The sequence below is a fragment of the Sminthopsis crassicaudata genome, chromosome 2, assembly GCF_048593235.1.
Source record: "Sminthopsis crassicaudata isolate SCR6 chromosome 2, ASM4859323v1, whole genome shotgun sequence".
NCBI lineage: Eukaryota > Metazoa > Chordata > Mammalia > Dasyuromorphia > Dasyuridae > Sminthopsis > Sminthopsis crassicaudata.
This window is the reverse complement of record NC_133618.1, coordinates 492,084,242-492,156,330: the sequence shown is the minus strand read 5'-3', so window position 1 is coordinate 492,156,330 and position 72,089 is coordinate 492,084,242. Positions and strand designations below refer to the sequence as shown.

General features: G+C 34.0%; 1 protein-coding gene across 1 annotated transcript; it reads right to left on the bottom strand.

Moving 5' to 3' along the window:
- Nucleotides 1-15,458: 15,458 nt before the first annotated feature.
- Nucleotides 15,459-49,617, bottom strand: LOC141557589 (liver carboxylesterase 1-like). Its single transcript, XM_074293452.1, has 14 exons — nt 49,544-49,617; nt 39,401-39,605; nt 37,980-38,124; nt 36,473-36,606; nt 34,174-34,327; nt 30,824-30,928; nt 30,425-30,529; nt 29,029-29,067; nt 25,426-25,566; nt 24,558-24,638; nt 23,110-23,257; nt 21,786-21,917; nt 17,890-17,962; nt 15,459-15,937 (listed from the first exon to the last, which is right to left on the bottom strand). Exons 1-14 carry the CDS (start codon nt 49,596-49,598, stop codon nt 15,790-15,792), a joined length of 1,665 nt encoding a protein of 554 aa, XP_074149553.1. The 5' UTR covers nt 49,599-49,617; the 3' UTR covers nt 15,459-15,789.
- Nucleotides 49,618-72,089: the final 22,472 nt, after the last annotated feature.

The window sequence follows — 72,089 nt, the reverse complement described above, 5'->3', positions numbered from 1 at the left end:
CAGAAGGTATTGGGGCATGTGGGTAGTACAGTAGATAGGGGATAAAACTCAATTTCTGTTTCAGATACTTTCTGGCCCTGAGATTCTGGGCAGGTCACTTAACCTCTGGCTGCCTGGTTTTTCTTAACTGTGAAATGGTAATAAAAAGAGCACCCTCTTCCCAGGATTGAAGTTAGAATCAAATGATATAATATTTCTGAAGTGTTTAATATAGTGCCTGCCACATGACTTTAATAAATATTTTTTCCTTCCTTCTTAAACTGATATCAATGTTGTCTCTTAAGCTAAATAAAATGGAAAAAAAAAGATCAATAGATGTTTCTGCAAGCAAATGTTTATGGTCATCCAAGTAAACCCTTTGTTCTATACAAAACACCAGTCATTGTGATGATTAGAGAATTCTGAGACAATCAGATCTTTTGACTTTTTACTTGAATTATTCCTCCAGTAACATAATATAGTTCTCTCTGTGTCTGTCTGTCTTAATCTTTCTCTTCTCCTTTTTCTATATTCCCCTTTCCTCAGCTTCAGTATTATTCCCACAGGAAAAATATATTCCTAGAAAATTACATGAAGTATACTTACTTATTTATAAAATACTCATTATTGATAAATTCCCCAAATTAATATTATACATATAACTGAACTACATATGCTATATATTTAAAACAATGAACATTAATATAATTATATTGTTTGGAATAACTATGAACATTTCCAACAAATAGAATAGGTATAACATATTAAAATGTATATATAATAATAATGAATACATTTAAACAAAAATCTGTCATATTCAATATTTAACACTTTATCAACCACTCAGTTGGCTAACATTTATTAAGAATACAAACATAAAAAGTTCCAAATATAAAAAAGTAAAATAATCCTTGGCCTAAGAATTCAAATTTGATTGAAGCAGATATGTGTATATTTAAATATTTCTAAAATAAATGCATAGAAAGAATAAATGCGAGAGAGGGAAGGCATGGAAAATGGAAAATAAGAAACCAAGGGATCTATAAATTATTAAAATTTTTAAAATAATAGCTTTTTATTTTTAAAATACATGCCAAGATAGTTCACCCTTATGAAACCTTCTGTTTCAAATTTTTCCAGCAAATAATCCAGTAAATGTTAAATATTTGCAATTCTTCTATACATTTATTATGCTGCACAAGAAAAAAAAAAAACAGATCAAAAAGGGAGAAAAGTGAGAAAGAAAAAAAGCAAGCAAGCCATAACAAAAAAGGTAAAAATACTATGTTTTGATCCACATTCAGTGACCATAGTTCTCTTTCTGGATGCAGATGGCTTTCTCCATCCCAAGTCTATTGGATTAGCATAAATCACCTCATTGTTAAAAAAAAAAAAAAAAAAAAAAAAGCCATGATTGAAAGTAATTTTAAAGAATATTGAGTCCACCAATTTTCAGATGAAGAAATTAAAACCATTTCTAGCCATATGAAAAGATGCTCCAAATCACTATTGATCAGAGAAATGCAAATTAAGACAACTCTGAGATACCACTATATACCTCTCAGATTGGCTAAGATGACATAAAAAGATAATTATGGATATTGGAGGGTAAATGGGAAAACTGGGACATTGATGCATTGTTGGAGTTGGTAAGTTGTGAATTGATCCAACCATTTTGGAGAGCAATTTAAAACTATGCTCAAGGTATTCTCAAACTGTGCATACCTTTTGACCCAGGAATGTTGCTATTGGGCTTATGTCCCAAAGATTCCATAGAGGAGGGAAAGGGACCTGTATGTGTAAGAATGTTTGTGGCAACCCTCTTTGTAGTCCCAGAAATTGGAAACTGAATGGATGCCCATCAATTGGAGAATGGCTGAATAAATTGTGGTATATGAATGCTTTGGAATAATATTGTTCTGTAAGAAATGACCAGCAGGATGATTTCAGAGAGGCCTGGAGAGACTTCCATTAACTGATGCTGAGTGAAATGAGCAGAACCAGGAGATCATTATACACTTCAACAAAAATACTGAATGATGATAAATTCTAATGGACATGGCTATTTTCATCAGTGAGGTGATTCAGACCAGTTCCGATGATCTTGTGATTAAGAGAGCCAGATACACCCATGTAGAAGCATGTAAGAACTGAGTGTGGTTTACAACAAAGCATTTTCACTTTTTGTGGTTATTTGGTTACATTTTATTTTCTTTCTTATTTTTCCCTGTTTGATTTTATTTTTCTTGTGCAGCAAGGTAATTGTATAAATATGCATGCATATATTGAAGTGAGCATATATTTTTACCATGTTTAACACATATTAGATTATTTTTCATCTAGGGAAGGGGGTGGGAGAAGGGGATGGAAAACTGGAATACAAGATTTTGCAAGGGTTAATGTTGAAAAATTGTCCATGCATATGTTTTAAAAATAAAAAGCTTTAATTAAAAAAAGAATATTGAGTCTATTTCCACCACTTTATTTGCCAGATGAGCAAGCTGAGAACGAGAGAGGGTAAGTAAACTGCCTAAGGTAACTAATTAAACTAATTAAGATGTGAGTCAGAATTTAAACTTAGGTCTTCCTGACCTGACTATAATGTTCCATCCATTATACTATCTAGCTGCTCGGATTGATAGAGATTTCAATGGGGCAGTTATGTGGTGCTGTGGATGTATAGACAGGCCTGGAGTTAGAAAAGCTCATTTTTCTGAATTCTCTGATTTCAGGCACTTAGCTATCTGTGTGATCCTGGGCTATTCATTTAACCTTGTGTGTCTCAGTTTCTTCATCTGTCAAATGAGCTGGAGAAGGAAATGGCAAACCTCTTCAGTATCTTTGCCAAGAAAAACACAATTAGGGTCATGAAGAGTTGCATATGAATGAAAACAATAACAACAACAACAAAAGACATTTCAAAGACTTTTTTTTAAAAGTTCCTGGGGAAGGAGGAGATACCTGAGTCTAGAAGGAAAAGGCTTTTTTAAACTGACTCTTTAAAGACTCTTCCCCTTCTCTACTTTGAATGTATTATATCCAGTGCTTCTTTTCAGGTCAAATCAAAAAGTTTTTAAGTCAAATGAATCTAAATTTTACTTTTAAAAACTTATTACAGCATTAGCAAAAAGTATAGCTATGAGACATGAAAATGATAATGAAAGTGAGGATATGAAGAGTTTTTAAATAATTCTAACATCAAGTTATTTTAGCTGTTTGCTTGGAAAAATGAAACACAATTATGTTTAACCTTTAAGCCTAATATAATTGATTTTCTTTAATTTGCATCTTCAGGTCAAAAGACTATGGCACAGATCTATCCATCCCCTATGAGCCTAAGGATTCTGGGTTCACATAGAAGAGGAGGGATCTTGGAGGCCTATTTTCAATAGTATCATTATCTAGAACCTAAAGGCAGAAAAGAATTGAAAGAATACAATGATCATCTCAGAAATAAAAATTCCAAGGAACATTATAGTTAATTGCAAGGAAAAAATCTGCAAGTAGTCAGAAAGAAACAATTAAAATATTGGGGAGCCACAATTAGTATTACAGAGAACTTAGAAGTGAAACATTAAAGGATCAGAGATCATGGAACTTGATATTCCAGAAATTAAAGAAGCCAGGACTTCAACCAAGGCTCACTTTTTCAGCAAATTAAGCATAAAACTTCAAGAGGAAAAAGGGAACAAAAGAGATTCAATGGAGCTGAACTGTTTACATCCCTACATGGGGAGATAATTAATTAATTAATTAATTAATTTGTTTGTTCCTTTTTGCTGAGGTAATTGGGGTTAAGTGACTTGCTCAGGGTCACATAGCTAGGAACTGTTAAGTGTCTGAGGCCATAATTGAACTCAGATCATCCTGACTTCAGGGCTGATGCTCTATCCAATGCACTATCTAGCTGCCCCAATATTTGTAATTCTTAAAATTTGTACCACTAATTGTACAACTAGAAGGAATATACATAGACAGAAGATATGGATACAATGTGAATATGAGGGAATGATATAAAAATTAAGGGATGAGAAAGATAAATACACTCGGTGCAGAAAGAAGAGAAAGGTGGAAAGAAGTAAATTGTTTCACATGAAGAATAGAGAAAAACCCATTACAGCAGGAGGGAAAATGGGAGAATGATTGGCATCTTCTGAACCTTACTCTCATCATTATTGACTCAAAGACTTCATTATTGACTTCAATCACTTGAATATAGAAATCTATCTTATCTGACAAGAATTAAAAGGTAAAAAAAATTAAGTAAAATGGGTAGTATGAAAGAAGATGAGGCAAATTGGGAAGATTGAAGTAAGTAAAACAATGTTGACATAGGAAAGGGTGAAAGGAGAGAGAGGACAAATAGGAGGAAAAATAGGATGTAATTAGTAAAAATAAGTGTGAATGTGAATGGGATAAACTCTTCCATTAAATGGAAGTAGATAGCAGAGTGGATAAAAAATCAGAATTCTACAATATATTGTTTAAAGGAAACATACTTGAAGCAAAGAGCATAGACAGAGTAAAGACAAGGGGCTAGAGCAGAATCTATTGTGCTCCACGTGAAGCCAAAACAGCAAGAGTAGCAATCCTTACCTCAGACAAAGCCAAAACAAAATTAGACCAAATTTAAAGAGATAAGGAAATTGCAACTTGCTAAAATATACTATAGACAATGAAGGAATAAAAAAATGAAAATACTATGTTGTGGTCCACACTCAATCCTCATTACATCTTCCCTCTGGGTGCAGTTGGCTCACTTCATCTGAGCAGAAACAGGAAAGCTTTGCACATAATGTCAGCAATATTATGTGATAATCAATTATGAATGACTCAGCTCTTTTAAGCAACATGATCAAGTCAAATACAAAAAGATTCATGCAAATCACTACTGATCAGAGAAATGCAAATTAAGACAACTCTGAGATATCACTACACACCTGTCAGATTGGCTAAGATGACAGGAACAAATAATGATGAATGTTGGAGGGGATTTGGGAAAACTGGGACACTAATGCATTGTCGGTGGAGTTGTGAAAGAATCCAGCCATTCTGGAGAGCAATCTGGAATTATGCCCAAAAAGTTATCAAACTGTGCATACCCTTTGATCCAGCAGTGCTACTCCTGGGCTTATATCCCAAAGAAATACTAAAAAGGAGAAAGGGACTTTTGTGTGCCAAAATATTTGTAGCAGCTCTTTTCATAGTGGCTAGAAACTGGAAGATGATTGGATGTTCATCAATTGGAGAATGGTTGGGTAAATTATGGTATATCAAGGCTATGGAATATTATTGCTCTGTAAGAAATGACCAGCAGGATGAATTCAGAGAGGCTTGGGAAGACTTACATCAACTGATGCTGAGTGAAATGAGAAGAACCAGAAGATCACTATACACTTCAACAACAATACTGTCTGAAGATGTATTCTGATGGAAGTGGATATCTTCAACATAAAGAAGATCCAACTCACTTCCAGCTGATCAATGATGGACAGAAACAACTACACCCAGAGAAGGAACACTGGGAATTGAATGTAAAATATTAGCACTACTGTCTATCTACCCAGGTTACTTATACCTTTGGAATCCAATACTTAACATGCAACAAGAAAATTAGATTTACACACATATATTATATCTAGGTTATACTGTAACACATGTAAAATGTATGAGATTGCCTGTTATTTAGGGGAGGGAGTAAAGGGAGGGAGGGAAAATCTGGAAAAATGAATAAAAGGGATAATGGTATAAAATTACTCATGCATATATACTGTCAAAAAATGTGTAATTATAAAATTAATAAAATTTTAAAAAAAGATTCATGAAAAAAATGTTATCCACATCCAGATAAAGAATTGATGGATTCTGAATGCAGATAAAAATATATATTTTTTCACTTGCTGTCTTCTTTTTTTTCCCTCTTGTGGTCTGCTTTATCTTTCACAAAGGTATTTGTTTCATATTATAACACATGTATGGCCTATATCAAATTGCTTACCATTTTAGCAAGAAGGGAGGAGAGAGAGAAAATTTAAAACTGAAAATCTTGTAAAAATGAATGCTAAATATCATCTGTACATGTAATTGAAAAATATAAAAAAACTATTTTAAGAAGAGAGTCATTACCTCTATTCATTTCCCAGAAATATGTCTTAATATATTAGTTGTATAGCTTATTTCTAGTTTTCTCCTATAGGAGATAGAAGTTTTTATCTAAGCTTTCAAGGCATCTGAAACATATCATGTAGAGGATGACTTTTGTTGTTCTTCATAGAAAATTCAGATGGAAATGATTCACAAGGCCCCATCAATACATCCAGAAAGTACATCAAAAGCTTAACTAGCTCAATAATTTGCCCTCAGAAGGGAAATGAATTTAGGGCTATTATCAGGACAATAGTATAACATTCTATTGAGTCCATTTTCCCCAGATAGTTCAATAACTTTTCCTCCCCCTAAGATCCACAGTATCACCCTGTGGTTTAGACTGCTCTTGGAAGTTAAATACATTGTGGTGGGCTGCTTGCCAAATAACCAAATTTCCAGCAGACTTAATTGTAACTCACTGGTTCTGTCTTCCAAGAAGGATGGTTCACGGAAGTATATTGTTGATATTAGTTTCTCTCCAAGGACACATCCTTGATGTAAACATCAGGAAATCTTTCTCTATAAGGTCTTGAAGTAATTTTTCATCCAATATGAATATTTCTAATTAATTCTAATTAAATTATCTTTCCATCTTCTTTTTGGAATTATCTGAGATATTTCATCAAATGCTTTGCCAAAATCAAGGTAGATTATATTTTCAAAATTCCTCCCATCAACTAGAAATCAGGTTATGGGAAAGGGTTAAGAATCTCTCATAGAGGGCAAGGGTAGTTATTTATCTCTTATCATTGCCAAAAGAATGCTTCCTATGAGTTTTCCCCATGATATATAGGGCTGGACCTCATGACATTTGATGTGGATATAATGGACCATCTTGGATCCTTAACAGCCATACACTAGAGTTACTTCTACTCTGTAGTGTTCTCTAGTAACAATCTAACTTGCCTCTGACCTGACTTTCTCATTCATGATGGTGTGAAGGATTTTCCCAGGGGAGAGCTAGGAATTTTCTGGGGGACCAGGCACTTAATTGAGCTTGCTACTAAGGGCTTCACTTGTCAAATACTTCTCTCACCTCTAGTCTAAAGTACCTACTTTAATCCAGGATGTATATTATATATTGTGGTACCATTCACCAATATTTTGCTTTCCCCTGTTCTATGAAAGGTCACAGGGCACCTTAAAAATGCTAGATTTGAAATTCAGTGAACTTGGGGTTCAAATCCTGATTTTTTTCCACTTATTACCAGTGAGTCCTTAGGCAAGTAACTTTTCCCTCACTTTTCTCAAATTCAAAATAAGTGGTTGAATCAGTAGAAAATAGTTATGAATAGCAATATGATCAATAACATCACACTTTGATGAATTTTGCAGTGATAGAAAAGCTCATCCTACACAATAGTAATGCTATTGTGGATGTTTTACTCTGAGCACTGTGCTAGCCACTGAGGATAAAGGAAATGCAAAATCACACCTCCTGGCCTCAAGTTGCTAATATTCTAATGGGTACGACATTTTTTTTTCTTTCTTTCTTTCTTTCTTTCTTTCTTTCTTTCTTTCTTTCTTTCTTTCTTTCTTTCTTTCTTTCTTTCTTTCTTTCTTTCTTTCTTTCTTTCTTTCTTTCTTTCTTTCTTTCTTTTCTTTTTTTTTTAGGTAAATTGTTGAATTTTTAAAATTAATTTAAATTAATTTTATTAATTTTATAATTATAATTTTTGACAGTATATATGCATGGGTAATTTTTTTACAACATTATCCCTTGTATTCATTTTTCCAAATTTTCCCCTCCCTCCCTCTATTTCCTCCCCAAGATGACAGTTAATCCCATACATATTTAGTGTGTTACATTATAACCGAGATACAATATATGTGTGTAAAACCAAATTTCTTGTTGCATAGTAAGAATTGGATTCCAAAGTTATAAGTAATCTGGGTAGAAAGACAATAGTGCAAACAGTTTACACTCATTTCCCAGTGTTTCTTCTCTGTGTATGTAGTTGTTTCTGTCCATCATTGATCAACTGGAACTGAATTGGATCTATTTTATGTTGAAGATACAGCATCATTGTTGAAATGTATAGTGATCTCCTTGTTCTGCTCATTTCACTCAGCATCAATTGATGTAAGTCTCTCCAAACCTCTCTGTATTCCTCCTGCTGGTCATTTCTTACAGAGCAATAATATTCCATAACATTCATATGCCATAATTTACCCAACCATTCTCCAATTGATGGATATCCATTCAGTTTCCAGTTTCTAGCCACTACAAAAAGATCTGCCATAAACATTTTGGCATATACAGGTCCCTTTCCCTTCTTTAGTATTTCTTTGGGATATAAACCCAATAGTAGCACTGCTGGGTCAAAGGGCATGCACATTTTGAATATGGAATATTATTGCTCTGTAAGAAATGACCAACAGGAGGAATACAGAGAGGCTTGGAGAGACTTCAACTGATGCTGAGTGAAACGAGCAGAACTAGGAGATCATTATACACTTCAACAACGATACTGTATGAGGATGTATTCTGATGGAAGTGGATATCTTCAACATAGGGAAGAGCTAATCCAATTCCAATTGATCAATGATGGACAGAATCAGCTACATCCAGAAAAGGAACACTGGGAAATTAGTGTAAACTTTGAGCATTATTATTATGTTTTTGTTTTTGTTTTTCTTCCCACATTATTTTTACCTTCTGAATACAATTATTCCTTTGCAACAATAAAAAAATAAATAAATAAAAATTAAAAAAAATAGTTTCTTGGGAGTCTGATTGATATAGCACTAAATAAATAGATTAGTTTAGGGAGTACTGTCATCTTTATTATATTTGCTTGGCTGATCCAAGAAAACTTAATGTTTTTCCAATTATTTAAATATGATTATATTTTTGTGGCAAGTGTTTTATAGTTTTGCTCATATCATTCCTGACTTTTCTTTGGTAGATAGATTCCCAAATATTTTATACTCTCGACAGTTGTTTTGAATGGATTTCTCTTTGTATCTCTTGATGTTGCATTTTGTTGGTGATGTATAAAAATGCTGAGGATTTATGTGGATTTATTTTGTATCCAGCAACTTTGCTAAAGTTGTGAATTATTTCTAGTAACTTTTTATTAGAATCTCTGGAGTTCTCTAAGTGTATCATCATATCATCTGCAAAGAGTGATAGTTTGATTTCCTCATTAGCTACTCTTATTTCTTTAATCTCTTTCTCAACTCTTATTGGCATCTTGTCCGGAAGTCGGAATCGAAGCAAGGGAATTGTTAAAGCCATTCTAGAAAGCAATTTGGAACTATGTCCAAAAAGTCACATATTGTACATAATCTTTGGCTCAACAGAACTACTATTAGGACAATATTCATTCTAAAGAGATCAAACAAAGAGGAAAAGAACCCATATTTTAAAAAATATATTTTATAGCAGTTTTTTATAGTAGCAAAAAACTAGAATTTAAAGAGGTGTCCATAAATTAAGGAATGGTGTGAGAGTATATTGGAATACTTCTGTGCCATAAGAAATGATGAAAGGAAAGATTTCACTGAGAAACCTAGAAAGATGTGAAATCATTCCAACAGAACTGTGAAAACAAACAACTCTGAAAGACTTAAGAATTCTGATCATTGCAATAATCAATATATAATGCTATATATATATATATATATATATATATATATATATATATATATATATATTTATCTTGAGGACTTGGGGACAAAGAATCATTTTTGTTCACTAAACAAATAAAGAATTTAAAGCCAAAGAGAGAGAAGGGAAACACGAATTTTCTACCTCAATTCCTCTCTCTATGTACTCCACCAGAGGTAGGCCCAGAGACCCAAAGAAAGTCACAAACATGGAGACTATTTGTGAATCCTTAGATTACCCTATATGTTTGACCTATTCATTTGGCTTATTCAAGGATAATATTAATATGTATCCAGGTGGTGGCACCAGGTAGCAAAATGGAAGGGAAAATCCTTTTTTTCCAAAAAAACAAAGAAAACCTCATGTTGGAGGCAGATTTAATATTACAAATCTTGGTTCTTTTCAAAACAATTCTCATTATCTTAATGTATAAGAATCACAGCTGAACATTAATAAAAATTCCCTATATGTATAAAGAGTTTTGTGCTTTTTGTAGCACAAATATGGGATTATATTTGATTCTTTTATTTTCTGATATCTTCTTTTTTTATTAATTTTATAATTATACTTTTTTTGACAGTACATATGCATAGCTAATTTTTAAAACATTATCCCTTAAACTCACATCTATTCTGAATTTTCCCTCCTTCCCTCCACCCCCTCCCCTAGATGGCAGGCAGTCTCATACATGTTAATTGTGTTATAGTATATGCTAGATACAATATATGTGTGTAGAACCAAATTTCTTGTTGCACAGGAAGAATTGGATTCAGAAGGTAAAAATAACCTGGGAAGAAAAACAAAAATGCAAACAGTTTACACTCATTTCCCAGTGTTCCTTCTCTGGGTGTAGCTGGGTCTGTCTATCAATTGGAACTGAATCCACTTCCATCAGAATACATCCTCATACAGTATCTTTGTTGAAGTGTATAGTGATCTTCTGGTTTTGCTCATTTCGCTCAACATCAGTTCATGTAAATATCTCCATTTATCTTGCTGGTCATTTCTTACAGAACAATAATATTCCATAGCATTCATATACTACAATTTACCCAACAATTCTCCAATTGATGGGCATCCATTCATTTTCCATTATAAATAAAAAATTCCATTACCATGGAATTTACATGGGATTCCATTACCATAAAATCAAATTCCATTACCATGATATTTAGCCTTTTGTTTAAGGGTCCTTAACCCTCTTGGTACCTATGTCCACACTAGGCCTATAGAAAGCCCTTCTCTATTGAAACACTGAAATATTTTACTACCCTTTGCCTTTAGTTTCAGAGTTTAGTTACCTTCTTTTCATTGCCTGTTACCTCATCTCAATATCTAGGGTTTTATTAGATCAGTTTGATGATTTGCAGAGCATATTTGTCTGGAGACAGGAAATGACCTCTCCATGAAAATAGTGAAAATTATTATTGTTTCTTTTTTTCATGTATTTATTTATTAAAACTTAAATGCAAAAATAAGAAAAATACAGAAAAAGAAAGAAAAAAAAATTTTATTATTGTCATATGCTCTAGTAGAACATAAGGGCATATTCAAAATATGTAACAATAGGTGTTAATTTCAGGAAAGCATATATAACAGAAAACACAGTATTCATAATGATCTATCTTTTCTTTGTTTCCTTGTAGTGCTTTGTTGTTGTTGTTCTCTTCTATACACTTTTTATTTTATCCTTTTCCCTTTTTCTCTCCCCCAATATTCCCAACCAGGCAACAGTTAAGGACCAATATATTTGTATATACATACATACATATACATACATACTTACATGCTCTCACACATATACATATTTGTGGTTATGCATATGATTGTATATTTACACATATATCTAAACACTATTACTATAGCTGATATATAATATAGATTTCTCTCTTGATCAAACTTATTGTTTTCCCTAGAGGACACAGAGAATTCCTAGTTCATTTTCAGTGAATAGGATTGCCCTCAAAGTAATTGATGTGCTAGGACTCAGGAAAATGGACTCTTGTCAGGGGATTTATATTTTCTGGAAGGCCTATAAAAGTAATTTGACAGACAATATTAGTCTATTGAGAATTTCTGTTGACTTTTTCCTGTTCAGAAGACAAGTCAGAATACTGCAGAATAGGACTAGGACTAGGGGAAGGAAAGCATGGAAACATATAAGAATTGGAAATAGCATCCTTGGGGCAAAAGTATACAAGAGAGTGCTAACCTATATCTTTCTATTCCCTTGGTCTAAGATAACTATTATTTTGAGAGTGTTTTTCTTTTACTTTTTTCTTTTTTTATTCCACTTGTTTCATTAAATAAGATAAAATCCAATAGAAAAATACAGAAAAATAAAATAAAAACCAAACAAAACAGAACATTGATGAAATTAGCCCAAGATAACATCAGAGAGGATTAAAAGTACATAAAAATAAATTACTATTTCAAGAAAGTATATATAATACTAGAAGAAATCATATTCATGAGTGTCCATTTTTGTTTGCTTCCATATAGGTTATTCTCTGCTGCACACTTTTTTACTTTATTCTTTTTTTCCCCCTTTTATCTCCACCACCTTCCTGAAGTAGTATATAGTTAAGCACAGATACATTTTTATATATATATATATATATATATATATATATGTATGTATGTATATGTTCACACATTTACAAATACACATATATACATATATGTATATGTACATACATACATACAAATTCACAGTCATGAACAGTCCCATAGAACCACACACACACACACACACACACACACACACACACACACACATATATATATATATATATATATATATATATATATATATATATATATATATATATATATACACATCTACACATACCCAGACACATATACATACATATATATACTTATACACACATAGGCATTTATGCATATGTAAATATGCATCTAAAACAGTATTAGTATGGCTAATAGATAATATAGATTTCTCTCTTGATTGAATCTTTGAGTTTGATTTTGTCTAAGATCAATGGTTACTAGCCGTGCTTTTTTTTCCTAATAAATTCTACTTCTTATTGTGTGTTCATGTTTACCTATTCTTTCCTATTCCGGTTAAGTCTTGTCCTTTAATTCTGATCCTTTATTTGATTAAATCTTTAAATTTGACTTTATCTAAGATCAATAGTTACTAGTGTACTTCTTTTTCCTAATAAATTCTTCTTCTTGTTATGGTGTTTATGTTTATCTATTCTTTCCTATTCCTACTTTAATTCTGATCCTTAATTTGTCTTAATCTCCCCACATTCATGGATTCCTCCCTTGTCTTCTTCCACCTTTTTCTTCCCTCTCCTCCTATCCCTTCACATTTTTTTTTCTTTATAGATCTTGGAATATGGTATACCTTTCATTGTATATATGTAGTGTTGCCTACTTAACCCAGTACCTATGTGAGTAGGTTTTCAGAACTATGAGCCCGCCTCTCCCTTTCTAATGTCTTTGTGTCTACTTTTTTCCATACTTCATTTGTATAACATAATTATTATTTTTATCTTTTCTCAGATGTTTTTGTTTTTTAGAGTTAGATCATACTCAAATTTGCCTCAATCTTTCTTTTGAAGTACCCAATTACTAATGTCAATATTAAACAAATAGTATATATTTACATGTAAAAAATGTGAAAAACTTGTCCATGTTAAATTCCTTGAAATTAATCTTTGACATTGGCTGTATACAAACTGGCCAATATAAGGAACTGGAAATTGAGTAGATGTCCTTCATTACAAGAATAGTTGAATAAATTATGGTATATGAATGTAATATAATATTGTAATTCTGTAAGAAATAATGAGCAATCTGATTTAAGAAAAGGCATGAAAGTCTTCCATGAACTGATGCTAAATGAAGAGAGCAGAGGCAAGGAAACATTGTAAACAATAACAAGAAGATTATGTGATATTTAACTATGAAAGATGTTGTTCTTTTTAACTCTGAGGTGATTCAATATAATTACAATAGATTTGTGATGGAAAGTGCTATCCACATTCAGAGAGAAAACTATGGAGACTGAAGGTAGATCAAAGCATAGTATTTTCACCTTTTTGTAGTTGTTTGTTTGTTTGTTGTTTTTTGTTCTTTCCTGTGTTTTTTTTTCTTTTTTAATTGATTTTTCTTGCACAGCATGACAAATATAGAAATGTTGTGTTTGGGAGAATTATATATGTTTAACCTTTATCAGTTTGCCTGCTCTCCTGGAGAGAAGGAAGCAGGGAAAGAGGGAAAAAATTTGGAACACAAGGTTTTGCAGAGTTAAATGTTGAAAGCTATCTATGCATGTATTTGTATAGATAGCATATTATTTATAAATAAATAAAGAAACAAACAAACAAATAAATAAATAAATAAATAAATTGATGAATAATTAAATGAGTAAATAAATAAATAATTAGATAGATAGATAGATAGATAGATAGATAAATAAATAAATAAATATTTAAAAAACAGTCTGGCCCTAATCTATCTACATACCTTCATTATTTTGTTCTTTCTCTTATACTTTAGACCAGCCAGAATGTTTTGTTTTTCTTTACTACACACAAGAAGAGGAAGAAGAATATAGGAAGAAAGCATAAAGAAAAAAGACAAACTTAGGAGGAAGAAGAGGGGGAAAACAAGAAGAAGGAGTAGAAGAAGCAGGATGAAAATGAGAAGAAGTAGAAGAAGAATGAGAAGACAAAGAAGAAGAAGAAGATTAAGAAGACAAAGATAAGGGAAGATGAATCAAGAAGAAGAAAGGAGAAAAGAAAAGAAGAAGAAGAGGAAGAAGAGGGGGAGAAGAGAGAAGAAGAGAAGAAAAGAAGAAGTAGAAGAAGAAGAAGATGGACGAAGAAGAAGAGAAGAAGAAGAAAAGAAGAAGAAGAGAAGAAGAAGAAGAAGGAAGAAGAAGAAGAAGGTAGAAGAAGAAGAAGAGAAGAAGAAGAGAGAAGAAGAAGAAGAAGAAGAAGAAGAAGAAGAAGAAGAAGAAGAAGAAGAAGAAGAAGAAGGAGAAGAAGAAGAAGGAGAAGAAGAAGAAGGAGAAGAAGAAGAAGAAGAAGAAGAAGAAGAAGAAGAAGAAGAAGAAGAGAAGAAGAAGAAGAAGAAGAAGAAGAAGAAGAAGAAGAAGAAGAAGAAGAAGAAGAAGAAGAAGAAGAAGAAGAAGAAGAAGAAGAAGGAGAAGGAGAAGAAGGAGAAGAAGAAGAAGGAGAAGAAGAAGAAGGAGAAGAAGAAGAAGAAGAAGAAGAAGAAGAAGAAGAAGAAGAAGAAGAAGAAGAAGAAGAAGAAGAAGAAGAAGAAGATGAAGAAGAAGAAGAAGAAGAAGAAGAAGAAGAAGAAGAAGAAGAAGAAGAAGAAACCCAAATACATATCATGCCACTGTAGGGTGGGATGTAAATTGTGATGAAATAAATTTAACTCTGTAGATAAGAAGTATCAGAGGGTAGAATCAATAGATAGTGAAAGAGATATTACATGGCCTCTGAAGATTTCATTTAGATTATGAGCAAATGGGATTTCCTGCTCTTTTGGATAAGCAGAGTCACATGGGGAAAAAAAAATGCTTCTTGGATGTAATACTTGGGAATCTCATTTTGTACCATAGCCCAAACAGGAAATATTACAGAGAAAAGCTGTTATGTTACTCAAATGCAAGAGCTAAAAGTGTTGATTTCAAAGGTTGATTTTTTTCCCCAAAGAAAAGACTAAAATTCTGGTGTAAGTAGCAAAAATCACAAATGATTTTATTTAATAGAACACAAGCCAACTATATTCATTGAAAGAAGAAAATATTACTGACTCTGGATTTCTCATTACCAGATGTCAAAGTGCAGGGCCCCACACCCTCATACCCATGGGGTTAACATATGGCTGTTTACATTTTACCCCTCCATCTTCTTGTTGAGAAGCTGCCCTGCTACCTGATCTAGACACCCATACTAACGCAAAAATGTTTTTTCTTCCGGATACACTGAGGTTTCTTTTGAAGGCTAGGTAATTGACTTATCTAGACAATATCTAAATATGATCTTTTTACTATTCATCATTTACTAGTATTTCTTTTCCCACAAGTTAGTGTAAAATTCCACTTCCTTGTCCTTCAGTTTCTCGCCTATTTTGGAGTCGATGTTCATTTGCAGGTATTTTTCATTTATCTCATACTGAGGCCACGTCAACAAACTTCCACCATTGGGGTTTCTGGAAATGTAACAAATATTTTTCAGAAATGATCATTTAATTACTAGTGGTTGTAGTGCTAAAAGGGAGGAAGAATTGGACAATCCACTATATGTGCATATAACATTTTTCTAGCATTTGGGCATTATTTAGTTTCCTCTTCCCAGAGCACTTTTTTTTCTTCATATAATACAATAAAGTAATATTATCAAAACTATTTGTATTGATTAAAAACCAGAAAAATAAATGAGTGAAATAGACTAGGTAAAGAAGAATTATAAGCAAATAAACGCAGTAGCTCAATATTTGATAAACTCAAGAACCCCAATTATTTGGTTAAAAATTCCCTCTTTGATGCAGTGGGATAGTGGAGAGGGAGCTGGCTTTTTCTCTAATCTCCACTTCAGATAACTCAAGAAGATGTAATCACAGTTGACAACTTCAGGGCATGTTAATAAAATGGGAACAACCTGGTGATACCTTTCCAAAGGGTGAATATCAGTCTTTGAGTTGGAAGAAGCAATCTTTTTTTGGAGCAATGTATTTAGGGCCATTTAAAGGTTAAGGGACTAACTGCAGTCCTCTAGAGAGACTCTAACCCTTAGGAGGTGTGACTAGAGACAGAAAGAGATTTCTCCCTCCTTCCTCCTTTGGACATGGTACTTAATAGGAAGGCTACTTACTCAGAAGTAGAAACCAATATAAGAGTTGTAGAGTTACTTTAAAAGACTTTGGGGAGCAAATAAAAACAATCTCCAGATGTAAGCAGATCCAGGGAGACAGTCACTCATGTGGAAATACCTCTAAGATGAAGTAAAAAAACTATCTATAGATTAAGAAAGAACTTAGCATGGGAAATCAAGAATTATTCAGCAGGGAAGAGTTCAGTTTGATATCCAAATTCAGCAATATATCCAACAGAGATTCAGTGTGTAGGGTGGAAAAATTATGAGGACTTCAAATAAGAGAAAAGACATTTAAAGCTTAACAATACTGCTATAATGATGAGCCTTAACCAAATATTTCCCTGATTTTCTACCATTAAACTCTAAATTTCTGCTGATTCTCCATTTAAATGTCATGTGCACTTATGAGAAAATATAACACGAGTATATGGAAATATTTTTTTTTATCTAAGACAGTTACATTAGATTAAAATTATTACCGGACAGATAAGTATTCAAAATATGAATTGTTGATCAAAAAATGTTGCTAAATATAAATAGCCAGATGAAGGAATTATGAATCACTAATAATAAAAGAAAAATAGATCCAAGAAATTCTGATGAATTGCTCACCCATAAAATTGGCAAATATTACAAAAGGGAAAAGTAGTCAATGTGAGAGAGTTTGCAGAAGGACAGACAGACAAACTAGCATACTATGGGTTGCTCTAACCTTTGTACTAAAACAATTTGGAATTACAGAAATAAAATGACCAAAATGTTGATATTCTGTATCACCCAAAAGCCCATTGCTAGTCATTTCCTCAAGTAGGTTAATGTGAAAAGTAAAGATCCAAAAGGTACACAAATGTTTATAGTAAGATTATAGTAGCCAAGATTGTAGGAGTAAAAAAAAATGGTGGAGAAACATGAAATGAAGAATGGCTAAATTGTTGTGGTAGATGGAATGAGAGTATTGAGCTATAAGAAATAGTGAATATAAGAAGAAACATGTAGAACCATTAAAAAAACTACAATGACTGCAAAATGTAAATAAAATACAGTAATGATTCATAAAAAGGAATGCTGTGACATTGTAATGTCCAAGCCTGGTTTCACAGAAGAGATATGAGAATGTATCCTCTCTTCTTGTTTTGCAGAAGAGGGGGAATCATAAATAAGCATTTGCTATCTAATTTCAGATGTGGTTCAAAAGTTGTTAATTTTAAAAGAAGAAATAGCATATAAAAACTAAAGCTATCAATAAAAATTGTTAACCGTTTCTCTTTTTTATGTTATGACTCTTACCCATTCCTAGCAAAGTTTCCCCAATATTTCATCATCGTCCTGCTAAATCGCTTCTCTTCTTCTGTGAAATCATCTGAAAATAAGAATATAGGTATTAGAATGTGAATATAAATGGTAAATGAACAAAATTGCAAAGTTCTCTTCAGTGCCCATTCTATAGTCTTTGCTTTTATACCTCATTGCCTCTTGGAAACTCTCTTCTCCTCTCAAACTTCAGGATATCTCTTTTATATATTATTTCTATTCTAGGTGCTCTTTTTGAGCAGCAACCTAATCTTTTTTTCAGTCTAGATTTTTATTATACCTTTTTATTAATAAATCACATGCATGGGCAATTTTTTACATTGACCTTTATTTTCCCCTCCTTCCCCCTTCCCCTTCTCCTAGAATGGCAGGTAGTCCCAAAAATGTTAAATATGTTAAAGTATATGTTAAATACGATATATGTATACATATTTATACAGATATCTTGATGCACAAGAAAAATCAGATTTAGAAAGAAGGTAAAAATAACCTGAGAAGAAAAACAAAAATGCAAGCATACAATAACAGAAAAAGTGGAAATGTTATATTGTGGTCCACACTCATTTCCCATAGTTCTCTCTCTGGGTGTAACTGGTTCTGTTCATTACTAATCAATTGGTTCTGATTTGGATCCTCTCATTGTTGAAGAGAGCCATGTCTATCAGAACTGATCCTCATACAGTATTGTTGTTGAAGTGTATAAAAGTCTCCTGGTTGTGCTCATTTCATTCAGCATGTAAGTCTCTCCAAGACTCTCTGAAATCATCCTGTTGCTCATTTCTTTCAGAACAATAATATTCTATAACATTCATATACCACAATTTATTCAGCCATTCTCCAATTGATGGGCATCCACACAGTTTCCAGTTTTTGGCCACTACCAAGAGGGCTACCACAAACATTTTTGCACATGTGGCTCCCTTTCCGTTCTTTAATATCTCTTTGGGATATAAGCCCAGTAGTGAGACAACAGCAACTTATTCTTAACCATGATTTATAAATATTGATTATAGAACATGTCAGTTTTAACAGCTTGGAGAACTCATCTAGTTGAGCCCATTCCCTTTACGAGCTGGGGACCTGAGAACCAAAGAGGAGGTGGTATGGTCTGCCAATATCATGTAAGTAACAGAGCTGAGATTTGAGCCCAGATTCTTAGACTTCAGATCCATTGTTCTCACTATTATACAAGTTTCAGTCAAACATTCTACCTGAAGGCTATTCATGGTACTGACAATGGAAAAGTAAATTCATAAGAAAAATGGATTCAGATACTTTTTCCTTAGTGGGTAATATTTAGGAATCCCTAAGGAGCCCCAAGAAGTGGCAGAATGTGCCAGAGATAAAATTGGAGAAAAGTATAGAGGTCAAAGCTTTAAAATGAACAAAGGGAGGGCAGGTAGGTGGTGCAGTGCATAGAGCACTAGCCTTGAAGTCAGGAGGACCTGAGCTCAAATCTGACCTCAGACACTTAATACTACCTGACTGTGTGATCATGGGCAAGTCACTTAACCCTAATTGCCTGGGTGGGGGAAGGGGAAAGAAACAAAGAAAGAACAAAAAATTAACAAAGCTGAAGCCACCTGGCCATAGACTGAATCTCAAGTGTACTTCCTTTGAAGGAGACTGTTCTCCCAACCTCATTATGAGTACCTTCTAAGGTATGGCAATCATTAAAGGAAATCAGACTCCTGGAAAAGAGTTGAGATACTGCTCAAAATCAGAGAATCTTGGATCCAGAAGGGACTTCAGATCTATTCTAATTCAACCTTCCCAGAACACTAATGCTGTCTCCATTTCTAACAAGTGGTGGTCTAGTCTCTGCTTAAAGACTTTTGGTGAAGAATCAAAGATGTTTGTTCAAGTTCTAGTTCTAACAAGCCAGTTCATTCTCTGACCTTTAGTTTTCTCATCTATAATTTGAAGATAATAATAAATCACCCTTTCTACTTCACAGGTGTTTTAAATACCAAATGAGACAAGAGATAAGAAGGTAGTTTGGTTATCTAAAGGGATTAAATACACATAAGGACTAATAGTTATTTTATTTTTTTTTTTTTAGAAAAGGAGATTAGGTAACATTTTTGTTAAGTTTATGTAGAGAATAAAGATCACAACAACAAAAGGTCAAGAATCCCAAGGGAAGTAATGAAAAAAAAATTAAGTGAAGGTGGTCTAGCTGTACCTGATCTAGAACTATATTATAAAGCAACAGTCACCAAAACCATTTGGTACTGGCTAAGAAATAGACTAGTTGATCAGTGGAATAGGTTAGGTTCACAGGGCAAGATAGTGAATAAAAATAGCAATCTAGTGTTTGACAAACCCAAAGATAACAAATTTTGGGATAAGAATTCATTATTTGACAAAAACTGCTGGGAAAACTGGAAATTAGTATGGCAGAAACTAGGCATGGACCCACATTTAACACCAAGTACTAAGATTACATCAAAATGGGTCCAAGATTTAGGCATAAAGAACAAAATCATAAATAAATTGGAGGAACATGGGATGGTTTACCTCTCAGAATTGTGGAGGAGGAAGGAGTTTTTGTCCAAGGGAGAACTAGAGACCATTATTGATCACAAAATAGAACATTTTGATTACACCAAATTAAAAAGTTTCTGCACAAACAAAACTAATGCAAACAAGATTAGAAGGGAAGTAACAAATTGGGAAAACATTTTTACAGTTAAAGGTTCTGATAAAGGCCTCATCTCCAAAATATACAGAGAATTGACTTTAATTTATAAGAAATCAAGCCATTCTCCAATTGATAAATGGTCAAAGGATATGAACCGACAATTTTCAGATGATGTAATTAAAACTATTTCCGCTCATATGAAAAAGTGTTCCAAATCACTATTGATCAGAGAAATGCAAATTAAGACAACTCTGAGATATCATTACACACCTGTCAGATTGGCTAAGATGACAGGAACAAATAATGATGAATGTTGGAGGGGCTGTGGGAAAACTGGGACACTGATGCATTGCTGGTGGAGTTGTGAAAGAATCCAACAATTCTGGAGAGCAATCTGGAATTATGCCCAAAAAGTTATCAAAATGTGCATACCCTTTGACCCAGCCATACTACTACTGGGCTTATATCCCAAGGAAATACTAAAGAAGGGAAAGGGACCTGTATGTGCCAAAAAGTTTGTGGCAGCCCTTTTCATAGTGGCTAGAAGCAGGGAGATGAATGGATGTCCATCAATTGGAGAATGGTTGGGTAAATTATGGTATATGAATGTTATGGAATATTATTGTTCTGTAAGAAATGACCAACAGGAGAAATACAGAGAGGCTTGGAGAGACTTACATCAACTGATGCTAAGTGAAACAAGCAGAACCAGAATATCATTATACACTTCAACAATGATACTGTATGAGGATGTATGCTGATGGAAGTGGATTTCTTCAACATAGAGAAGAGCTAATCCAATTCCAATTGATTAATGATGGACAAAAGCAGCTACATCCAGAAAAGGAACACTGGCAAATAAGTGTAAACTGTTATTTTTACCTTCTGAATCCAATTCTTCCTGTGCAACAAGAAATTCGGTTCTACACACATATATTGTATCTAGAATATACTGTAATATATTTAACATGTATAAGACTGCCTGCCATCTGGGGGAGGGGATTGGGGAGGAAGGGAAAAAATCTGTATAGAAGTAAGTGCAAAGGATAATGTTGTAAAAAAATTACCCATGCATATGTACTGTCAAAAAAAAGTTATAATTATAAAATAAAATAAAAATTAAATTAAAAAAATAAAATAAAATAAAATAAAAACCAAAAAAAAAAAAAAGAAAAGGAGATTAGGTAACATTTTTATAAAGTTTATGTAGAGAATAAAGATCTATTACCTCTTAAAAATGGAGAACCAAACATAAAAAAATTATCATCCCCATGATCTGCCTTGACTGTTGCTGGTTTTATATTTCCCCAAATACTGGCCTTATGCTGAAATTCATACAGGTAAGTCGGTACACCTGAATCTAAAAGAAAAGAGAGTAATCTTTTATCAGAGTTGGGACATCTGAAACACTCTTTGAGAACCTTAAAAATAATAAAAGGCTTGTTCTCTAGCATATTTAATCATTTTAAGTGATTGAAAAGTCTAAATCTAGGGCATATAATACAACTGAAGGTGTCAACAGAAGGATGAATTATAATGGCCCACAATGAATAAAGGATGTTATGTCAAAAGTTGTTATTTAGCCCAGAGATGTTCATTAAGAACCAGAGTCCTGCCTTACTTATATAGAAGTTCAGATTTCACTATGAGCATAGAGCTCATCTTGTTCAGACTTTTATATCCTATTGAAATCCCATTGGTATCATACAAACACAGTCATCACAGCCACTGTTTGATAAGGGAAGCTGATCTAGTTTTTTACAGGTAGGTATAATGTTGAAAGGTTATGTAGCTCTCAACTTCTTAAAATGAAAAAAAAAAAAAGGACTCAACTAGATGAGTTCCACTAGCTATAAAATCTAATATCACTATCCCTTCCATATCATGGGAGTTAAGATCATGATGCCGCTACAAATTTGAAAATCCACATAAAAGGTTTTGCTCTCCCTTTGAAATAGAAAAGTCTTGTTCTTTTTTTCTTTTATTAGGAGTTCATAGTACCTTGTTATAAAACTTAGGTTGATATTTTACAATAAGAATCTTGTATTTTCTACATTTCTGAGTTTCTAAACTTCTGTCTTCTGCTGGCAATTGTGTGTCATCTGTGGCTTCTACAAACTCCCCTCAAATTTTCCATCTATTTTCTTTTGCCAATCCCTGTCATATTGAAACTAGGATGAGAACATTTCAATATGGAAGGAATAACTATATATCATATGTCAATATTTAGCAATCACAATTAAGTTTGGGATATTCTCCAAAGTGCTGCTCCTTCCCAGATGACAAATGCCCCTAATCTAAATTCAGCAATGCTCCTATCTCATAATCTCCATAAGAAACTTCAAGTCCTTTCTATCAAGGAAATATTCAATTGAGGATTTGAATTCAGGTCTTCAAATTTCAGAAATCTTTTCAGGCAAGTGTCTCCAAAGCATCTGGGTAGGGTCTGTCCCAAGAAGTTATGGAGTAAGCTAATATCTTTGACTAAAAGTTGTAAGGCATATTCCATGCTGTATCACCATCTCCCCATCTCATAGTCCTCAGAAATTTACCCCTGAAATGCCGAGCCAAAATCACAGTTGGGATTCCAAATGTCAAGTCTCCTAGCATGTCCAGAAAAAGACTTTTCTTTTCGACAGGATCATCTGTCACTCCAAGATACTCCTGAGTTATCACAGGTACAAGGTTTTGAGGGATCTCCTAAAATAGTCAATGAAGCAAGGAGTGAAAAAATAGTCACATTCATTCATTTCCACCCATCTTTCAATTCATCTTTCAATAGATGTGATGTTTTACTTAAAGTTACTCCAACTTATATCTTTCACAACCTTGTGAATACATTATAAAAAGTCTCTTCATAATATGAAATCCTACTATAAATTATTCAAGCCAATAACCTGTTTATAACATTTTCTATTGTATTAACTTAAAATGTAGTCTCTTCTAAAATCTTGTTTTTGTGGAATACATTACTGACATTAGAAGTAAGATGCCTATTTTAAGGACTACTATTTTGTGTTTGGTTCCTGTGCTAGATATTTAACAGAAAAGAGAGATGACAAAGACAGATTTCTTACTGCATGATATGGCAGATAGGGAGTTGGACTTGGGGTCAATTTTGTTTCTGGAAACATACTATGTGATTCTGGATTAGTTTCTTAGTTTTTTTTTTATGATAACAACTCTTCTCTAAAACAATAAGTCGCTGAGAAGTTGCCAATCAGAATTAGCAAAACAATTTTTTTCATCAGAAATTTCCAATAAAATTACAGGTCAAGTTCTACCTCAGTGTTGCCCAACTAAAAGAGGGAGCTAAAACAATAACAAAAAAGTATAATACAAAGTATATTTGGATAAGTGGCTAAAGCAAGTTTAAACAATATGTTATCCCACTGCTTCTAAAGTGGGCAAACTTACTTCCAAAATGAGTGGAGTATCAGTTAGAGAAGATATAATGAATTTAATACATATATTCTCTCATTGATTTTACTTTACAAGTCATACCACTTTTTTCTGTACCCTGAACAATCTGTATGGGTAATCAATTTAGTTTTTAAATATTATTTCTTAAAACATTTTTGTGACACTTATGATGCTAGGATATTCAGTTGTTAAATTTTGCTTTAAAAATACAAAACAAAACTCAAAAGTTTCTATTTTCTAGAAACTTTGTTCTTTGAGTACTTGGTGTCTTCCCTGAGATGGAAAGCATAATAACTCTGAGGAAATTGCAGTAGATTGGGTATCAGATTGCTCATCAGCAGATTGGGTTTAAGACCCAGATATGTCACAAGATAGATGTTTGACCTTTGAGAAACTGCATCCCTTCTCTGTGCCACAAGCCTTCCCCATCTCTCTTAAATGAGGGCTTTGAGCAAGATGAACATTGGGGTCTCTTGAGTTTTAACATTCAGTATTCTAAGCTTTTTTATCTGATTTTGGCTATCTATGCTTTAAGATGCCTCCCAGATCTTATATTCTAAGTCTCTAAATTCCTTACAACAAGTGGATATGAATCCCATAACAGTGTTGATGCTGTTTCTTGGTCCAATCCATTCTCTGACAGAGGATATCCGAATGCCTGAAAAAAAAGAACCAAGTTTCACAAAAAGCATTGAGGTAAACTAAAAGAAATTATGTAATGCAAATGAGGAAGATGCTTTTATCTTCAAATTGGAAGGAAAGTTTTCTGATGACTAGGGTAGTAAGGTTTGTTTAATAAATTACTATAGTTCACTAAATGTTCCAGAAAACCACACAAACAAAAAGATGAGTAAAGCAGTGTTTTTTCAATCCTTAAAAACAACATTTGCCTCATTTCTTTTGAAAAGACAGAATGGGGAATCTCAAAGTGCCCAGAAGTTTGATCAATGAGTAGCTTCTAGCTACTACTGACATAGTAATGAAGCCTGAAGAGGGCTTTACTGATACTAGAAGCATATATCCATAGCTTATTATGATGTTAACTTTTAGAATATAGATGCCCCTGGTAGAGGTAACTTTGAACCATTTACACAAGAATAATTACTATTTGTATTCAAGTGAGTTAATTCATCATGGGATTTAGAGTTAAATAGCTCTTGATCCAGTCCAACCAATTCATTTCACCTGTGTTAAGATGCTTTGAGTGGAAGTGATAGACACAAACTTCACCCAGATAACAACTTAACAATTGTTTAAAGTAAATCCTTAGAAACGGTGTTTTGTGTTAGGCAACAGAAGTATAGGTTGTTAACTCAGAATCAGCAGTAGAGGAGCATCCAGCATACTGAATGAAGCCTTTGCTCAGATTAACCAAAGGGGAATTTCTGGTCCTAGAGAGAAAAAAAGATGAACACAAAATTCCAGGAGAAAAACGGTGCTCTTACAGTTGGTAAAATCCAGCCAAATTCATCATTGGTGATTCCCATTATGACCTGAATGTCAGCAAATTGCTTTTCAGCCAAGAGTTCTTCAGGACTTTTGGGCCAAAATACTCCATCCACAACTGTAGGTATGAACACATAATCCTGAAAGAAAGAAAATAGTATTATAGCTGTATTTCCCCCTCAAAACAAAATAAATTCATTTGTATGTCCTTTCTCTATACTTGATAGGGGAGGGACATAATCTCCTTATGCTCTGTTAAAGCCAGGAGGGGAAAGGACCTGAAATTTAACTGTGAGTGACTGAATTGCAAAGACACTTGTAGGCATTGTTTGAATCTCACCAATGAATTGGTTACTTATGAATCAATTACATTTGGCTTTATTGAAAATGATTTCACTTTAGTATATTAGAACATCTAAAAATTGTTGCATAGTCGCAAATGTAGGAAGGTATTACTGATGGTAGCTGAACAAAATTCTCAGGTCTTTGGTAGTGAAAAATGGCATTGAGTCTGAATCACTGCAAAAAATTACTGGAAACAAACTGGAAACCTACTCCAATATCTGACTATATGCTATTTAGGCTTTTTATCACTGATTTTGATGAGAACATATATTATATGAATATCAAATTTGCACATATCCCAAAGTTAGAAGGGCAAGCAAATAAACTGAATGAGAGTTAGGATTAAAAAATATCTTAAAAGAGCATTGGGATAAATCTGAGGAATTCAAATCTAGTGGGAATAAATGTTGTATCTTATACTTGAATTCAAAAATAAATACAATATCGAGAAGATGTAGTTAGATAGCAATTTGTCTGAAAGAAAAATCTGGAGACTTTTTACAAAGCCAATATGAGTTAGTAGTAGAATGTAGAGGGCAAAATGAGCTAATGTAATCTTCATTGGCATTAAGAGACAACTGCAGGAATAAGAAAATAATAGTCCCATTTTACTTTGCCTTCACTATTTACCATACTAACTGTTTTGCTCATCTAGGGATAGCTTAAATTACAAGGAACATTGGTGAGTTAAAGGACACTGTGAAGAGTATAGACAAAAAAAGTGAAGGCATTTAAATCCATGAAAGAAATATTTTTTTGAAAATATTACAAAACATAAGATGGGAGGGGGAAGGATAAAATGTCATCCATGTTCAAGAATTTCGATGATTATCAGATAGAAGAGGTTTGGAAGTTGTGCAAGAAGGTATAAGCACGAGCAATGAATAGAAGTTGCAAAAACTCATTTAGACTTTATGTCAGGAAAAACTTCTTAATTACAATCTTTCTAAAACTACAATACGTGCAGAGAGATGCCACAATAGATAGAGCACTGGACTGGGAAACAGGAAAACCTGAGATCAACTCTGTATTCATACACTGACTGTGTGATCCTGGACATGCCAATTAACCCTTTTTGCCTCAATTTCCTCATCTATAAAGTGAGCTAGAGAAAGAAATCACATACCACTTCAATATTTTTGCCAAGAAAATCCCCAAAATTGGTCACAAAGAGTTGAGTACTACAGAAACAACTGAACAGCAACAACAACAAAAATTGGACTGGATTTCCTTGGGTGGTAGTGATTTCCCTCTTAGTAAAGATCCTCAAGTAGAGGTTAGATGATCAATTGTCAGGTATACTGTGGTTAAGATTCCTTTTAGGAATGGGTGCACATAGACAAATACTAGGGTCCTTCCCATGTTTAAATTCTATGAATCCATAAATCTGAATAAAATTGTTCAAGGTAGAAAAACAGCAGTTTCTCATTTATAATTCAGATAGACATCTTTTTTCTCATTTGGTTCTGACATTCTTATTAGGCAGGAAGTGACATGACTGTGGTACTAGATTATTATACAAATAAGAAAACTGAGTTTCAAGGGAGATATTGGATCGCAGCACAGAACTAAATGGGCCTGGGAATCACTTAATTGAACCTTCTTATTCAACAAACATTCTATTCTATGGACATTTCTATAATTATATGACAGTGATAGATGGATTGCAGATCCGATCGAAACAGTTCCTCTTCCTGAGGAGTTTTTTTGGTTATCTATAAAGTAAAAAGTTCTGGGTGGAGAGAAAGATCTTGGCCTTTTTATGTTTAAATCTTTAAAATCTGTATCTTGCCACTGGACCCAAATGGCTCCAGAGGAGAAAGGGAGACTCATGACTTCGCACCACCTATTGTCTCTTAAACCCAAATCACTTGGTTATCATGGCATCATCTTCCTGATTTTATGGTTCTCTTCTAGAACAAAAGATAAACAAAACAAAACAAAACATTCTGCATCTCATTTTTTTCAAATGAAATTGAGACTGAGGAGAGAAGAGCAACGTCTAGAATCATAGTCTAATTTCTAATACAAGATGCTTTCCTCTATAGCATATACTACCATGAATACAAACCAAACTGCAGAGATAGCCTATGAATGGAATAACATGGCTGAAAAAAGAAAGAAAATATTTATATCCTACATAAACCAGAGCTTAAATACAGTCATGGGACAAGGAACTGGAAAGATACACAAGGTCATACATGAAGATATTGGGATGGAAGGGAATTTGTCATGATATCTTTTCTGCTTAGTTCAAGAGCATTTCTTGTAGTAGATGGAATTTTAGGAGAACATCTTTCAAAAAGCTTGAGCTTACAATAACTTCTACCTATACTAACCTACCTAGGAGAACAGCTAACTTTATAGCAAAGGTGATGAGAAAGGTTGATAGATCACTACTGAAATGAGGGAACAAGATATAAAGTGTCAAATAATCAATCTACTTCATATATTTTCCACTTAATAATTAGTCCAGAACAAAAATCTCCCACTGCAATTAAAGCTGTTTTCATAATTTTACTAGGAGTGCAGAGATTGGTAAGAAAATCTTGAATTGCCTGAAGCTTTGGTTTTTTTCTCTGAGACTACTCTAAAGAATCATTGACTCACTTAAAATGGTGTATTATTCTATAATGCTGGGGTATTTTTACTTCAAATTTTCTGACAGGAATAAAAAAGCTTTACTTCCCATACCCTTATCGACAGAACTCTTTTCAAAGAGGTTTTAGGATGGTAGGGGAAAGGTATATAAAGCCTTATTAGCATTTCTTAATCTGATATTTGTGAACTTAAGTTGTATTTTTAAAAAATATTTTATAATTATTTTTCAACATGATTGATTTCTTCTGTAATTGTATATATTTTATTTTATAATTTTAAAGTATCAAAATCCCTTCCAATAAAACAAAAGGATACACACACACACACACACACACACACTCACACACACACACACAATCCTTGGTCTAGAAGCTACTCTGAAACTGAAAAGGTTAGTAACACTCCTGAAAAGTAATTTTCTTGTATGGTTCATTGTGTCCCAAGTATATAATGACATATTTTTAAAGGTTATGATGTTGAATTATTTCATTCAGAGATGGCTACCTTTTCTATAGTTAACTAGAACATTGTAGCAAGAATTCTACCACTTGACACTGCCACATGCATAGTAGGTGCTTCATGAATATTCATTAATTATTTCATTGAGTAACTTAAAGGAGCCAAGAAGTAAAATCAAAATAACATAGATAATGTACCTTTTTGGGATCTCCTGTGAACTCCAAGTGGAATAATTTCTGTGAACGAAGAAAAAAAAAAAAAAAAGAAAAGAAAAAAAAAAAGAATGGACAAAGAAATTTCCCAAAAAGAGCTCATCAAGCTCAGCTTGATTTGACAGTCAAGTTCAGTCTCATATTGTTTTCAGAAAGCCTCAGAGAAGAACACAGGGCATCTTGTCTCCGATACTTCTCAGCAAAGGCAAGTTATAACGGTCACAAAGAAGTAACCAGGTGTCTACAAAATTACACTTGAAGCCCCCACCTCAAGTGCTTCCCCCTCCTAATTACACCTAATTTATCAATAGCCTTTGGAAGAATATACAGTTGAGATAAACTCTCTGGAAATGAGTAGTGGCACTTTTTTTCTCAATTTGTTGATAAGTCCAATGTTTCATAGCCCATCACCACCCTATATTACTTGGCTTACATTTTAAGTCTAAAATAAGGATTGCATTGGTGCAAACTATACCAATGTTCCTGAAATTCATGCAGGAAGAGTTCCATTATTGTGTTTTAAACATGCCAAAAGGACCTGGACCTTGTTCTCTATAAATTACAATTTTGAGTTTCTCCCAAGATTCCTTAGCCATTGCTGATAAATTGGTACCAAAGCAGAGAATTGTAGTGAATATACAAGTCAATTTAGTTCTAACAAATTACTTTGCCTTCATTTGTCTGATTTGTCCTTCCAATTTTGGAGGGGCTTGAGTGGATCTAAATGACCATTTCAAGGCCATATTTGCCCCTCATGTATGGATGCAATATTAGTCCAGGGTCAGGTGGACTACACTGAGAAGGCAAAGAGATCATATGCTAAATATCCTTCTGTTAAGGAAAGTCGAAGCCTATCTGGTTCTCTATAGCTCCAGAATACACAGGCCCCAGTCCCCATGTCTTGGACCTTTTTAAAGGAATAAATTCTCCAAGGTACTTGATTTGAGCAGGAAGGAACTTAAAGTTATACTCACACATGTGAACATCAGAAATTAAACCCCAAAATCCATTACCCATATAATGATTTAGGCAATTAACAAGTCAAGTAGGACTGGTTGGAGGGACATTTGTGAATATTGAAACTACCCATAGTTCTTTGAATCCTTAATAAAAACACAATCCAAAAATAGAAAGCTTCCAGAAGGGATGATAGATGCAATACAAAAGGGGAATTCTTTCATGATCTTCTTACCAACTATGCCATCTGCTCCCAGCAATGCAAAAAAGGCTTTTGCTTGAAAAAATATGACTATTTATCATTCTGGAAATATTAACAAATTGGCCATGAGTAACCTGCCAGGCTGCATGGAGAAAGTAGAGAGGATGAAGTGCCTCTCTAGTTGTTAAAGTGGCAAAAATGAAGGACTCTAAGATCACTTACCAACTCTTCTGTTATGTGCAGGATCTCATCCTCTGTCTTCTGTCTCATACATTGAACTAGAATGTCAGATGTGGTTGTTTCACATCCAGCCACAGCTGCAATTTTCTATAACAAAATGCAAAGAGAGACATTTTTCCTATTGTCCATCAGGTAAAATAATTATACCCAAACCACCTTGTGCCTGAATTTGTGACTACATGCTATAGAGAAAAATTGCTGAATTTGAAGTCAGAAAACTAGTGTTCAAATCTTTGCTTCCAATTCACTCAGGGCCACCATTCTTAAGTAAAATGTAGTAATTAAACTAGATGACTTCTTATGTCACTTTCTCCTTTGGCCATTTAAAATATATGAATCCAGTCAAGTTTTTTGAAATGGGATATAATGTAAGGATCCTACCTCAGTAAGTGGTTTGATGTTATGACTGAAGAGAGCTTTTTGAAGGACAACTCCACTCTGCAAAATGACTCGTTGGAAGAGACCCTTGGCCAAAGGAGACAGAACCTAAGAGAGCAACAGTAGAGAATGAAATTATTATTCAAAAGGAAAACTGTTACTATGGTAGGGTAATCATGATTTTCTTTACTCTGGGGTATACAATGCTGACAAAACTGTCTTCCTTTACCTGAATTTAAAAAAATCCTGAATATAGCACTTAGTTCCTAAAATAATTAGGTAAAATAGAGACAGACTCTTACTGGGTCTGTATCCCAAAGAGGTCACAAAAAAGGGAAAAGGGTCCACATGTGCAAAAATGTTTGCATCAGCCCTTTTTGTAATGGCGAGGAAGAGGAAACTAAGTGGATACCTTGGGAAATAGGGAATAAATTGGGTAATGGTGGGGAATGGCTGAATAAGTTGTGGTATATAAATGTAATTGAATATTATTGCTCTATAAGAAAAAATCAGCAAGCTGATTTCATATATGAACTCCTGCTAAGTGAAGTAATCATAACCAAAAGAACATTGTACACAGCAAAAAGAAGATTATGGGATGAACAAGAAGACTTGGGTCTTTTTAACAATGAGTTGATTTAAACCAGTTCCAATAGTCTTGTGGGAGAGAGAGCTATCCACATCCAAAGAAAGGATATGGAGAATGAAAGCAGATTACTATATAGAATTTTAACCTTTTTTGTTTTTGTTGTGTTGGCTTCCTTGTTTTTTTTTTAATCTTTATTTATTTTGTCTTTCTTATTTTTTCATTTTTGATCTGATTTTTCTTCCACAGCATGATCAATGTTGAAATATGTTTAGAAGAATTGCATGTTTAACCTATATTAGATTACTTGCTATCTAAAAGAAGGAGGAGGTAGGGAAGGAGGGAGAAAATTTTGAAACAGAGTGTTTTGTAATGGTGAATGTTGAAAAATGTTTTTGCATTTGCTTTGAAAAATAAAAAAATCTACTAAAAATTAAAAAAAATAAAATAAAATAGAGACAGAGAGGGGCAACTAAGATAACACAATGGACAAAGCTTAGAGCCTAGTATCCAAAGAACCTGAGTTCAAATTTGACCTCAGACACACTTGCCTTTGTGACTTTAGGCAAATCACTTAACTCAAATTGCCTATACAATTAAATAAAATAGAAAAATAGAGTCTGGCGTAGTATATGGAAAAGCTGCTTAAATTGTGGGTTGCAACCTCATATAATACAGTGCAATTGAATGTGCAGTCATGAAATTATGATTTATTATCGTTTAAATATTTGATATACCTATTTTAAAAGCCTATGTGCCCAGGGACACACAAAAATTTGTCAGGCAAAAAGGGGTCATCAGTAGAAAAAGTTTTAAGCAGCCCTGGTTCATGTAAGGCCAGCCCTGCAGTTTAGAAACCTGGATTCAAATTCTTCCCTCGACACTCACCAGCTATGAGACCTTAGACAAGAAATTTATCAGGGTATCCTTATCTCAGGGTATCTCTACCCTGAGAGAGTTCTCAAAGACTTGAAGTGACAGAAAAACTACTGATTCATTTTTTTTTTTTTCTCATCAAGAATTCTTATGACTGGACTCTGCCTACAATCTACCTAAAATTAGTTAAAAGAAGAATCCAGCAGTGGGCACACTTGTTCCTTTGGCTGCCATGCTCTACTTTAGCTTCTCCATGTTCTCTACTTGATGGAATGGAAGCATTCCCAGCAGTGCCTCTGAGTAATCTGTATTCATTTTGTTTCTCTCCAGCACAACAGAAACCTCTTGAAGGCAGGGACTTTCTTTTCATCTTTACATCCCAGAGCTTAGCACAAGGTTTTGTACATAGGCTAAATTTAATAAACCTATGTAACATGAAGACATAAGTGTACTCGAAGTTTTCTTTTCACAGTTTTTTGTTCTCAGGGATTTCTCTTTTCTTTAGTTTGTCTTAAATTATTATTTAATGTTTTATTTTTTTGTTTCATGTTATTTGTTCCAGATGCCGAAATGGCTCTTTAGTGAATTGTTTAAGAACCCTGGTTATATGGGTCAAAGTATATACCAGGAAATACCATGAGGTGCCCACCTTATTGGACCAGGAATAGAAAAATTTAATTTAAGATTGATTTTTTCTTTTTAGGGCTTGGGAGGTGATGTTTCTAAGGTTGATGTATAAATGTGGAATGTATTTCTCAATGAAAAAACTCTAAAAAATGAAACTATTAACATAAGAAAGAATGAGTTACATGAGTAAGAAATATGTAGCAGACTGGTTTATAAAAAAATCCTGGGCAAAATTTTCTAGTCAATTTTTCCCTTGGAGTTTTAGGCATTCTGTTTATGCCTTTTCTCCTCATTCATTGACTTCCATTCTTGTTTTTGCTTCCAAAATCTAAGTTTCTCAGTACTTTTATCTCCTGGACACTAGCTTTTGTTAGAAGATTAACCTTTTGATAACCATTCCCCTTTTTTACATCCATCCATCTATTCATCAAACACTGTGATAGAAAACCATGTGATAAATATAATCATATGAAAGTTTTCAATTTAATATGCTACCTACCTTTGCAAAGGGAATGTGGAATAAACTTTAGTAGGGAACAAAGAACAAAACTTTAGTAGGACAAAGGCGATGAAAGGCAATGAATTCTACTGCTAGAACACTAGAAATTCTATGAAATTAGTCACTTATTGACAGGAAGAATTATGTGACTCCTTTTAGGTTACGTCCTAGTTCAATACCTTGGTGGTTTCAAGTAAAATGTAGTTAAGAATATGGCAGCTTCATAAAGTTTATTTGAATGATCTTAAAGGGAAATGATATAGATCTTCATGATACTCTGAATTTCTTAATGGACATGTTAAAGGACACTGGATTTAAAATCTAGATATATGGGTTTGAGTCTCAGATCACTGAGACTAGAGCTACTACATCTATCTGAGACACTGGTTTTTGCATTTTTAAAATACGAGCAATAATCATACATTGCCTACTTTACATAGAGTCTATAAGGAAAATGGTTTTAAAATGCTATATAAATATGTTGTTGTTATTGTTATTATAAAAGAACATCATGTGAAAAATTAAACATTCTTCATGAGTAGCTATCTAAAATTGGTCCTAGGGCATGGCCAATTCTGTATTTGAATCATTAACATTCTACTACCCAGAACATAATGAAACAGACTGTTTGAACCATTGTGGTCATTGTATACTGATGGAAGAATAAGTCTCTTTTTATACCAGAAATCTCTGAGTTTCTAGTGCTCCCACCCTGAGCTCAGAAACACTGGCACAACTCTTTAACTCAAGATTCTGAAATCTCACCAGTGCCGAAGCACTAAAACCTCCCGATGCTTCACCGAAGATGGTCACCAAGCTCGGGTCTCCTCCAAAATTGGCAATATTCTTTTGGACCCATTGAAGTGCTGCCACTTGGTCCAAGGAACCCCAGTTTCCCAAAGCATATTCATCTCCAGTGCTGCAAAGGAGAGGAGAGGAGATAGAAGAATGGAGAGATAAGTGTTTGATGAATAGATGGATGGATGAATGGATGGATGGATGTAAAAAAGGGGAATGGTTATCAAAAGGTTAATCTTCTAACAAAAGCTAGTGTCCAGATGAGAGGTAGTGCAGTAGAAAGAAGGAGAAACTTTATTTCAAATATGGCATTTGATACTTAACTATTTGATCATGCACAACTTACTTTAATAGCACTTACCTAAAGGTAGGTAAAATAAATTTCGATAAAAAATAAAACATTAAAAATATTGGCAGTACTATCCAGAATAGCTAGTTACATGGGGAAACTGCGAGTAACGATAAGGAGGTTTCTTATCTCTAATAAATCCAGTTCAGTTTTCAATATTGTTATTTTTATGTCGTTTATCCATAAATGTCCTCCTTTTTACATTGTATGTATTATGAGAGCAGTGGTCAGATCTTCCTTTTTACTGCACTACCTCTCATTTCTTGACACTAACTTCAAGGATTTAAATTAGAAACAGCCTCAAAGCTCATTAGTTTAACCTCCTCACTTTATACCTGAAGAAACACAGAAGTAAATGAATGTTCATATCTGAATGCAAAAATAGTTTGAAATACAAATGAATTTCACTTTCTATGACAATCTCTTTTCCTATATTGAATTTGGAGTAGATTTCGTTAGAGCAGCTCAAATACTAGATATGTGATACTCTGTGGAGCCACATTTCAAAAGAGACATGATTTCCAAAGGTGTGGGTATTTTTTCCATAAAAATGGATTTTAAGACCTCTGAACTATAGTTCACCAGCTGGCCAACAATCTGTTGATTAGCCTATGTACATTTAGCCGGGCTGGATCATGTAGGAAAGAAAACATATTTGGGCATATAATTAAAGCCTTTCTTTCTTAGTCAAAAATGTCAGACCTTGTGCTCCACTAGCATTCAGTAAAAAAAAAAATTCAATGATTTTTAACATAGGCCATTTTGTGAAGTGCAAAAATGTTCTTAACTCTAGTTTATCTTCTCTCTCATCCACCTCCCACATCACTACAAGCTAAATCATTCTAATGATCCTCCTAATATCTTCCTTTCTTTTATAAAAAATACTTTAATGACTCATTTTTTCCTAACAAATTAACTGCTGTCCCCAGCACTGAAGATTCTAAATCAGTTGATTTCAGCCTACCTGGCTAGGCTTTTCTCAATTATTCCCCTTCACATACTCTGTGATTCAGTCCAATTTGATTTTACTATACCCCACTTTCTCATCCTGGTTTCTCCTGTTTCACACATGCCCCACGCCAGTAATTTGTCTCTTCCCTCCCCTTAAACCTTTCTCCAAGCCTCTCTCTCTCTCTCTCTCTCTCTCTCTCTCTCTCTCTCTCTCTCTCTCTCTCTCTCTCTCTCTTCTATTTTTTTTTTTTTTTAAAGCTCAGAACAGGTGCTGCCTCCTCCATGCCTTCCCTGGGCATTTTCCCATATTAGATGAAAAGGGACTTTCCTTGCTCCAATTGTTCATACCTTCCCTCTATGTTTTCCTCACTCTCCCTTATTTATCATAGTTACTTAGCCTTTCTCCCTAATTTAGACTGTAAGCTACTTGAAAGCAAGATTATTGACATGCCTTGTTTTTGCCCCTACCCTATTCTGAATCACGAACATTCCAGGAATTTTTATAAATGTTTGTCAAACTAAATTGTATGGTTTGCATGAGAAGGGGTCAATGTGTACAGATGGAAGGAGAAAATACCTAAAGGGTCTTCCATCCATCTTGGATTGGATAGATATTAACTAATAGCCCTTACTATACATAGCAGGATTGCAGTGACATTGGCAATAATTATATGTTCACAGAGCAAAACGCACAAGACTTACCATAGGCCTTATGACCTCATGGAAATTACATCATTGAAGCAATACAATATGGCTACATATATAGTAGGTTCTAAGAAGGTAAATGCAAGAAATAGAAATATTGCCTTTCAGGGTGAGTGCCCTATATTTGTGCTTTTGAAAAATCAGTTTCTGTAAGAATCAGGATTTCAGAGAAGGAGAGTACCAAGGGCAGAACTGTAGCCCCAGTGGCAGACTCCCATTTCTTATGAGGTGTCATTTGAATTCCTTCCCTCCAGATCTTACCTAAAGTACCCAAGGATTCCCAGGCGGTACTGAATGGTCACCACCACCACATTCTCAAGGGCTGAGAGGGCCAGTCCATCATAGGTTGAAGCCTCACCCATTAGCAGCCCCCCTCCATAGATCCACACCATCACCTGGGAAATCAAGAGGAAAAAGTTTGGATCAATGTGGGCAGAATTGAAAGGAACTTGAGAAAGTGAATCTCTAAACTGCCCAGACTCTGTGATCTCTATGATACTTTTCTTCAGGAAAGAAGTATGTAAATATAGAGGAAAGGTTCCTGCAATAGGTATCCTGTATTCTAAATCTGACTGTATCACAATCTTTCTCTGTGACCCAAGGCAAATTATTTCTCTTTTCGAAATCCTAATTTTTCCCTCAATACAATGACTGTGATCCTCAAACTTTCCTCCTGCCATTTTGATCCCATGTGACGCCACTGAAATGTTTTTTCTTACATACCTTCATTCATTCATTTAATAAATGAAAGGCTTTTGATAAAGGTACTTTGCAAATATAAGACAATCATCAAATAGTTATTTTTATTATTACTTTTTATTGACAGAAAATATACCTGAGTAATTTTTTACAACATTATTGCTTGTACTCACTTCTGTTCTGCATCAAAGTTATTAAACCTACACTATATATCAAACACTATACCTTATACTAGGGAAATAAGGTCAAAACCTGTTTTTCCTCCAATCAAGCTCATATTCTTAATGTATATGTTAATTTATAATTTATAATGTTAATTATAAATTTATACAAAGGTGTATAAAATAAATCAAAGACAAATTTTTTGGGGGAAGGGAACTAGACCCAGGGGAACTCAGGAAAGACCTCATATGGGAAGAAGTGGTATTTGAGTGGAGCTTTAAAGGGATTCTAAGAGGCGGAGGTGGGGAAAGTAAAGTATTCTAGGCATTCAGGAGAACCTGTGCAAAAGTACCCAAGATGTGAGTGAGATGGAAGGACATGTGTAAGGAAAAATTCAAACGTTATTTTATCTGATCTGAAAAGTACCTGAATGAAAATAATTTAAAATAAGCCTGGAAAGATGGATTTACTAGTATTATCTTATTTGATGCTCAAAGCTCTGTGAGGTAGGTGTTATTATTATTATTACTAGTGCTAATAATAAAAAAAAAAAAGGAAGTGACAATGTTGCCCTTGTCTGTATGTGGTGGAAGGACTGGAGAAGGGAGAGACCTGAAGTAGAAAAACAAATTGAAAGACTTTTGGATTTTGCTTTTATTTTGCTATCTTTTGTTTCCTCCCAGATACATGTGTGTAGTTCCCACTTCTGTGCTAAGCTATGATTGAGTGAAACTGAGGTGAAGCAAGGCAAATAAAATGACCTTACTAAGGCCTGACCTTTAGGCATGGGAGATCTCAATCTGTTGCTACTCCCTCCAGACCAAGGGCTGTTTCCTGCTGGGCTGAGATAACTATAACTCATCTATTGTTTCTGAATGATAGCCCACTCCTTCCTTAGGCTTCTTACCGGTAACTTGGATTCCTTTGTCAGGTTAGCTGGCGTGTAAATATTTAGGTACAGACAATCTTCGGAATATGTCAATGAGATGCTTTTATTCCGAATGGAGTAAAGGTTCCTAAAGAATTCGGATGCATTGGGGTTCTGGACACACCTATTCAATGAAGCATAAGAAAATCATTTCTTTTCAGCAACATCTCAGTATTTGGAGTGATAGAATAATTTGCCTGAGGTTGCGAAGTTTGGAGGCCACTAATCAAATCCTTACTTTACAAATGAGGAAACTGAGACTCAGAGAAGAAAAGTGTGTTGTCCAAGGTCATATTGGAAATAAATAATGGAAACACGAAGATGACTCAGATCATCACTCTACTCTGGCTTTTCGTCAAAGGTACTGAAGATTTGACAAATTACTGAATTCTTTAGTTTTCTTATGATTTATATAAAGTCCCACTAAATTTTTAGTGGATTTTGAACATATCACTTAACTCCCTTGAGCTTCAGTTCTCTCTTTAGCAATATAGGAAAGTAGAAATAGATGCTATCTAATGTCTCTTTCAGCTTTATCTATGGATAAAATATTAACTGGTGTTAAGAACAAGATTGAAAAAGGAGGAAGACATTCATATTAAAGTGGAGGTACTGTAAAAATTATTCTGCTCTTTAAAACATTAGGGTAACTCCTCCAAGAACAGTCAGCCCAATCGGGACTCTAGAGTTGTACCTAACTATATTCACTTCCTGTACTCATTGCCTTATTTCATTTATACAATGAGTGTAGGGTAAGTGGAGTAGTCCTCTCATTTTTAAAGTAGAAATGAAAAACACAAAGAGGTTGAGTCACTGGTCTTGGGTCACAGCTACGAAATGGTAGAGCCAGTGCTAGAACCCTCATCTTTACTCTAAGTAATTTTGTTCCAAATTACTTGCTTTATATTCACTGAACCCACTGTGGTCAATGAACAAACTGCTGTATAACCAGAGGTGACCAGTGCCACCTGGCATGACTAACTAATGGAAGCAAAGGGTGCTTGCCATTCTGCCAGGTAATATGTGCCCAGGGCTTTATGTGACTATAAACGAGTAGAAAAATCAACGCACATAGCACCTATTTGTGTTTGAAACTGGAGTAGGCCCATTATTTATTCATTTTGGCTCAAGTTCCCTGGTTAGGTGAATCACATTATATCTTAGGATCAGTCCAGTGTGAAAACCTTAAAGTTTCTTCTCCAACAAACCCTCCAGCCTCTGATAAGGATTAAAGAAGGGAGTTAAAATGAGAAGAAACAGTATTTCAAAAGGGGAGGCAAAATGAAGGATTTTCAAAAGGTTTGCCTAGAAACTAATCCAACAATGACAACATGATTCTCCATGTTTCTCCCCATGGTAATATCTCAAGTCCCAAAAAGATGCAGAAGATTATTGCTTACATAGGTGGATATGTAGTGGTGTTCTTCACATCTTCCCAGGGCTCAGGAGGTTGTGGTGGACTAAATCTCAGGGGTCCAAGAGGAGGTTCGGCAAAGGGAACACCCAGGAAAACATGGACAGGTGTGTCAAATCCTTGCAGTGTTTCTTGAATGCCTTGCACTTTCCCATATTCGGTGTCCACTACCCATGTTGAAGGCTGCAGCTCTGTGTCACAATGAGAGAGAAGAAGTTAATTTCCCTGGAGAAGCAGCAGAACCATAAGGAGTCAGGAATACGTGGCAGGTCTGTCAACAACTAGCAGGACAATCTTGAGAAAATGACTACAGTTCTCTAGGCTTCAGGTTTCTCACCTGTAAGTGAAGGTTAATAAGAGCAATCTACTGGATTGTTTCATATTTCAGTGGAGAACATGGGCATGAAAATGCTCAGAAGATATAACAATAAAAGCAAACCCTATTTCTATAATGTTTTTATGTTTTCAAAACCCTGTGTACATAGCCCTTATTAAAGTAAGCAGTAGATATTGTTTGAATATTATAGGTGGATAAATGCAGTTATAGGAGTAAAGTAGCTGTATTCCTGGGTCAAAGGATATGAACATCGCTTAGTTTCAAATTTCTATACAAATTAGTTAGACTGATTCCCAACTCTAGCAACAGTACATTAGGGTACCTGTTTTCCCATAGTTTCTCTAACATTTGTCATTTTGGGGAGTGATCTTTGCCAAAAAGATAGGTTGCAAATTGTTTCAATTTGAATTTCTCTAATTTTATGATTTAGAATATTTTCTTATATGCTTAATGATAATAGAGTTATTCCATCTATAAACTGACTGTTGTTCAATTATTTTCAGTTACATTTGACTCTTCATGTCCACATTTGACCCCATTTGAGTTTGTCCATTGTACAGATGAGGAAACAGAGACAGAGTTAAGTGACTTGTCCAGTTCACACAACTAGTGAATATCTGAGGTCAGACTTGAACTCAGAAAGTTAATCTTCCTAACTCTAGGAACTCTATCTACTATAGCTACTCAGCTCATTTAACTATTTATCAATTGGGAAATGGATGATATTCTTATAAATTTGAGTAAGTTTCCTTTGTATTAGAAATGAGACTCTGATCAAAGAAAGTTTTTTCTTAAAATATTCCCCAGGTTTCTTGCTTTTCTTTTAATTTTAGCTAAATTGGTTGCACAAAAATCTTTTAATTTTATGTAATAGAAAATATCCATTTTATCTATTGTGAACCTTTCTATCTTTTAGTTGGTTACAGAGTTCCTCCCCTATCCATAAATCTGACAAGTTATTTCTTCAGTGTCTTTATTGATTGATCAACAACAGGATCCTGGTCAAGCTTTACTTTGGGGCCTATTATACTCAGAGTGAATATTTATATTGTTGTTTGGCCAGCAACTTTGAGCACCTTCCCCTCCCACATTTACATATATATGTGTATGTGTGTACACACACACACACACACACACACACATACACACGACTAGATAAAAGAAGCCATCCTCTGTCTCATTTCTTACCTAGCCATAATCACTGATTGGGTATTGTTTCAGCCAAACTGAGACCTATTAAGGACCATAGTTTAAAAGGGCCAAGGTCTTTCACTGTATAGGTCCGTCATCCTGATCTATATCTTGCCACTGGCTTCAGAGGAGAAATTGAGGCTGGTGACTTTGCACAGTCTTTCCTCACTTAATATCATTTTACTTGCATGTTATGGCATCACCTGTCTGATGTCATGGTACTCTTTGAGAAAGAAAGAGAAAACAATAATAACTGGTATATACCTTATATAAATAAGTTTTGTACATTTTACAACATCCCACAAGTGCTGCAAGAAAACAGTGGAATAGTAAAACACATAGTCTCTATTTCTTCTGGGCAAAACCTAGAGATTTCTCCATTTAGTCAGCAGTCATTTGCCAAAGATCTATTATCTGTAGTGTACTATGCTTGGCACTGATGGGTGCCAGATGAATGAGACTCAGAGATGGATTTCTCTCTAGCTTCAGAATGCTGAATTATGAACTCAAAATAAGGAAGTTTAAATTATGCTGTGATATGGAGCCAAGAGGCATGAGCCCCAGACATGTGGTCATTTGATACCTTAATTGATGGCAAATCTTCACTAAACCACTCCTGGGTAATAGATTGGGTCAAACTAAAGTGGGATAGGTTACATACTAGAAAAAATGCCATGGCCAAACAGTTTAAATTCTACCAGACATCATTGTGACTTCTTTGGATCAGCTTTCCTAAATAGGTTTCCTGAAACATCATAAGTCTTTCATATTTGTCTTAAATAAATCATTGCATTGTTACTTTGTACACAGTACATTTCACTTCGCATCAGTTCATGGAAATCTTTCCAGGTTCTTCTGAGAACACAACAGCGTTCCATCATAATCACATGCCACAGTTTACTCAGCCATTTCCCCAATTTATGGGCATACTCTCAATTTCCAAGTCTTTGCATCTAGAAAATAGCTGTATATAGATATACATGTTTTTTTTTTGACACAGATTTAGTAGTTGGTAAGTCAACAATATGCATGGTTTTATAGCCCTTTCATCATATTCCCAGATTGTAGTATAGAATGTTGAGTCAATTCACAAACTCCACCAATAGTGCATTAATGTTTCATTTTCCCCATGTCCTCTACAGCATTCGTCACTTTCTTCTTCTGTCCTATTAGCCAATCAAATAGATATGTGGTAGTACTTCAGAATTATTTTAATTTGCTTTTCTCTGATGTTAGAGCATTTTTTCATATGAGTACAGATAATTATGATTATTTCATCTGGAACTAGTTCCTGTCTTTTAAACATTTATCCATTGGGGAATGGCTATTATTCCCTTCCTATTGTCCTTTAGGATAAGATCAATTTCTATACACAATTGTAAGTGTGTGTCATTCCTCCTTTGAGTCAGTTTTGATAAGAGTAAGATTCATTCACTCTTCCTTAAACACCATTTTCCCTTCCACTATAAAAGTTTTTTTTTCCTCTTTTTTATTTGATAATCTATGACATTCTGTCTCTTCTTTTCCCTTTTTCCAAGTACATTCCTGTCTCACCTGTTAATAGTATTTTTCAAATGTTATTTCCTCACTTTAAACTAGCACCTATGCCCTCTGAATATAATCTTAACTCCCCTAATAATGACAAGATTCATATTTTGACATAGGAATGTAAGCAATTTAATCTTATTAATTCTTTTATGATTTCCCTTTACAGATTAACTTTTTTATTCTTCTCTAGAGTCTTGTATTTGAAAGTCAAATTATCTATTTGTCTCTGGTCTTTTCGTCAAGAATGCTTGAAAGTTTTTTGTTTTCATTAAATGTCCTTTTTGCCCCAAAAAGATTATATCTGGGTGGATAGGTGATTTTTGTTTGAAATCTTAGCTCCTTTGCCCTCAAGAATATTATATTCCAAACCCTCTGATCCTTTAATGTAGAAGTTGCTAATCTTGTATCATCCTGAGTGTGACTTCTGATACTTAGATTGTTCTTTTCTGGCTGCTGGACTGTTTTCCATTCTCATCCTGATGCAACAGACTTTTCTTGCCTACTTTCTAAATTGTCATGAACTGGAAAATTGTTTCACATGAACTTTTTGTGGGTTCTACTGCTCTAAAATTTTAGAGTCATTCTTTAAAGGTATTTCGAGGAGTTTAGGAAGAGCTTGGGTGAGTCCCTCTCTTTACCATCTTAGTTCTGCTTCCAGAACTATACAACAATCACTCTGGGACACTCTAAGTCTCTTTTTCAGCTTCATTCAAGTTCATCTACATTTATGGAGCTATTAAGATTAAAAATATATATATATATATATCTTTCCTTCCTTCATTTTAAGCATTGTGACCGAAAGAAATAAGCTTGAGCTATGGTCTGTTAAATTTTGCCCATTCAGTTCTAGGTGTAGACATGGAATGACTGTTCCAAGTTTGGGTTTGAGGATTATACCACTAAAAAGATGTTGAGGTCCTCAACAAAAATAAGGAAATTTTGAAATAGAGGATATTTGCAGAGGGATAATAAATGCCATTTAGGGCATGTTGAGTCATAACTCCCACAAGTTATCCAATTAGAGATGTCCAACAATAGTTGGTATTATAAGATTAATGTTCAAGACTGAAATTAGGATTAGCAAGACAAACATGGGAATTTTATCAATAGAGATGACAATTTAGTACATAGGAACTAACAAAGGCAAGAAAAAAAGTAGAAGGCCTAGGACAGAATTTTGAGGATTTTTTCCCCTTAGCATGCGAGGTGATGAAGTATCAAAGAAAACTAAGAAGTAATATCTGAATAGGCAGAAGAACTGAGATATAATGTAAAGCATTTCACAAATTTTAAAAGATAATACAAATGTAACAATTGTAACAAAATACTGGGAATAATTATTATATCATTCTCATCTTTTCCAATAAAATTCAGATTCAAACAGGATATGCTGATATTCTGTTATTATTCATCTATATCTCAGTTTATAAGAAGTATCCCAAAGATAGATCCACCTGAATATTTATTTATATTTGAATAAAAGGATTGAGGTATAATATCATCCTCTTTGGGGCCACTGAAAACATCTTTGGGATACCTCCCTGTAGCAAACAGAATGATAGGGATTATATTTACCTTATTCTATTCTCTCTTCTTTTTTGTGTGTTTGTTTTTTTATTTGTGCATAGAGATATAGAAATACACATATATATTTATTTATATAAATATATATATTTGTATATATATGTAAATTTCTTTTCTGCATTTTGAAAGTTTTAAATTCAATAGTTCTGAAGCTATGAACATTTAATATAGTGGCATTATTAAAATATTATTCTTAATTTTTTATGAATATGTGATAATGTGTGATAGATTTTTCTGTTAAACTTCTTCAGTAATTTCAGTCATTTATATGATATATATATATATATACATATATATATATATATATATATATATATATATATATATATATATATATATATATATGTATATATATATATAGTCAAGGCTTTTTTGGGGATCCCTAGTTATAATATAGGAAAAATGATGAGAACCAAGAAAAATCAGTGTGATAAAAGGCTAGGGAAGAGATGTTCACAAGAAAAGTTTTGATATTTCAAAGGTGCAGAGAGCCCAAGCAATCCAAAAACTGACAAAAGGCTATTGAATTACCAATTAATGGTTGATTTGCAACTGCAGAGAGAGGAGTTTCAATTTAAAAGTGAGGCTGGAAAACAGATTACAAGTAATCATGAAGAGAATGGAAGAAATGATGTACAGAAACATGACAGAAGATCTAAGTCCTGGTATTCAGGATAGGATGTACCTCTCTGTGATATGCAGGCATGAGTGTGTCCCTACCAGAACTACAAATCAAAGATAAAAGAAGAATAGAGTTTGTTAGTCTATCAAAAAAGCAATACCACTTCCTTATTTTAGGGAAATAAAAGGATATGATACGTGGATACCACTATTTTCTAATATCATTTAAATTGGGATATAGCAATGCACTTTGTTACTGGCTGAACCAAGGAGATCTCCCCAGGATGCCAGAGGACTGGTGATTGAATTCCTACACCGTAATTTTCATTTATGTCAGAACTCTGGAGTATAAAAGTGATAATCTACCTATCAGCTCAGTACTAATAAATAAACTGAACAAAATCAATAGAGGGGAAATACATGCTAATGATCTAAGTCATCTTCGTTTTCAGGGACCTTAACAGATATCCAATGTGTACTGAGTGGCTAGAAAACATATTTGTGACTGAGATAAAAGAAATGCAATATAGAGGGAAAATAGCCTTATTGCCCTTGTCCAGTGTTTAGAAATGCTAAATAAGTTCCTGTTTAAAAGGGAAAAAAGGCTGTTAAATGTATGTATTATATATGAGATTGATGGCCCCTCTCACACATGAATCCCTAGAAAGCTTCTTTAGGTATTTATGTATGAGACTACTTTAATTAGTCAGCCAGAAAACATGCTTAATGCAAAGTAAAAGCATTTAATGAAATAGTAGAACAATAAAAGTAACAAGAGAATATTTTCCATAAAATTAGAAGTCATTTTCAAACAAAAGCACTTGTTCTCCAAGAAAAGTGTGGGAAATGTGCATAGGAAATACATGTGGGAAAAGTACAAAGATGGGGCAATTTACAAAGTTACTATTGATTTTGGTGTTGTCCCCAAGCTGCACTGTTGAGCTTGCTTCCCAATGAAGGGTAGATTGTGTTCTGCAACCAGTTTTTATTCATATAGATATCTTTAGTCACTTGATACTTAGTTATTTATTTGCTGTGGTTGAGTCTCACTACTACACCAGAAGGCCACAACTCTGTCAACCAATATTTTTTAAATAAAATATTCTTAATCATTAGATGTTTTTCAAATTAAATGTTAATTTTAAAATGAACATAAATGTGCCTTCTCTTTCCTCCATCTCTTCCTGCTACCTGATTGAGACAGAAAGAAAAACAAAATCTGTTGCAAGTGTGTATGGGGAGGGAGCAGGTGAATTACCCTACTGGGCTTCAGTAAAAATAAACCAAAACAAAAGAAAACCAGAAAACCTCAATATATATTTTGAGTTCATCTCTCTCTCTATGAAAAGATGAGCCACAAGTTTCACCAAAAATGCTCTAGAATTGTGGTTGGTCAGTATGTTAAGTAGAGTTCTAGTCTTTAAAAGTTATTCAACTTCCAATAATATTGGTATAAATTCTCCTCATATCATTAGGCAGTGGTTCACACATTGGTGTCAACTGAATCTCCAAACCTTCTTGACCATGCACTGTGGGTATTACAGTTAGTAAGCCTTTTCAGTTCGGGGATGAGGAGGGAGAGTTGCTAGTAATTTTAATCGGACACTTCCCTAGACTGCTAGCAGAAGAAACAAAGCTACCTATGCTAAGATCATGTTTTACTGTCTTCTCTGATTCCCACAGTTCATTTCTCTTTGATTTATGATCAGAAACCAATTTATTGCTTACATTTTCTTTTATCATATTACTCCAGTTACAGCAATTATTTCCAGATTAGTTCCAGTTATTTCAATTTTTCAAGTTGAAAAGATCCTAAATGAAACTATAGGGAGGAACTGATTTCAGCTTCTCTCCACTATGCACATTTGTTTTCTTCTGTTTTGGTTTGGTTTGATTGTCTATTTTCAAATAACACATGGAAGGGTATTTAGAGTAAAACAAAAATCTTGGAAATTATTTCCCTTCTTTACTCAGCAAAGAATCAGAGCCAAGGCTGTCAACATAAAGAATAATAATTCTCAAATGTTACTTTTTATAAAGTCCCTTCATGAGTCATTTTTCTTTAGAAATATCATTGATTTGTGAGCAATAATAACCTCCCCTCTTTAAGATACCTTCTGGAAAGTTCATGACTTGGAAATAGGTACAAACTGTAAATATAACTTATTACTATAAATCATGTGATGATTATTAACTAGGTAAAGTTTAGCTTCTAAAACCATTGCACTCTATTTGTAGCTTTATTAATGTATTAAAATTGTCCTTATTTAATTATTTAAAGTATTGCTACCTTTTTTTTTAAATTATTGCTATCTTAATACCTATTTGAGATTCTCTTCCAGAATACAATGGAAAAGCAATATTAGATCAACTGGGTAGGAAAATGAAAGCACCCTAAGAGTGAAACAAATTTAATAAGTACTGAAGGAAGAGAGAGCCCTAACTTTCAGAAGTCTCCTGATTCCATAAGTAGCATGGCCAAGTAAGGTAAAGAATAATTACCATGTAATAGGGCTTGACTCCAATTTTGAAAACTTTGGGGAAAATTCTGAAAGAGTGAAAATAAAGGGGGGCAAGGAATATTAGAATGTATATTATACAAAATTATCAAATATTTTAGTTTTTATGGATGAAATTATGAATTTGGGGTTTGGCTAAAACTAGTAAGATTCCTATTTTCTTCTATTTCCTAACCAATTGTTCAGTATTTTGTAGTAGGGGTTCATTTTCAGTTATGAGTTGGATTAGATAATCATTAAGTTCCTCCTATGTGTTTCTATGTGTATTCTGGCTTTTGACAGAATTATTTTTCGTCTGCTAGATTCTAAGTTCTCAACAATGGGTCAGTGTCTTCTTTATTTGACCATTACTTCTAAAAGCTAGAATTGTGCCTTGTATATATTTGGCATTTAATATTTACTTGAGAATTGAAAGAATGATTCAATCACCATTACATATACAGTTAAACATGAATTTCTCTATTTGATATGTAAAGCATAACTTTCAGGCATTAAAATATACACATTTTATTTTCAAATCAAATAGGTCTTCTTCTGTTGATAGTCAATCTTCATTTGCACTGGCAGTTTCTCTCATAATTGGAATGAGCTCCTTCCTAATCTCAGCCTGTAACAAACCTTAATTTATTCAGGTACAACCTTCTACATGAAGGCTTTTCCTCTTCCCACCACCACCACTATCCAGCTATTACTGTTGTTCAATTCTTTCAGGTATATATGACTCTTTCTGAACACATCTGGATTTTTATATATTTTTTTTTGACAAAAATACTAGAGTGATTTGCCATTGACTTCTCCAGTTCATCTTATAGATGAAGAAACTGAGGCAAACAGGGTTGTGTCTTGCCCAGGGAAACACAGCTAGAAAGTAGTAGTTGAAGCCAGATTTGAACTCAGGAAAATGAGTCTTCCTGTCGCTAGACTTAGTGTTTTGGTCACAGTGGTATGCATATTTACATATGCACACATGTGTGTGACATTTACATACATATATTTATCTACCCAGGCTAACATGAAGAATTCTTGAGAACAAGGACTAATTTACTTTTCTCTTTGTCTTCAGTAATTAGCAAAGAGCTTGACTCACAGTAAGCCCTTAAAAATGATTGTTGATTGACTGAATCAAGTAATAGATGCATAAATGGATAAGGAGTGTGGGGTGGTCATCTTTTGAAAGACTAAAGTCAAACTATCACCTTCCATTTACTTATGCTTCAAGATTATTCTTTTGCCACTATCTTCCTTACATATGTTCTTTCCTTGTTCTTCTTCCTCTTCTCTCTGTATTCATTACTGATACCAAGCAATACTAGAATCATATTAGATTAATATTTGAAGACCTTCTAGCAAATGTGCAGTCCAATTTATACCCCTAAAAGGAATCCCCACCTCACTTACTGACAAGTGTTTAACCAATGACTGCTTGAAGAACTCTGTTGGAACAGAATCTATGCCATCCAGAACTAGTCCATTTTTAGAAAGCCCTTGATAAAAAAAAAAAAAAAAAAAAAAAACTTAAAATTGCTTTTCTGTATTTCCATGAAGTGGATTGAAAAAGAAAAAAAATAGTGAAGTAGTAAGGTTTGATAAGAAGATATAGGAGATGTGAACTTATTAATATTAAGGAGGCAATGCTTTTCCTTCCATCTTTGTCACTTTCTTGATCTCTCCTTTCCCACTGTCTTCCTCTTTCTTCTCTTTCTCTTCTTTCCTCCTCCTCCCTCCAGTCTCCTCTTTCTCCTCCTCCTCCTCTTCCGCCTTTTATTTCGTATTAACTAGATAGTTGTTCCATTCTTCTTTGCCATCAGGATCACATTGATTAGGAGCTACTTTGTTATTTTAAGTGACATTTCCCAGAGTATTTTCTAGTTAATAGGATTTTAGTGTGTTTTGTGTCATGTGCCACTTTGGCAATCTGGTGATACTGAAATACTTCTCAGAATAATGTTTTTAAATATATATAAAAAAATGCACAGGACTACAAAGGAAATCAAACTTAGTGAAGTATAATTATTGAAATATGTTTAAAAAGCAATTAGCTCACACACTACTGGTTAAGAACCTGTTCACTAGATTAAAACAAAACTTGAATAAATTCAGATTGTTTCCTCATTCTTTCATAAAAACTTGTTAATCCTCATGCAACAGAATTTCCAAATTTTATGTAAAATCTTTTTGTGTTTATTCTTTGAAATACTTTTGCTTATTGAAAATTTAGTTCATAACAAAAAGGAAGTCTACCATCTGTCTAGATTATCCCAAATAATAACTAGCACATTACTTCTTAGTGCCTATTTTTTGGAAGAGGAATAAAACTCCTCATCCTTACCTGTAAAAGCAGTGATGGAGCTGATGAAGCACAAGACCAGTGAAAGTAGCCACATCTTGTTGGAAGCAGGTTCAGGAATTTGAACTGTCATTCAAAGCTGCTGGTGCTTTTATAATGCACAAGGGTTAGATGCCTGAATGACTGATTAAAGAGCATAAAATTAAATCTCATAAAATCAAGAAAGGAATTTTCCTCCTCCCAGTGATAATCTTGGAATGGTATCAATGATAGTATCTTAAAGCTATACCCCATTATAACTCACCCTCATAATTTTTATAGCTCTAATTCTAAAATGTTCATATTAAAAACTCAATACCCATATCAATAGATAATCCAAAGTTATAGAAGGCCCTGTTTAATCCTGAATTAAAATTGAATGTCACATAGTTTAGGGTCTGATAGGCATAATGTAGATTTATGAAGGCCATCCAAATTCCCTATTCCAGTGATTTTTAATTTCTCAGTTTTTTTTCTTCTTAAAAGACATTTCTTAGATGTCACAGAATTAGTGTTTTTTGGAGAAACTGTAATTTGTTCAGAAAAGCTGAACACTGATTATAGACTGAATAAAGTATGGTGAAACAGAAAAGAAAAAAAAACATTCAACAGTTCTTCAGGCAGTAAAGTTTATGGGGGAAAGACATTCTTATCCATAAAACAAATCATTAAAATTATAACATAAAAAATAATTCACATTTCTTTACATTTTGTAATTCAAAATTAATTTTCATTATGATATAGCATGGTTAATTCTGGCTATATTTTCTGAGGGATAAATCTTTTACATTTTACTAATCCTCCAAATTTATTTTTCCTCCCTGGCAGTTCTCTGATAATCTGAAGAAAATCAGATATTCTCTCTTTTCCCTGACATTACGTCAAATTACATTGAAAGTTTCTGCTCCCTTCCCACTCTCCCCATTTTAGGAGCCAAATTACTAACATCTTCGTTTCATTTAATTATTCAACATTGTACTCCTTTTTATAAAGGAATGTTTACTTCAAAAGTATAGCAATTATGTGCAAACATTTCTCTCAAAACCTTGCAAAGATAATACTTCCTATTCCATCTACTTCTTAGTTTCTGAGGAAGAAAGAGGATCTATTCTTTAACTGAGTTTTTCCTACCATTAGTCCCACTATATTAAAGTAAAAGGTTTCATTGGACTAGAATTTCAGGACCCTCATTTTTGGGGATTCTGTTTGGAATGACTATAACACAAAATCTATATTCTCAGAATCCCATGACTATCTCCTGGCTTGGAGATTCTACTATTTGTGCAAAGGATGGATAGAAGAAGGGAAGGGGGAGAACAAATAAACAAACAAACAGACAAAATGGAACCTTATGCTAATTTCTTTGAGCCATTCAAACTAAAGGAGGAGGAGAAGAAAGAAATAACACTCAGGTCAAAGAGGAATTCAGTAAAACGCCACCTGAACTGCTGACCTAGGCAACATTAAAGATAGATATTTTTCCAACCATGTGATCAGCCAAAATGATTGCTTTGAAATATATGGCAGATGAATGCAGAATTCAGTTGTCTGGAAGAATGTCCCCAGTATTTTCCATCTCCACTGAGAGATGGACAAGGACACAGAAATGCTGGGTTATCTCTTAGTGAATGCCTGTTGATTGGCCTGTATGACCAGATATGCTCTACAGGAAATTGTGTGCATCTAGAGTCTGTTCTCAGACAGACACAAATAAATATAGATATATCCTCAGTGAGATGAAAAAGAAGGAAATTTGGAATCTTGTTGATTGAAGACAAGACATAAGGTTGCATGGTTCCAAAAGGGAGAAAAAAATCAACACTGGAAGGGACTTTGCTTCAAAAAACAAATGTTTATTTTTTCTGGTACTATGATCATGTAGTATGGGAAGGAAGGGAATATGGGAACACTAAAAAGGAAGGATAGTTGATGAACTCAGGAAAGAGGAATAGGATTTTCATGATCACTAAACATCCCAAGTATGCCCTTGAGTGTCCAATTGCTTCAGTAATTGGAAGTAATTTGCTGGTGCTGCAAGTCAAATGCTAAAGAGTAGAAAAAGACACATAATTTGAATCAGAAGTCCTAGATTTGAATCCTGACTCTGCTACTTCCTATCAATTTGAGAACAGAGAAGTTGTCACCTTCACCTCTCTAAGTCTCGATTTTCTCATTTTTAAAATAAGGAAAACTAAATTGTAAGATCTCCAAAATCATTTCTAGCTCTAAATCTTATTAACATGAAAGGAAGGGAAGGAATAGAGCATGTCTAAAAAGAGATATTGAGCATAGAAAAACCTCTAAAATAACATCCAAAGGAGCTGAGATTGAAAGCTTTATTATGCTCCTCTGAGAGACACTTAAAACAGAGGAGGGAGATATTAGAAAGGTCTGAATTATAAGCATAGAGTTAATTCACTCATTTCTCTGATTATTATGTCACCAGCACTGGTTAATCATTATACAGACTTTTTAAAAAAATAAAGATATTAAATCTTTAAAAATGCTTGCATAAACACCTATTGAGAATAGAGCACTGTTATCTGCTACATTAAGATGGGCTTTGGGAAAGTAAAAGTGTTATAGGCAGCTTTGAAAGTCACAATCTAAATATTGCATCTCTGACCCTTATTTGTAAGGAATGTAATAAGGGCCATGACTGGAATTCTGATATGATAGGAAGGCTAACAATCTTACATCTGTCTCGGTTGAGATTTTTATCTCCATAATTAACACTAAAGGAAACTTAGTAGATGGAGAATTGCCAGCGAAATGAGGAAAATCTGGGTTCAAGTTCTTATATTACCTCTGATCAGGACTGATTGGGTGACTTCAGCTCTCTAGGCAACTCACTATGACTATATTTTGGATAAAAAAAGCTGGCCTGAATTAGAAGAGAGAGTTGCTTCTTGCAAGAATTATCTATACTAATGAAATTACAGCTCCAGCCCTAGTGTACAGGGTGTTCAAGTCTGGTATAAAGGCTTGCTGAGCCCTTTTGAGGGATGTTCATCCACCTTTGATGTCTATCTGCCACTTGCCTATCACCTGTATCTCCAAGAGACTGTAACATGCACAGTGATCCCATCCCATTAAATCATCTCCACAGACACGATTAACCAGGTTGAAGATAACTCAAACCCATGGTAAGTTAGTAGTGTCTATTCCAAGAAGTGAAGACTCCCCCCACCATAATGGACAGATGAGAATAATTAGTTCTAACATCCATGAAGAGGGCTGAAGCAGGTGCTGTGGAGAGCTTAGAGCTTGGTCAGAGACATAAATGTCATCCACTGCATATTGGGCCATCATCAATCACTTAGACTTTTTATTATCTTGCCACTGAACTTCGATAACACTGGAAGGGAAAGTGAAGCTGCCAACTTTGTACAACTCTGTCTTATTAAAAAAAAATTCACAATTGAGTCAAGACATCACTCCTTGATGTCACTGGGCATCTTAGAAAAAAGGGCAAACAACATTTCAGAACTGAGATTGTAACTTAGATAGCAAGAATCATAAAGAAAACAAATTTTGTCTAATACAGCCCAGATCCAGCTTCATTCACAGAATAGGGGTCCTTCGCAGCATTCTGAGAAGAATGAAGTCCTACAGACTAGTAATAATCCCCTTCAACTGTGTTGAAGATTTAATGTCTCCACCCCAGGCCCTAACACATGAATGGTGCCATCTCTCCCTGGATCACAAGTTGTCCTTTCCATTTTAAATTGAATAATTCTACCATCAATAAAGGCAGCTAGGTGGTTCAATGGATAGAGTAGCAGGGTTAGAGTGAGGAAAACTCATCTTTCTGGGTTGTTATCTGGCCTTAGACACTTATTGTGAAACTGTGATGTGATCCTATATGACACTTAATCCTGTTTGCCTCTATGTCCTCATCTTTAAATAAACTTGAGAAGGAAATGGTCAACCATGAAAGCACAAAATAGTGTCAAAAAAAAGTCAGACATGAATGAAAAATGGCTGAACTGAATCAGCACCAAAAAGCTAGACAACCATCCCACTTCAACAAACTACTCCTATTGTTATGCTGAAGTTTCTTTGCCTATAAGTGGAATTCTTTAAATTTAATGGTTTGTCTTCTTTCTGTCCACTCTTATTGGATCCTTCGGCTTCAATATAGTCAAAAATATTTCTTTAGCCTTAAGGTTCTCATTCAAGATAATATTACTTTCGAAGTTCTCTTCATTCTAGTCAGGGATTGACCATTCTGTTAGTCCTTCTCCACTGGATCTTCTAGAAATATAAATGCGGTTCTTAAAAAAGAAATAAATATTTAGTCACTGATGAGAATAATTTATAAATGCGCTGCCCCTCATTAAACATGAAGATACCAATGCAGCTGGATTTAGAAATTTTTACCCTTCTTTGATTCCAATCTCATCCGTTCTGCACAAATTTGACCCAATATTTCATCATCATCCTGCTAACTTGTTTCTCTTTTGCTGGGATACTACTTAAAAATGAAAATAATAAATATTGCAATGTGACTTTTTATAAAAATATGTCTAAAAGGAAAAGATAATGATCAGTGTGGGAGGGGATGTGGGAGAACAGGCACACAAATACATTGTTGGTGAAATTGTGAACTGATCCAACCATTCTGGAGAGCAGGATGGACCTATCCCCAAAGAGCTATCAAACTGTATAAACACTTTGATCCAGCAATGTTTCTATTGGGCTTGTATCTCAAGAGATCATAAAAACAGGAAAAGGATCTATGTGTACAAAAATGTTTATAGCAGTCATTTTTGCAATGGCAAGGAACTGGAAACTAAGTAGATGCCCATAAACTGGATTATGGCTGATTAAATTATGGTATATGAATGTCATGGACTATCATTGTTCTATAAGAAGTGATTAGCAGCATGATTTCAAAGAGGACTAGAGAGATTTCATAAATTGATGCTAAGTAAAGTGATTAGAACCCGGATGACTTTGTACACAGCAACAGCAAGATTATATGATAATCAATTCTGACTGGCATGGCTCTTTTCAACCTGTGATGATTCAGGCTAATTCCAATAGTCTTGTTATGAAGAAAGCCATCTGCACTCAGAGAGAGGACTATGGAGACTGAGCATAGATCACAACATACTATTTTTCATTTTTTTGTTGTTGTTTGCTTGCTTTCTGTTTTCTTTCTCAGTTTTTTCCCTTTTGATTTGATTTTTCTTGTGCAGCATGATAATTTTGGAAATATGTATAGTAGAATTGCACATGTTTAACATTTATTGAATTACTTTCCATCTAGGAAGGGGGTGGAGGAAGGGAGGAAAAAAATTTTGAATACAAGGTTTTGCAAGTATGACTGTTGAAACTTTTCGATGAATATGCTTTGAAAATAAAAAAGCTTTGATAATAAATAAATCTAACCAAAAATGTTTAAAATATTTCAAGGAGCAAAATGATAAAGTTTATCTTCAGTGCCCACCATATTTCCCTTGTTTACACATTTCTTTCTTTCAAATTTTTATTCTGTACTTACCAACACCAAATAGAGTGTCTCTATGCATATACATAGGAAATGAGAAAAATTATTGTGAATAATTCTGTTTCTTATTTTTCTTATCTTTTTTTTCTCTCCTTTAAAAACAACAACTTACATGCCTCAATCACCTTGTTTTCTCTTTCTTGGAGTGTAAATTTATGGCACTGGGACAAGGTGAATAGATTAATGGAAAAAGGAAAAAGATGGGGGAAGGGTAATATAAGGTAAAATGGGGGTTGAAATCGGTGTTTAGATTAACAGAAGTGGGATAACATGTGTAAATTAATGAGAATGGGATAAAAAGGGAAGGAAAGGATTGGGAAGAAGATAAGAAAGGGATTTATAGATGGAATGACATGAGAAAATACTTCAATCAATGAACTTGCTCCTTTTAAAGGAGCATGTGAGAACTCAGGGGCTTGTGGGAAAATACTTCAACCAATGAACTTGCTCCCCTCAAAGGTGCAAACTCCTTTCAAAAGCCTGAACCAAAGGTGTGAATTCTGATCTAGAGAATTTTTTAGACAACCTGAGTTATTACCTTGTAATCCTAACATCTCCCCCTTTCTTTTGATTTAGACCATAGGGTGGTCATGACCTTGAAACATAAGTCCATCAATATGGGAGGTATTACACATAATTACATAAATTACATAAGCTCATAGTAACATAACACATGCTTGAAGTTATGTAACAAATAACATGATCAAATATATCCCGGTCCAGCGGGACTCAGTTATTCGGGGAGTCGAGGGGGACCCAGCCTGAAAGGGACACGGGCAAGAAAGAAGAGCGAGACCAAGCAGATTCTTTTTTTTTTTTTTTTTTTTTTTCATTTTTGCACCCCTGTTTCTTTTTTTTTTTTTTTTTTTTTTTTTTTTTTTCTTTTTTTTTTATTATATATATATATATATATATATATTTTATAATATTATCCCTTGTATTCATTTTTCCAATTTACCCCCCCTCCCTCTATTCCCTCCCCCCGACGACAGGCAATACCATACATTTTACATGTGTTACAATATAGTCTAGGTACAATACATGTGTGCGAATATCACTTTCTTGTTGCACAATAAACATTAGATTCCGAAGGTACAAGCAACCTGGGCAGACAGATATTAGTGCTAACAATTTTCATTCCCCTCCCAGTGTTTCTTCTCTGGGTGCAGCTACCTCTGTCCATCATTGATCAACTGGAAGTGAGTTGGATCTTCTTTATGTTGAAGATTTCCACTTCCATCAGAATACATCCTCATACAGCATTGTTGTTGAAGTGTACAGTGATCTTCTGGTTCTGCTCATTTCACTCAGCATCAGTTGATTTAAGTCTCTCCAGGCCTCTCTATATTCCTCCTGCTGGTCATTTCTTACCGAGCAATAATATTCCATAACCTTCATATACCACAACTTACCCAACCATTCTCCAACTGATGGACATCCATTCATCCTCCAGTTTCTAGCTACAACAAAAAGAGCTGCCACAAACATTTTGGCACATACAGGTCCCTTTCTGCTCTTTAGTATTTCTTTGGGATATAATCCCAGTAGTAGCGCTGCTGGGTCAAAGGGTATGCACAGTTTGATAACTTTTTGGGCATAATTCCAGATTGCTCTCCAGAATGGCTGGATTCTTTCACAACTCCACCAGCAATGTATTAGTGTCCCAGTTTCCCCACATCCCCTCCAACATTTGTCATTATTTGTTCCTGTCATCTTAGCCAATCTGACAGGTGTGTAGTGGTATCTCAGAGTGGTCTTAATTTGCATTTCTCTGATCAGTAGTGATTTGGAACACTCTTTCATGTGAGTGGATATAGTTTCAATTTCTTCCTCTGAGAATTGTCTGTTCATATCCTTTGACCATTTATCAATTGGAGAATGGTTCGGTTTCTTATAAATTTGGGTCAGTTCTCTATATATTTTGGAAATGAGACCTTTGTCAGAACCTTTGTTTTTAAAAATATTTTCCCAATTTGTTATTTCCCTTCTAATCTTGTTTGCATTAGTATTATTTGTACAGAAACTTTTTAGTTTGATGTAATCAAAATCTTCTATTTTGTGATCAATAATGATCTCTAGTTCTCCTCTGGTCATAAATTCCTTCCTCCTCCACAAGTCTGAGAGGTAGATTATCCTCTGTTCCTCCAATCTATTTATTATCTCCCTCTTTATGCCTAAATCATGGACCCATTTTGATCTTATCTTGGTATATGGTGTTAAGTGTGGATCCATATCTAATTTCTGCCATACTAATTTCCAGTTTTCCCAACAGTTTTTTCCGAATAATGAATTTTTATCCCTAATGTTGGAATCTTTGGGTTTGTCAAAGATTAGATTGCTATAGATGTACCCTTTTTTGTCCTTTGTATCTAATCTGTTCCACTGATCTACCAGTCTATTTCTTAGCCAGTACCAAATGGTTTTGGTGACTGCTGCTATATAATATAGCTTTAGATCAGGTACACTTAGACCACCTTCCTCTGAGTTTTTTTTCATTAGTTCCCTTGCAATTCTTGACCTTTTATTCTTCCATATGAATTTTGTTGTTATTTTTTCTAGGTCATTAAAATAGTTTCTTGGGAGTCTGATTGGTATAGCACTAAATAAATAGATTAGTTTGGGGAGTATTGTCATCTTTATTATATTCGCTCGGCCTATCCAAGAGCACTGAATGTCTTTCCAATTATTTAAATCTGATTTTATTTTTGTGGCAAGTGTTTTGTAATTTTTCTCATATAATTCCTGACTTTTCTTTGGTAGATGGATTCCCAAATATTTTATACTCTCAACATTTGTTTGGAATGGAATTTCTCTTTGTATCTCTTGCTGTTGCATTTTGTTAGTGATATATAAAAATGCCGAGGATTTATGTGGATTTATTTTGTATCCTGCCACTTTGCTGAAATTTTGAATTATTTCTAGTAGCTTTTTAGCAGAGTCTTTGGGGTTCTCTAAGTATACCATCATGTCATCTGCAAAAAGTGACAGTTTCATTTCCTCATTTCCTACTCTAATTCCTTGGATCTCTTTCTCGGCTCTTATTGCCGAGGCTAGCGTTTCTAGTACTATATTGAATAGTAATGGTGATAGTGGGCAACCTTGTTTCACTCCTGATCTTACTGGGAAAGGTTGCAGTTTATTTCTATTGCATATTATGCTTACTGAAGGTCTTAAATATATGCTCCTGATTATTCTAAGGAATAATCCATTTATTCCTATACTCTCAAGAGTTTTTAGTAGGAATGGATGTTGGATTTTGTCAAATGCTTTTTCTGCATCTATTGAGATGATCATATGGTTCTTATTAATTTGATTATTAATATGGTCAATTATATTAATAGTTTTCCTAATATTAAACCAGCCCTGCATTCCTGGAATAAATCCTACTTGATCATAGTGTATTATCTTGGAGATGATTTTCTGAAGTCTTTTTGCTAATATCTTATTTAAGATTTTAGCATCAATATTCATTAAGGAGATTGGTCTATAATTTTCTTTCTCAGTTTTCGATCTACCAGGTTTAGGTATCAGTACCATGTCTGTGTCATAAAAGGAGTTTGGTAGGACTCCTTCATCCCCTATTTTTTCAAATAATTTATATAACATTGGGGCTAATTGTTCTTTAAATGTTTGGTAGAATTCACATGTGAATCCATCTGGCCCTGGGGATTTTTTCCTGGGGAGTTGATTAATAGCTTGTTCTATTTCTTTTTCTGAAATGGGACTATTTAAGCAATTTATCTCCTCCTCTGTTAATCTAGGGAGCCTATATTTTTGGAGAAAGTCATCCATTTCACTTAAGTTATCAAATTTATTGGCATAAAGTTGGGCAAAGTAACTCCTTATTATTTCTCTAATTTCCTCTTCATTGGTGGAAAGATCCCCCTTTTCATTTGTAAGACTATCAATTTGATTTTCCTCTTTCTTTTTTTTGATCAAATTTACCAAAGGTTTATCTATTTTATTGGCTTTTTCATAAAACCAACTCTTGGTTTTATTTATTAATTCAATAGTTTTTTTACTTTCAATTTTATTGATTTCTCCTTTTAATTTTTGTATTTCGAGTTTAATTTTTGGTTGGGGGTTTATAATTTGGTCTTTTTCTAGCCTTTTAAGTTGTAAGCCCAATTCGTTAATCTTCTCTTTCTCAATTTTCTTCAAATAAGCCTCTAAAGATATAAAATTTCCCCTTATTACTGCTTTAGCTGCATCCCAAAGATTTTGATATGATGTCTCATCATTATCATTATCTTGGGTGAAATTGTTAATTGTTTCTATAATTTGCTCTTTCACCCAGTCATTCTTTAAGATGAGATTATTCAGTTTCCAATTACTTTTTGGTCTATTTACCCCTAACTTTTTACTGAATGTAGCTTTTATTGCATTGTGATCTGAGAAGAAGGCATTTATTATTTCTGCCTTCCTACATTTAATTTTGAGATCTTTATGTCCTAATATATGGTCAATTTTTGTATAGGATCCATGAACTGCTGAGAAGAAAGTATATTCCTTCCTATTGCCATTCAGTTTTCTCCAAAGGTCTATCATACCTAGTTTTTCTAATGTTCTATTTACTTTTTTAATTTCTTTCTTGTTTGTTTTGTGGTTTGATTTGTCTAAATCTGAGAGTGCAAGGTTGAGATCTCCCACTATTATAGTTTTACTGTCTATTTCTTCTTGCAGTTCTCTTAACTTTTCCTTTAGAAAGTTAGATGCTATACCACTTGGTGCATATATGTTTAGTATTGATATGGCTTCATTATTTATGCTACCTTTCAGCAGGATATAGTTTCCTTCCTTATCTTTTTTAACGAGATCTACTTCTGCTTTTGCTTGATCTGAGATAAGGATAGCTACCCCTGCTTTTTTGGTTTTACCTGAAGCATAATAAGCTCTGTTCCAACCTTTTACCTTTACTCTGTATGAATCTCCCTGCTTTAAGTGTGTTTCCTGTAGACAACATATTGTAGGGTTCTGCTTTTTGATCCAATCTGCTATCCGTCTCCGTTTGATGGGATCGTTCATCCCATTTACATTTACAGTTAAAATTACTAATTCTGTATTTCCTGCCATCGTATTATCCCCAGATTATACTTTTTTCCCTTGACCCCCCTGATCCCCCTCCCCGATATTTAATTTACAGACCCCCCTTGTGACGCGCAACCCTCCCTCTTTTTTTTTTTTTTTTTTTTTTTTTTTAGGATCCCTCCCCCCTCCCTCCAAGTCCCTTCACTTATTCTCCTTTTCCTTTCCCCTTTTCCTCTCCCCCCTTTTAATGAGGTGAGAGAAAATTCTCTGAAAAACAAATATGTTAATTATTTACTCTTTGAGCCTCTTCTGATGAGAGTAAGATTCACACAATGATTCTCCCCCTCACTAAGTTCCCTCAGATATGGTGTATTTTCTATGTCTCTTCCTGGGATGTAGTTTCCCTCTTTTTATCACTCCTTCCCCTTTTTCTGAACCGACCTCCTTCCCTTTACCACACCCCCCTTTTTTTCTTTTATATCAGTAAAATCAAATTATCCTTGAGTATTTTTTATATACCCACAACAAAGTTACAGTTCTCAAGGGTTCTGTGTACCTTTTTCTGTTTCTCTTCAGTCTTGTGGATGTAGATCAAATTTTTTGTTTAAGTCTGGTTTTTTTCTTAGAAACATATAGAATTCCTCTGTTTCATTGAATGACCATCTTCTTCCATGGAAAAAGATGCTAAACTTAGCTGGGTAGTTCATTCTTGGTTGCAGTCCTTGATCTTTTGCCTTTCGGAATATCAGGTTCCAGGCCCTTCTATCTTTTAATGTGGAGGCAGCCAGATCTTGGGTGACCCTTATTGTGGCACCTTGGTATTTAAATTGTTTTTTTCTAGCTGCTTGCAGGATTTTCTCCTTTGTGTGGTAATTCTGCAGCTTAGCCACAATATTCCGTGGTGTTCTTTTTTTAGGGTCTATTTCAGAAGGAGTTCGATGAATTCTTTCCACATCTACTTTCCCTTCTGTTTCTATTATCTCTGGACAGTTCTCTTTGATAATTTCCTGTAAAATAGAATCTAGGCTCTTTTTTTGGTCATAGTTTTCTGGAAGTCCAATAATCCGCAGATTATCTCTCCTAGATCTATTTTCCAGGTCTATAGATTTTCCCAGTAAGTATTTGACGTTGTTCTCCAGCTTCTCATTTTTTTTGTTTTGTTTGACTGATTCTTGGGTTCTCTGTGAATCATTCATTTCTATTTGTTCCATCCTGACTTTTAAGGAGTTATTTTCTTCTTTCACAGTTTTTAGTTCTTTTTGTAAATGCCCAATTTCGTTTTTAAATGAATTATTTTGCTCTATTGAGTTTTTTTCCATTTCCCTAATTTTTTTTTTTTGAGAATTATTTTCTTTTTCCAATTCAGAAATTCTATTTTCTTGAGACTTTTTTATCTTTTCCAATTCAGAAATCCTACTTTCCTGTGTTTTTTTAACCTTTTCTAATTCACTAATTTTGTTTCCCTGCATCTCCTGTGAATTCTTTATTTTTTCCAACTCCAATTTCAGGACGTTGTTATTCTCTATCATAACTTCTCTTTCTTTTCCCCATTTTTCTTCGATCTCCCTCAATTTCTTAAGAGCTTCTTCTAGGAGAGAGTTATGTGATGGGGGGCAGGAATCGTTCCCCTTTAGGTTGTTATCTGAATCTTTGCTGTTAACTTCCTCGGGGTTGGGTACCCGCTCTTTCTCTGTATAGAAGGAATCTATGGTTTTTCTAGCTTTTTTGTTCATACTTAAAAAAAATGTTTTGGGGTCTGTCTCTGGGGTAGGAAATTATTTACTTCTTTACCAGCTTCCTCCCAGACGGGATGGATGCAGCGGCTCCTGAGCCTGAGCTAAGAGAGAGCTCTGGGAGAGAGTTCCCCACCCTCTCCCTGGGAGTGCCTCAGAGGTGATTAGCACTGCTGTGCTTCGAGGGCGTAGAATAGTGAAGACTGCAGGAAGCCCAGGCTATGTGTCCGGGTGGGGAGTGGGTGTCTGCAGCAGGTGACGTAAGAAGCCCCTGCGCTCAAACTGGAAGTGTCTGCCAGAAACCGCGGTCCCTAGTTCAAAGGTTCCGCTTCTCTGGGACTTCCTGGAGCTGAGTTCCACTCCCTCCAGCTAAGCTAGGCAGTGTGTGTTGCCTTGGGCCGTATCCACCCACTTGTCAGTCTCTTAACTATTCTCAGGAGGTAGCTGAGGCCACACCCCCTGGTGCCGAGTCACCCCCAGTGTCCGGGGAAAATTTAATCTGAGTTTTAAAATATTTTGGCTTTCTCTTCTGAACTGCTAAATAATTAGCAGAGAAGAGCTAACAGCCTGTGCCAGATTCCTTTACCTCAGTGGCTTCTCTGATCCCAGAGCCCCTCCCAGCGCAATGGGCGCAGTGTGCCCCTACCCCACCGTCTGTGCTGGTCTTTCTTATTCCTCCCCTGAGAACTGACCTTTCCTGTTGAAACTCCAGATTCTCTTCAGCTGGTAAGTCGTGCTTCCAGTCCTTGTGGTATCTATCAGTCCTGAGCTAATTTTGAGACTTAATTTATCTAATTGGTTGTGAGGGAGTGAGGACGTTCACTGAGTCGTGTGTTTCCTCTCCGCCATCTTGGCTCCGCCCCCGACCAAGCAGATTCTTGTCAAGGTCTCAGTTTATTGCTGTTGGGGTACAGCCTATATAGCAAAAAGCATGAGAAAGAGAAGTAGGGTTGGGCCTGGGAAAGGAGCAGGAGTGATGGAGAAGTAGGGTTGGGTCTGAGAAAGGAACATGGGGATGGCTGGTTCAATGAACAGGAACAGTATACAATGTTGGAATATTCTATGGTTGGCCGATTCTTGAAACTATTTGTCTGAGGGTAATGCACACCTGTGGTCGGCCGATTCTCAAAACAATTTGTCTGAGGGTATTGACCACTTAGGGGGGAGAGACACCTGGGCAGGCCCACTTAGGGGGGAGAGACACCTGGGCCGAAGCTCTTTGCTCCCGAAACAAATACTCATAAATTGAGAATTTATAAATGTCCATAAGTCCATTGACCATTAGTCTCATCTTGGAAATCCAATGATTCCTGCTGGTTTTAAAGTTCTTTAACAGTCTTCTTATTAGCCATGCTCTTTCAGTGTCAGATATTTCTTAGATCTTCTACTTTGTTTTCAGTTCTTTCTCTTTTTCTTTATCTCTCCAGGTACTTGTTGCCACCCATCTGTTATCTTCTCCATCTGTTTCCTTCTCCATCTGTTTCCTTCTGTTTGTTAAAATACAAGCAAACACTCTCCCAGGCAGTTAACCTATCTAATTTCCTCCTATTTACCACTTTATAAATCTCTTCTCATCAACTGACAATTACATTGGAGCTATTTGCACTGGACACAGCCCTGTTGGTTTAAAAGGCCTGTATTCTCCCCAAGTGTAATCCATTTCTGCAATCTGATTGCCTTTTGGCTGACTGATCAAGTAATCCCTTTCATCCATGGGATTACTTTTTGGCTGATAAATCACATCAGAGTCCAGACCTTCTAAAGACTCTTTGGGTGTAACCTCAGCTGCCATCATGTCCCACCTATCTTTTGGTTGAGTTCTTAGAGATGGACTTCACCTCTCATTTCCCTGGGTCAATCTACATTTGGAGGCCCTGTGGAAGCCCTTGTGACATTTTGGACATGAATTTTAGGTCTTTTCTCACTCTGTCTTATCACAATTGTTTAATTGTTTAGACAACCTGAGTTATCACCTTGTAATCCTAACAGAATTAGGTTGAATAATAGCAAAGGAACTTAAGAAGCAGAACTAAAGAAAGAGAGTTTATCAGGAATAAGAAATAAGAAATATAAAGAAACATTTCAACAAGGATAAAGAGCAGAATTTGCCAGAAAAGAAAAGTAGGGCAAGTAATCATTGATTTTAGAAAAAAGTAAAAAAAAAATAAAATAACAAAAAAAAAAAAAATCAATAGAGATGAATCTACATTATATGTCAGCCATATTATTACTTTTTTAAATGCATGTTTACATATGCATAAGTGCACATGCCAGTATATTTGTTTGAATATTTGTGGGTATTTGTGTGAATATTGTGAATGTGTATGTGTGTGTGTGTGTGTGTGTGTGTGTGTGTGTGTTTGTGTGTATATGTGTGTGTGAGTTCTTAATTATAGCCTTCCTGAGGGAGATGGGGATGATAAAAAGGAAATAAAAATTAAAAAAGAGTGCTCAACAAAGAAGAAAATAACCTACAAGGGAAAAAAAAGTGAACATTTATGAATATAATTTCTTCTATTATATAATGCTTTCTTGAAATGGGAAATTTTGGATATATATTTTGAGTATTCCCTAATGATCTGCTGGGCAAATGACAATGTTTTGCTTTGTTTTGTTTTGTTTTGTTTTTTATTTTTTTCTCTTTTTTTCTATTCTTTTTTTTCTTATTTTTATTTAGTTTAATAAACAGAATAAAAATTTAAAGCCAAATTTCTCTCAAATTTTGATGACTATTATCTATCATATTGAGAAATGGTTCATATTTCTATCATTTTAATTTTTTAACAAAGAGATATTATATTTTGTCAAAAGTTTTTCTATATAAATGTAATCATGTAAGTTGTGTTTTATGATTAATATGACTGATGATGTTTGTGGTTTTTCTAATATTAAAGCAAACCATCTTCTGTGGAAAGAGGAGGTAGGAAGCAAAGAGTTGAAAAAATTATAAGAGGATAGCACTAGAGGTAATGAATAAATAGTCTTCTTAATTGTAAAGCTGTATGTGACAAATTCACCCATAAATAAGACTAAGAGAGCAGAATGATCTAGGAAGCAAAATAAACCAATATGTTGTTTACAAGAAACTTTTAATACTGTGATATATACAAAATTTGAAAAACATAATTTCTAGGTGATTAATCATTTAATTAATCATGTCAGCAATAAATAATGAAAAGATTTGATGACACCCAAGTGCCAAAGACTCATCATGGTGCCCAGTCATGGAAGAGAAAAAATAATTTACATGTGCAAAAATGTTTGTAGCAGTTCTCTTTGTGGTAGCAAAAAATTGAAAATTGAGCAGATGCTAATCAATTGGGAATGGATGAAGTTATGGCATATGACTTTAATGGAATATTATTGTTCTATAAGAAATAATGAGCAGGCTGATTTCAGAAAAGCCTGAAAAGTTTTACATGAACGGATGCTGAGTGAAGTAAACAGAACCAGGAGAACATTATACATAGTAACAGCAAGATTATTTGATGATCAACTGTGATGAACTTGGCTCCTCTCAGTAATACATTAATCCAAAACAATTCCAATAGACTTGGGATGGAAAATGCCAACCACATCCAGAAACAGAACTATGGAGACTGAATATGAATAAAATTATACTATTTTCACTTTTGTTGTTGTTGTTTGGTTGCTTTTTTTTCTTGTGGATTTTCTCTTTTGTCTTGATTTTTTTTTTTTTTTGTTCATAGCATGACTAATATGGAAATATGTTTTAAATGATTAGATATGTATAACCTATATCAGTCAGATTGTTTGCTGGGAAGGGGGCAAGTAAAGGTTGACGGGAGAGAAAAAAATGAATGTTTGAATACTATCTTTACATGTAATTGGAAAAATAAAACACTATTAAAATGTTTTTAGAAAGAGTATACTTTCCTAATTTGGCAAGTTATAATATGAGAATTATTATCATAATGAGAGGTTGGTTTATTTTAATGAGGGATTGGAGAAAGGGAACTCTGATCATTCAGTCTTAGACAAAGACTTATCTCTTAATTAGACTACTTTTGTCTATGAAAATCTGGACAAAAGGGGGTCCAATTCTGCTCACACCTGGCTGAATAGAACACCAAGGGCTAGAATTATCCTTAGATTAAATTCCTTTTTAGTTACTCTAGTTGGGTGGAGCACCAGTTGTAAGATTTCATCTCATCATCAGGACTACTTTTCAGAGAACTAAGCTTCAACCTAATTTCTAAATGGGGGAGAGAAAAGAATCTTGAATCTCCCAATACTTGGTTGTCTAATGATCATTTCTCTCATACAGAAAGATTCAAATACAATTTAAATAATGGCCTGATACAAATTTATTATTCTTGAGATAACTTCAAAAAAAGAGGAAAAGAGAGCAAAGCACAAGAATTTATATAATAACAAAACATAAACAACATTTAAATGCTTAAGAAGTGTGATGATTGAAGGAGGGAGGGGAAAATCTGGAAAAATGAATACATGTTATAAAAAAATTACTCCTGCATATATACTGTCAAAAAAAAGTATAATTATAAAATTAATAAAAAAAAAAAAAAAAGAAGTGTGACGATTGCACTTATTGACAATGATTCTGGAGGGACTGATAAGGAAGTATGCTATATAAAACTTTATGCATTTAGGAAATCAAATGAGTGTTATAGATTTTGGGCTTTGATAATATAGTACTTTATTCTTTCTTCAATATTTTTACTTCATTTTTTCTTTATATTTATCATATTATATTATATTTCATTGTGCTTTGGGTTTTTTTGGGAAATAATGGTAGTGTTGTTGCTGCTGATATTGCTGTTGGGTTATTTTCAAGGGGAGGAGAGGGGAGGAAGTAGAGAAAATGTATTTTTGTAATTGAAAAGAGAAAAAAGACATAAATGAATTCCTAAAGATAAAAGAAAAAAAACAAAACACAAGTATTTTTATGTTCTTTTGCTTTCCATTTACAATCCTTCCATGTATTGTTTTCTTGGGTCTACTTATTTTATTCTCCAATAGTTTAAGTAATTCTTTGTGTTCATCATATTTGTTATTTCTTATAATATATTTATATTCTATTACAATGATATATTACAATGTGTTTCTAGTTCTTTGCTAATTAAAAAAAGGATTATTGTAAATGGAAAATTTATTTTCATTGGTATGTAAACCACTTTGCTTAGTATATGTGTCCAGTAGTACAATGTCTACTTAAAACAGAAAATGTGGTAAGACTTAATAAATGTTTGGAGTTTTCATTTTGTGGTCTTTTTCAGGAAGCGATCAGTGGATTCTTTTAATGGCTATTTTACCCTTTGGTTCTAGGATATCAGTGCAGTTTTCCTAGAAGATTGCTTGAAAGATATTATCTAGACTCTTTTTTTTTTATTATGATTTTCAGGTAGTCCAAGAATTCTTAAATTATCTTTCCTGGATCTATTTTTCCAGGTCAATAGTTTTTCTGATGAGGTATTTTACAATCTTTTTTTTTTTTCCCCCACTTGTTTGGTTTTGTTTGACTGATTCTTGATATCTCATTGAGTCATTCACTTCCTCATTTTTAGTGAATTTTTCTTCAATTACCTTTTTATCTCATTTTGCATTTGCTCAGTTGAACGTTAAAATGAGTTGTTTTATTCATTACATTTTTTCCATTTCATCAATTTTATTTTTTAACGATTTGTTCTCTTCTTCCATTTCACCACTTCTGTTTTTTCAACTTGTTTTATTTTCCCATTTTACTAAATGTATTTTTTAAAATTATGTTTCACTTGGATCTTTTCTTTACTTTGCTTATTACACCTTTTTATTTACAAGATACATGCATGGATAATTTTTCAGCACTGACCCTTGCAAAACCTTCTGTTCCAACTTTTCCTCTCCTTCCCCCCATCCCCTACCCTAAATGGTTGGTAGATCCATACATGTTTTTTTTTTTTTTTGTTTGTTTTGTTTTGTTTTGTTTTTTAATATTTTTTAATTTTATAATTACAACGGTTTTTCTGACAGTACATATGCATGGGTAATTTTTTACAACATTATCCCTTGCACTCACTTCTGTTTTGATTTTTCCCTTCCTTCCCTTTCCCCCTTCCTCTAGGATGGCAGCAGTCTTATATACATGTTAGATATGTTATAGTATATCCTAGATACAGTGTATGTGTGCAGAACTGAATTTCTTATTGTACAGGAAGAATTAGATTCAGAAGGTAAAAATAACCTGGGAAGAAAAACAAAAATGCAAACAATTTATACTCATTTCCCAGTGTTCCTTCTTTGTGTATAGCTGTTTCTGTCCATCATTAGACCAATAAATGTTAAATAAGTTAAAGTATATGTTAAATATAATATATGCATACATATCCATACACTTATTTTGTTGCACAAGAAAAATCAGACAGACAAAAGGTAAAAATAACCTGAGAAGGAAATAAAAAAAGCAAGTTGTCAAAAACAGAGGGAATGAAAATGCTATAGTGTGGTTCATATTTATTTCTCACAGTTATTTTGCTGGGTATAGTTGGTTCTCTTCATTATTGCACAAATGGAACTGATTTGGTTTACCTCATTATTGAAGACAGCCACATTCATCAGAATTGATCATCGTATAGTATTGTTGTTGAAATATATAGTGATCTCCTGGTTGTCCTCATTTCACTATACATCAGTTCATGTAAGTCTCTCCAGGCCTTTCTGAAATCATTCTGCTGGTCATTTCTTACAGAAAAGTAATATTCCATAACATTCATATACCACAACTTATTCAACTATTCTCCCATTGATGAGCATCCACTCAATTTCTAGTTTCTAGCCGCTACAAAGAGGGCTGCCACAAACATTCTTGCACATACAGGCCCCTTTCCCTTCTTTACAATCTCTTTGGGATATAAGCCCACTACTAACACTGCTGGATCAAAGGGTATGTACCGTTTGAGAACTTTTTGAGCATAGTTCCAAATTGCTCTGCACGATGGTTGGATGCATTCACAATTCCACCAACAATGTATCAATGTCCCAGTTTTCCCGCATCTCTCCAAAATTCAGCATTATCTTTTCCTGTCATCAAAGCCAATCTGACAGGTGTGCAGTGGTATCTCAGAGTTGTCTTAATTTGCATTTCTCTGATTAATAATGATTTGGAGCATCTTTTCATGTGGCTAGAAATAGTTTCAATTTCTTCATCTGAAAATTGTCTGTTCATATCTTTTGATCATTTATCAATTGGAGAATGGTTTAATTTCTTATAAATTAGAATTAATTTTCTATATATTTTGGAAATGAGGCCTTTATCAGAGCTTTGACTTTAAAAATGTTTTCCCAGTTTATTGCTTCCCTTCTAATCCTGTCTGTATTAGTGGTGTTTGTACAAAAGCCTTTTAATTTGATATAATCAATATATTCTATTTTGTGCTCAATGATGATCTCTCATTCTTCCTGGTCACAAATTCCTTTCTCTTCCACAGGTCTGAGAAGTAAACTATTATCCTATGTATCCTATCCTATTCTAATTTATTTTTACTGTCATTCTTTATATCTAGATTATGAATCCATTTTAAACTTATATTGTTGTGCATGTTAAGTGTGGTTCAATGCCTAATATCTGGCATGCTAATTTCCAATTTTCCCAGCAGTTTTTGTGAAACAGTGAATTATTATCCTCAAAGTTGGGGTCTTTAGATTTGTAACACACTAAATTATTAAATTTATTTACTATTTCATCCAGTGAACGTAACCTATTTCACTGATCAAGTGCTCCATTTCTAAGCCAATGCCAAATGGTTTGGAGACCACTGCTTTACAATATGGTTTTAGATCTAGTAAAGCTAGGCAACCTTCATTTGATTTTTTTTTTCATTTGTTCCCTTGAAAGTCTTGACCTTTTGTTCTTCCAGATGAATTTTGTTACTTTTTTATGTCATTAAAATATTTTTTGGACGTCTGATTGATATAGCACTAAGTAAATAAATTAATTTAGATAGCATTGTCATCTTTATTATATTTGCTTGACCTATCCAAGAACACTTACTATTTTTCCAATTTATTAGATCTGACTTTATTTTTGTGGGAAGTGTTTTGTAGTTTTGCTCATATAGTTCCTGACTTTCTCTTGGCAGACAGATTCCCAAATATTTTATACTATCGGCAGTTACTTTAAATGGAATTTCTTTTTGTATCTCTAACTGTTAGATTTTATTAGTGACATATAAAAATGCTGACGATTTATGTGTATTTATTTTGTATCCTGCAACTTTGGTAAAGTTTTGAATTACTTCTAATAGCTTTTTAGCAGCCTTTGGGGTTCTCTAAGTATACCATCATGTCATCTACAAAAAGTGATAGTTTGATTTCCTCATTACCTACTCTAATTCCTTTAATCTCTTTCGCAACTCTTATTTTCAAAGCTAGCATTTCTAATAAAATATTGAATAGTAATGATGATAGTGGGCAACTTTGTTTCACTCCTGATCTTATTGGGAATGGTTTCAGTTTATCCCCATGATAGTTTTAAATAGATGCTACTGTCTTTTCCTTAAAATAATAAGTAGCATCTATTTAAAACAATCAGTAAGTATCATATACAATGGGGATAAACTGAAACCAGTCCCAGTACTATATTGAATAGTAATGGTGATAGTGGGCAAACTTGTTTCACTCCTGATCTTACTGTGAAAGGTTGCAGTTTATTTCTATTGCATATTATGCTTACTGAAGGTCTTAAATATATGCTCCTGATTATTCTAAGGAATAGTCCATTTATTCCTATACTCTCAAGAGTTTTTAGTAGGAATGGATGTTGGATTTTGTCAAATGCTTTTTCTGCATCTATTGAGATGATCATATGGTTCTTATTAATTTGATTATTAATATGGTCAATTATATTAATAGTTTTCCTAATATTAAACCAGCCCTGCATTCCTGGAATAAATCCTACTTGATCATAGTGTATTATCCTGGAGATGATTTTCTGAAGACTTTTTGCTAATATCTTATTTAAGATTTTAGCATCAATATTCATTAAGGAGATTGGTCTATAATTTTCTTTCTCAGTTTTCAATCTACTTGGTTTAGGTATCAGTACCATGTCTGTGTCATAAAAGGAGTTTGGTAGGACTCCTTCATCCCCTATTTTTTCAAATAATTTATATAACATTGGGGCTAATTGTTCTTTAAATGTTTGGTAGAATTCACATGTGAATCCATCTGGCCCTGGGGATTTTTTCCTGGGGAGTTGATTAATAGCTTGTTCTATTTCTTTTTTCTGAAATGGGACTATTTAAGCAAATTATCTCCTCCTCTGTTAATCTAGGGAGCCTATATTTTTGGAGGAAGTCATCCATTTCACTTAAGTTATCAAAGTTATTGGCATAAAGTTGGGCAAAGTAACTCCTTATTATTTCTCTAATTTCCTCTTCATTGGTGGAAAGATCCCCCTTTTCATTTGTAAGACTATCAATTTGATTTTTCCTCTTTCTTTTTTTTTGATCAAATTTACCAAAGGTTTATCTATTTTATTGGCTTTTTCATAAAACCAACTCTTGGTTTTATTTATTAATTCAATAGTTTTTTACTTTCAATATTATTGATTTCTCCTTTTAATTTTTGTATTTCAAGTTTAATTTTTGGTTGGGGGTTTATAATTTGGTCTTTTTCTAGCCTTTTAAGTTGTAAGCCCAATTCGTTAATCTTCTCTTTCCCTATTTTCTTCAGATAAGCCTCTAAAGATATAAAATTTCCCCTTATTACTGCTTTAGCTGCATCCCAAAGATTTTGATATGATGTCTCATCATTGTCATTATCTTGGGTGAAATTGTTAATTGTTTCTATAATTTGCTCTTTCACCCAGTCATTCTTTAAGATGAGATTATTCAGTTTCCAATTACTTTTTGGTCTATTTACCCCTAACTTTTTACTGAATGTAGCTTTTATTGCATTGTGATCTGAGAAGAAGGCATTTATTATTTCTGCCTTCCTACATTTAATTTTGAGATCTTTATGTCCTAATATATGGTCTATTTTTGTATAGGATCCATGAACTGCTGAGAAGAAAGTATATTCCTTTCTATTGCCATTCAGTTTTCTCCAAAGGTCTATCATACCTAGTTTTTCTAATGTTCTATTTACTTTTTTAATTTCTTTCTTGTTTGTTTTGTGGTTTGATTTGTCTAAATCTGCGAGTGCAAGGTTGAGATCTCCCACTATTATAGTTTTACTGTCTATTTCTTCTTGCAATTCTCTTAACTTTTCCTTTAGAAAGTTAGATGCTATACCACTTGGTGCATATATGTTT

Bases quoted from the DNA above. Each gene is read 5' to 3' on its own strand.
- LOC141557589 (XM_074293452.1), bottom strand. From the start codon at position 49,598: ATGTGGCTACTTTCACTGGTCTTGTGCTTCATCAGCTCCATCACTGCT. The intron at 36,607-37,979 runs GTAAGAAGCCTA...TTGATTTCCCAG, and splicing joins CAAAGGAATCCAAGTTACCG to GTGATGGTGTGGATCTATGG. The intron at 34,328-36,472 runs GTAAGATCTGGA...TCTCCTTTGCAG, and splicing joins GGAATCCTTGGGTACTTTAG to CACTGGAGATGAATATGCTT.